This window comes from Tasmannia lanceolata, unplaced genomic scaffold, assembly GCF_043159265.1.
Source record: "Tasmannia lanceolata isolate RefF3 unplaced genomic scaffold, GAP_Taslan_0.1 ptg000003l, whole genome shotgun sequence".
NCBI lineage: Eukaryota > Viridiplantae > Streptophyta > Magnoliopsida > Canellales > Winteraceae > Tasmannia > Tasmannia lanceolata.
In genome coordinates this window covers 46,287,071-46,359,159 of record NW_027518680.1, presented here as the reverse complement: position 1 = coordinate 46,359,159, position 72,089 = coordinate 46,287,071, and the positions used below count along the sequence as shown (strand labels likewise).

Genomic DNA, 72,089 nt, shown 5'->3' with positions numbered 1-72,089 from the left:
ATTTGATTATTCTCTTTGATAATCTGACTTGGTGAAAGACAGGCAAATCTGTAGAATTCACCTTCACATTGGTTTTCTGAAAATGGGCTTGATCTAAGTTTTTGCTTAGAATTCTATTAATTTTCAATCCTAAATTTTTAGTTTCAAGTTCTTTGCATTTGAAGTAAAATAAAAATTGGTGTAAAAGAGTCCCTAGTTTGGTTTTGATATGGTGATCAATGCATATTAGTAACTTGGCATGCTTCCTTCATCTTGGTGGTTACCCATGTTCGTTTTGAAACAATCAGGGGATTTGTCTTACCTTTCCTCCATAGAAATAATTTAGATTTGGCAAGTGATGCATGGAACAAATGGCAATGTGGTTATAGTGTTTCGGTTGTAAAAATTTGACTGATAAGAGTAGTTGCAGGTACTCCAATTTTGAAATTTCTGTGATATTTTGCATGCTTTCACCTCATTAACCCGAACTTTTAATATGCCTATTTAGGAACCCTAACAATTTGCTATGACCTTAATTGTTTGCGAAGGTTGGGTTGGGTTATTTTATTTGTGAATTACCTTTCGACATAAGTTTGGAGTTAGCATACAGTAGGTTTTATTCTCGGCTGTAATAGGTCCCCCCATTTCTCTCATATAACCTAGGCTGAAAGTTTATCTTGATCTCAGTCTTGTTGTGTCGCTTCTATATTTTTCTCAATGCACATGTCCTCCATTTTTTTGGGCTTCCATTAGTTTAGGCGATGACAGAATATTTCTTGAGCCAATCCCTTGCCCTTCCTATCAGTTTCCCCATCTTAGGGTCTTCACAGGGTTTGAGGGGTTTCCTTTCTTTTCAGGACTATTCTTTGCACGTTCCTCTAGATCCTTTTCTAGTTTCTGGATTTCATCGATTTTGGGAACACATCGTCGGGTTGAGGCGACAAACGACGGAAACCTCCTGAGTCAAAACCCCCTTTCAATCAAAAGGGATAAAAACAACAGAAATCTAAAAAAAATCCAAAACATCAAAAACACCAAAAACGTTTTTTTCGAACTGCGTTGGCTTGATCCCTTTCCGCAGGGTACGTAGGTAGCTTGGGTCCACCCAAGTTCAGTGAAACCTCTTTAATAAATATTTTCAAACCTTTCAAAATAAAAACTAAAAATGGGCAAGGGTGGTGATTGCTAGGTCGCTCTGAGTCCCCTTTCATTCCATTCCGACTTTGATCGTGGTTTTCGGTTTTCATCGGTTTTCCGACGTTTTATCGAGTTTTGAGGCGGGTGACTACATAGCGTGGCCCATTCACAGGGATTGTCCTCGTTGAGCCCAATGATAGGTCATGACGATCGCGAGACTTGTTCGATCTTCAGCAGATTAGGATCGCTGGGCTTGATTCCTTTTGAATCGCCCTCTGAGCCTATCGTGTGTTCCATTTTCTTTTCCCTGGCATTTCTAGTCCTTGCATACCGTCGACTTTCTGATTCCTTTCTTTTCGTGCATCTTTTAGCATGTTTGTCTTTAGTTTCTTTTATGTTTCCTTTAGTTTGCTTACTTCTCTAGCATGTGATTGATTGATATTTTCTCAAACTTGTCTCTCGCGTAGGTTTGCATGCTAGTGTGTTTACTTTACTGCTTTGGTTGCTTAGCTATAGCGTTTATTCATTCATCTTATCCTGATTATCTGTCTAAATATAGCTCTTTACTGCTTTCCCTATCTCATTATATCTGTCATTATCTATTTAGTTATAGCTCTGCATGTGCTTGTTTACTGCTTTATTAGATGTGATGAGTTAGGATTTGTTTGCTTTCTTCGCGCATCCCCGGGTCATGCATGCTTAGATAGACGTTTTCTCGGTGATGATTGTTCCTATTTCATATGATTTTCGCCCCCAAAACTCTTCAAAGTTAATCAAAAATGGCATAAGATACCAAGTTCTTGCACTTGGGTGAATTTGAGGCGCTTTTCGGATCTTCCTCATTTATCACCAGGCACGGACCTTTGCATCTCTGGTTATCCATTGCGACAGAGTATTTTGTGGGGTTCCAAGGCCGGCTCCCCTGGATGGCGACTTTGAGTTATTTTAGGTACGTCTTGGTTTCGAGGCTCCTGTCTCCGGATTAAGAGGTATCTCATACATATACATCGCCACCCATGCTGTGAGTGGCATCATTTCGACAGTTCCTTGGTAGAGCTCTCCTTCACGTTGTGGAGATCTCAGAGGATTGACGGGGATCTCGTGTCCCTCGCTCACCGTCCTCGGGATCGGGGTGCACACAAGTTCACTTATCAAATGAATGAGTTTTCCTCTGATTTTTAGTACACATTGGTATTGATATTAGGGAAGATTATGGACCAAAATTTAGCTCATTTTAAAAATGTTTGGGTCCCTTTTTTATCAACCAGATGATCAGACCAGACTTCTGCTACAAGGTCTGGTCTGCAAGTTTGGCTAGTAAATGAATGAGTTTTCTTCCCAAATTTTGTACCTATTAAAGTAAATATGAGAGAAAGGTGTGGACATAATTTTGGCACAATCGAAAAGCATTTGGGTCCATTTGTTATAGAAAAGCACATGATCTTAGTTCTGGTCTTCAAAGGATGTTTGGATTTTTGCTTTAAAATTATTTTGGAAACTCTTTGAAAACACTTGCAATCTTGTTTTGAAGTTGATCTCCATTCAACTTACTCTTGAATAATCCTCTTGAGTCCGGTGGTTGAATGAGCTAGCTTGACCTTCCATGTCCATGCTTTGACTTTGACCTTCAACTTTAAAGCTCATCTTCAAGTCTTGGTCTCATGCATAGATCACTCCTTCAAGTTGGTTCAAGCTCCTTGACAGTGTAAGTGGTTCATCTTCAAGCATAGGCCATGGAATGATGTATGTGCTAACCGGATTGACCTGTGAATTTCTTGTCTATAGCACAACACTCAAGGCAAACAATTAGCCCTTAAATGACTAATCAATTTGTGTTTGTTAATCATCAAAATAAGGTAATTGAGAGAACCCATGAGGACCCTTGGGCTTATAGTTAGGACAATGTTAAATACAAGTAACATCCTATAGACACCTAATTTTGTCAAGGTGGAACTAATGATAGGTTGTCACGATGAAGAGTCTCTTGACGAGTCCCAGAGCACCTGTAGTATTTCTCTCAGTCTCTCTCTAGGTTATGAATTAGGACAATTTTGGAAAAATAAACTTTACCCCTGAGGTGAAATAAAATCCCGTCTTTACACGGCATCCCGCCTTTCATGGCACGGTCAAAAAGTCTATTTTTACACGGCCTTTCAACCGAGAAGTTAACTTTGGGGCAAACATTCGTGTTTACCCAAAAACACTTCGTGTTCCAAAAACCATCGATATTAGGTTATTGGAATCTCCTCCAAATGAGGAATCCAACAGATCTGACTGCGTGCGAAATGGAGGAGTTACGGTTCGCCGAAACTTCCAGAACCCGTCAAAGAGACGAAAAATCACATTTTTCGAAGCCAGAAAAGACAAAAAATCACATTTTTCAACCCTTGCTGACCTGACACTGATATATGTCAGTGTCATCCAAATTCGCACCCTGCGAATTTGGATTTCTCCCAAATTCGCAGGGTGCAAAAAATTCTCAACCTGCGAATTACTAGGTCCGAACCATATAAATAGGGGGGTATGACTAAAAATAAGATTATCAAATTTTAATCTTTTAAAAAGAGATTTTATTTGGTTTTAATCTCTCTCTGGTTAGTTTTATGTACGATCGTGGTGCTACCAACTATCCCAAAACCAATTGTTGATGGGGAAGGCGCAACCATTATCTTTATTGAGTAGCACCATTGCGGGAACGCGGGCCAGGTGAATCACACCCTACTTGGTCTCCAGGCCCTTCGAGCACAGTGAGCATCGTTGGCACCCATATGCAAACACCCACAATGGGAAACCCACAACAGATGTGTGGGATTAGTAGTAATATCCTCAATGTTACTTATATTTTCTAAAGCATTTATTATAAATAATCCATCAACTAATATACCTTCTGTAATTAAGGAATTTTCGTGTTTGATAAAAACACTACTTTTATTAAAAATTGTTGAATAACCATTGATCAATAGTCTGAAAACTGAAATTAAATTCCTTATAATGGAAGGTACATAAAGACAATTATTTAAATGTAAATATCCTCCTGAAAATGCTAGTAGTAGATCACCCATAGCTTGGACTGCAACAGTTATCCAACCTGTAGGTAGAGTTTGCTTTCAGTCAACCTTCTACTTTTCCTGAACCCTGCAAAAAGTTGTATACATGTGAGGTCGTACCAATATCCACAGACTAGGAATAAGCAGGACCAATCAAATTGGTTTTCGTAACAAAGATTTGCAACATACCTTGAGAGGTCTGGTTGCTTTTTTTAGTTGCTATGTAATACCTGCAATTACGCTTACAGCAACCAACTTTTCCACAATGGAAGCATGCATCATTGGATTTGGTTGATTTCTGATTAAAAGTTTTCTTGTTCTCAACTTTGGAAATGTTTTTCTTAGAACCCAAGCCTTTACCCTTTCTTTTTCCCATGCCTTTCAGTTTGGGAGTTAATCTACATTAGCTTCAACCGAAAAAGAGGATTTCTTATTCTTTTTTTGAAGGTCCTCAGTAGATTGAAGATGATTCAATAACTCTATAAACATCATTGACAATTTGTTCATGTGGTAATTCATGACGAAGTCATTGAATGATGGAGGTAGGGATGCTAACACAATGTCGACTTGCGACTCTCCTTCTAACATGGCTCCTCAAACATTGATCTCATTTAAATAGCCCATCATCTTCAACCTGTGATCTCTAACTGGGGTTCCTTCCACCATTTTAGTGGAAACCAGGCCCGTAACACTATTTGTCTGCCACTGCGATTTTGTTCTCCAAACATCTTCCTAAGATTGTACTTAATATCCATGCACGAAGCTATTCCAACATGTTGTTGCAACACATTCGACATCAACCCAAGGATATAGCCAGTTCATTATCTTCATGCCATTTTGTGCCTCTGTCCTTGACATCCTGGGGGAACTAGGTCCAGGCAACTTAGGTGCCTCAGTAGTCAAGACCCAATAAACTTTTGTTGCCTCTGAGAGCTGGAATTAAGTTCCTCTTCCAGTCCACATAGTTTGCACCAGTAAGTTTGTTGTCTTCAAGGATCCTAGCTAATGGATTAAATGATGCCACATTGAATGCAAAGGAAATGAGGTATAAAATAATCAAAACTAACCATTTTAGATTTTATCATGATATTTAACCATTAGATTTCGCTTCTTGACCTATAATGGTATTGGTAATTGTTGGTCTCATTTATGCGCCCCTCAAACACATAAACCAAGAGAAATAACATCATTTCTCCAATGGGCATCGGATGCTCATAAAAAAAAAATTTGTTGAGTATGAGTGGAATCATCTAATCCATCATATTATAATCATAATTCCCGATTTGATTTTGGCCTCCAAGCATCGCAGTGTATCTATCTTTTTGGCATCAACACTCTTTGCTTCGTTAAGCTAAAACCTACTGCCTCAGAATCATTTTACAAAACATACTAACTTTTGCTTTGGCGTATGACTAATGTATTTTGAAAATATCCCTTATCCTTATAGGAATCTAGTAGTTACTATAGATAGAAAATCAAGATCGGCTTCTGCTTTGGCATATGACCGTCTAGTTCTCTAAACTAGTCGACCAATAGATGGCTATGGAAGGTCATGGAGATTAATCCTTTCGATTTAAATCCCTATTTACAACTTAATATTATATAAAGAGGGTACCTCTTAAGTGGGAAAATCTGATTCCTATGCACGCATCTAAACCAAACCATCCAATGGAAATACATACATAAGGAAAGGAAAATGCAATCAACCATCACACATTCAAACCATCCAATGGAAATACATACATAAGGAAAGGAAAATGCAATCAACCATCACACATTCAAACCATCCAAAGTAAAAAAATCACATCCATAAGCTTAATTTTGTCATCTTGTACTTATAGGCATTCTCCCACTAACCATGTAAGAATTATCTAACCATTAGAGAGTTAGTTAATCCCCATAATTCTATATTACCGAAATTAAGGGTGAAACTTGGGCAGCTATTCACTATTCGCAATAGGAAAAACCCGCCGACCTCAAGGCGATTTTTTCAAAGGTATTAGTACTGATATACTGCATCATATGAAGTATTTTAGATCTCAAAAAATAATGAAGAATGCATCCACTCTCGATTGAAACGATGGAATCAAGGTCCGCCATCATCTATAGCATTCTTGAAGCATCACCATGTCCAAGTTCTCTTTGATTCTTTGATTGACCACCTTAAGAGAGATTTTATTTCTTCATTACTTCTAATGTAATATGAAAGTAAACTACTTTAGTATCCTATACTAGTCTAAATAATATAAACATCAAAAAAATTCTCCATGGGAAACCAGTTGTGTGGACAACTGCATAGAGGGAGTACATAAACTAATAAAATCTTTAATAATACATTGCAGACTTTTGATTGCTACATTCCAGCAATATTAAACCATTAAAATAAACAACAAACATCCACAAATATTATCCATATGCATCTCATACATGTATAGAGGTCAAATTGAAATCCTTTCTCTTTGAAACTAATAGGGTGGAATTCTAACAATTGGAAGAGATGAAGAAAGAGAGAGAGTGTGTGCATGTGAAAATGATTTTTCAAGGAGAGGAGAAGTGGCTGGGGAATTTTGGAGATGGAATACTCTCCAAATTCGTTCAGACCTCTCTCTTAAATAATAATTAGAGTTTGGTTTGATCTTCCCCTTGTTTATCTCGCCCAATTCCTATCAAATACAAAGACTAATTGCATTAAGAATCCTTTACGAATTGGGACTCTTCCCAAACGTCCAAGGCTCTTTGGGGACACCCAAGAAATCTTGGGGAATGTGTATTGAAGTCACGTACAGTCCAGTTCTCTTTGGTCTTATCTCATAAGAGTTGGTGTTGGTGATGAATTGCTTACTTTCTAGATCCTATATTTTATCAATTCATATCCAAAGAGGAGTTTGAGTGCGACTCAAAGTCCATGAGAAATTTGGAACATTTCCCCCAGCTCTCCAATTGTTTTGGGCATGTGGTGGGCCCCACCAAGCTTATCCAAATGGGTAGTCCTATCCCAAGTCCCAATTTCGTTCCAATTCCGCAACTTTTGTGAAACTGTTTGGGAATAACTATCCTCATTTGGATTTCACATTATTATACTTATTATTATAAATAATATATAATACTGTATAATAAAGGAATAAGTAATTAATAATTAATTACTAACTCGCATCCAATGGGAGTTATTTTGGCTCTAATTTGTCTTCGAAAAATTCTCTAATTGTCTTTTGTTAACTATTAACAAAGTCATATATATATATATATATATATATATATATACTTTATTAATATCCACATTGATCTAACGGATCATATCTGTCCATGCAATTACATAAAATGCGGAACCCTGATCGTTTGGATGTTACCGGGCCATTCGAGTTATGAGTGGGATCGTCGCAGGGATCCAACGGTTGATCCTTCAGAACCCTATGGTGGGACCCACTGCGATCTCGCTCTGTTAAACTACACTCGAATTAGGTCAGTGGCCTCCATCGAGACGTAACCCTGAAGATAACCGTCAGATTATCTTACCCATAATCACATCTTGTATGTGGGAGTCCTTTCTTCTTGACTACATCTAATGAGTTGAGTCATACGAGGGGCGGAGGTAGACATCTTTTACCCCTACATCCACTCGCTATAAGGGTTAACCTGTGGCGGGTATCCTAATGAATTTGATGCTTATGCCATGTTTTGAGTGTGTCGAATTCAATTGCATCTTCTAGTTTTGCTAGAGAGAACAGATTAGGTTGTAACCTATTAATGTGGAACTAGTTGTCGACACCACAGTGAAAAGTGCCTTGATGGAGGCCGCCAAAGATTTCTAGCAGCAATGAGGGATGTCAGTCATGGAGATTTGAGACTAGGAGACATTCCTATAGGGAGGGAGTTTCTGGATTTTGTTTGAGGGGTTGCATGGGTTACCACCTAATAGGGAGATAGATTTTACGATTGACCTAGTATTGGGTACAAGTCCAATCTCAAAGGCTCTGTATCTCATGGCCCAATAGAACTAAAGGAGCTTAATGCACAGTTGCAACAATTATTGGACAAGGAAATTTTGAGGCCAAGTTTATCACCGTGGGGAGCACTAGTTCTGTTCATGAAAAAGAAGGATGGTAGCATACATCTTTGCATTGAGTACAGAGCAATAAGGTGGTCAGGCGAAACAAATACCCACATCCTAGGATTGATGATATATTTGATCATTTGCAGGGAGCTTAGGTATTTTCAAAGATTGATCTTCGATCAGGTTATCAATATTAAAGATTAAGGAAGAGGACATGTCTAAGACTGCATTCAAGCCCAACACGTGCACTACGATTTTTATTATTGCCATTTGGGTTGATGAACGCACCAGAAGCCTTTATAGATTTAATGAATACGGTGTTTAAATCCAATTTTATGAGTCCGTCGTCATGTTTATTGATGACATTTCAATATATTCTAAGGGTAGGAACATGAGTAGTATTTGATGATTGTTTTACAGACCCTTAGGGAGCAGGAGCTTTACGCAAAATTTAATAAGTCCGAGTTTTGGATTGAAGAAGTACCCTTCTTGGGGCATGTGATTTCTAAAAATGGTGTGTCCGTTGATCCTCAGAAGACCCAGACAGTTATAGAATGGAGTCGGTCGACCAATGTAGCAGAGGTGCGTAGTTTCTTACGATTGGTTGGTAACTATAGGAATGTTTTGGAGGGGTTCTCCAGTATTGTAGTTTCGCTGATGCAGTTTACTCACAAAGGTGCCAAGTTTGTAGATAGAGAAGTGTGAGTAGAGTTTTCAGGAACTGAAGGATCAGTTGATGTTAGATCCAGTTCTCGTGATTCTATTAAGGAGTGGTGGTTATGTCATATACATGGATGATTCCAAGAGTGGCTTGGGATGTGTTTTGATGCAGCATGGCCTGTTTGTAGCCTATGCATCCCGACAGTTGAGAAGATATGAGCAGAATTACCCCACTCATGACCTGAAGTTGGCAATGATTGTGTTTGAGCTCAAGATATGGAGGCATTATCTCTACGGGGAGCAGTACAAAGTGCTCACCGATCAAGAGCCTGAAGTATATTTTCACTCCAAAGGAATTGAACATGCCCTAGAGAACGTGGTTGGAGTTTTTAAATTATTATGATCTGATGATCAGTTATTATCTACGAAAGGCGAAGGTGGTCGTCAATGCTTTAAGCAAGAAACACAAGGAAAGTTGTCATCCTTTATCATAGACAAGAAGCACATCTTAGAAGATATGAGAAGGCTGGAAATAGTTGTGAAACAGTATGATCAAGTGGTACAGGGAGCAAACCTGCGGGTTTAACCTACTTTGCTGGAAAGGATTAAGTCTGGCCACGCAGTAGATGAACACCTTCAGAAGATTAGAGTTGTGTCAGAGACTAGAGCACAGTCATATTTCAGGGTCCATGACGACGGGTCATTGATATTAGGTAAAAGGTTGTGTGTGCCTCATGACACAAATTTAAAGAGAGAGATTCTAGAGGAAGCTAATAGCTCAAGATACTCAATCTATCTCGGAGGTACCAAGATGTACAGAGAATTGAAATAAAATTTATGGTGGAATAAGATAAAGCGTGAGGTAGTATAGCTGTGGCACAATGCCTCGAATGCCACCAGGTGGAATGAGCAGCAGAGGGCGGTAGCTAGATTGGAACTTTTTCCCATTCCAGAGTAGATGTGGGAGCATATCATGATGGATTATTTAAGCCCAAGGGTTCCCATGGGTTCATACATTCACCTTTACCTTGTTGTTTTGATGCTAGCAAACCTAAATTGATTAGTCCTTATGGACTAATGTGTTGTCTTTTAGTGTTGTGTCTTAGACAGGAAACTCATGTCATATCGCCATTACACAACTCATCACAACACTTGTCTTGAGGATCAACATGCACAATGGACCAAAGAGCTTGCACCTACATTGGAGACATCATCATTGGAGGATGTTCAAGTCAAGAGCTCAAGTCAAAGATCTCACAAGTTGCCTAGCAAGTGCCAGTAGAAGCTGAAGAGTTCACTCACAAGTCAGAGTTGTCCAAGAAAGTGCGGAGGAGCCAAGTAATCCAAGAACACTCAAGGGTATACACTTTAGATTGTATTTGAAGTCCTCTTGTTATTTGTATTTGAAATCCCAGTTGGGCAACCAAGAGGGGGGTGAATTGGTTGGGTATTAAAATTTCTACTCTTTTAGTATTTCTTTTCAAAAGATTACTAACACTTGTTAATTACTCTTTGGTTAATAAAGGTTAGCAAAAATAAAAGTAGAGGAATGAACAACCACAAAGCAAATAAGAAAAGGGGAAGAGTAATAGAAGAGATACCACACTAAGATTTATAGTGGTTCGGTCTTATAACTCCAAGACCTACTCCACTCTTCCCAAGTTTGTGTCCTTGAGGGAATCCACTAAAAGTATGATTCTTGGTACAACAAAGAAGGCTCCGCGTCTTCAACACTTGCCCACGAAGATGGCTCCGCGTCTCTGAGCACTCGCCAATTTCAAGGGGTTTAATATTGGTGCCCTTTCCACCTTTACAATGATTTTCAAATTACAATATGTGAATGCCTTCACTTAAGGCTAATACATCACTTCAATATAAGAAATCTTCTCCAAATGATTTGCAAGTGAGCTTGATGAGAACTTCTCAAATGATGGGATTGCAAGTGAGCTTGGGAGATCTTCAAAGATGTTGAAGGCAAGTGAGCTTGAGTGATTCTTCTTCAACTAGATTGCAAGTAGGCTAAAGGAAATCTTCTTCAAGGTAGATTGCAAGATTTCGGACAAAGAAGAAGAACTTTTTGTAAAGATTGCTTGAAAACTTAAATCACACTTAGGGTTCTTTTCTCAAGCTTGCAAAAGTCGTGGAATGATGAAAATAAACACATATATATAGCCTCTTAGAAGATATAACCGTTGGAGGACATATTGGGCATTTTTGGGTTTTGAAAAATCAAAAAAAGAACCAGCCGCAACTCCCAACGGGTCATATTTTCCCGACGCCAGACGTCTGGTTGCTTCCAGGGATTAACCAGATGATCGGGCAGACCTCTGCCGCAAGGTCTGGTTTGCAAGTTCACTTATCAAATGAATGATTTTTTCTCTGAATTTTTGTACACATGTATTGATATTATGGAAGATTATGTACCAAAATTTAGCTCATTTGAAAACTGTTTGGGTCCCTTTTTGATCCACCAAATGATCGGACCAGACTTCTGCCGCAAGGTCTGGTCTGCAAGTTTGGCTAGTAAATGAATGAGTTTTCTTCCCAAATTTTGTACATATCAAAGTAGGTATGAGATAAAGGTGTGGCCAAAATTTCAGCTCAATCGGAAAACGTTTGGGTCCCTTCATGATAGAAAAGCAAATGGTCTTAATTATGGTTTTCAAAGGATGTTTGGATTTTTTGCGTTAAAAAACACTTTGAAAACACTTTGAAAATACTTGCAATCTTGTTTTAAAGATGATCTCCATTTGACCTGCTTTTGAATAGTCCTCTTGAGTCCGGTGGTTGAATGAGCATGCTTATCCTTCCTTCTACATGCTTGTTCTTTGGTCTTTAATTTGACTTAGCTCTTAATGACTCCATCTTGATGTTGATTGCTCTTCTCTAAGTTTCAACTTGATTTGTCTTTGTCCTTCTTGGTTGACGGATCTTCACTATGCCTTTGATCACCATGTTCTACCTTGTTGTCGATCTTGGTAATCTAAGTTTCCTGTATGAGCTTATCATGGTAGAATCATTAGTACCAACCTACTTCGATCAATGTGGGTTTGTTGTCATCAAAACAATGAGTAGGGCCACACATGGGAACCCTTGGGCTAACAGTATTTGCACTTTCAAATGGTTTTCATAATTAAATTTAACATCTTTGAAAACCATCAACACTCCCCAAAATATGTTAGAAAATTTTGGACAAAAGCCCAAAGACCATGGCCCAAAGTCCCTAAAATTTTAACTGTAAAATGGAATTTTAAACAGGGCCGGTCGACCGGGGTTCCCCGGGCAATCGCGGCAAAGTGGCTGGAAATCCAGCACTTGCCAAAACATAGTGGGCCGGTTGACCGGGGTTTCCCGGACGACCGCGGATATGTTTCTGTCGATTAGAAACAAATCCAGCATGGTCGGCCCGGTCGACCGCCATAGGGCCGGGCAACTGCGGATAGGGATCTGGACAAAAATAAGAAAGTCCAGGTTGCTCACGTCGGACGACCGCCGTACCTCGGTCGACCATCGTACCTAGGTCGACCGCGATGATAAGAAATTTCAAATTATAAAGTGAGCACCTGATAGGGCGTGCGACCGCGATGCCTCGGTCGACTGCTCCGGTTCGAAAAAGTAGCCATTGGAGCCTGCTAAGCTTGACTTTTTCAACCCAGTTTTTTACGGTTTTACCCCCAAACGGTCATATTTTTAAATGGGGTATTTATACCCTATCCAAGACCAACTAAGCAACCTTTTGGAAGATTATTTTCATATCTTTGTAAGCTTACACTTTCATATCAAGAGCTTTTCCTCTTTGAGCTTTGATTTTGCAAATCAACATTTATCAAGAGGATCTCCATAGGCTTCTACATTTGTATTTTTATTTGGAGAGATTGTGAGCTTGAATCTTTGTGTAAGCCCAAGGGTTCCCATGGGTTAATCATTCACCTTACCTTCTTCTTTTGATGCTAGCAAATCAAATTGATTAGCATTTATGGACTGATGTGTTGCTTTGAGGTGTTGTATTGTATACAGGAATTTTATGTCATAATCGCCATTACACAACTCTTCACAACACATGACTTGTGGATCAAGGATCAAAGGAACCAAGAGCTTGCACCTACATTAAAGTCATCCTCATTTGAAGATGCTCAAGTAAAGTAGCTCAACATGAAGATCCCACAAGTTCCTAAGCAAGTGTCAAGAAGGAGCTTGGAGTTGAACATGCCATGGTGACACCTCATGTACCTCAACAAGCATTGAAGATTGGAGGACATGTCACAAGAGCCAAGACAAAGTTCAATATGTTCACTTGGAGTCCTCTTGATTTGGAGTCCTCTTGATTTTATGTTTAAATGCACTTTCAGAAGGTTTTCAAATGGTTTTCATACTTAACTTTTTACATATTTAAAAACCATACACACACCCAAAAATGTATTTGAAAACCTTGGACTTAAACCCAAAGACCATAGCCCAAAAGTCCCTGGATTTTAAAGGTAAAATGGAATTTCACTCAGGGCGGGATGGAAACTTTAGAAATCCAGGCCATCTCGAATTTTATCGGGCCGGTCGACCGGGTTAAGCCAGGCGACCGCAAATATGTGTCTATTTCAAAACAGAACAATCCTACATGGTTTGGGCGGGCAACCACCGTGGGTCGATCGACCGGGATAGGTTTTATGAACCAAAATTTTGAGCAAACAGTTAGCCCTCGCCGGGCGACCGCCATCTGGCCGGTCGCCCGCGATGATAAGAAATTTAAAAATAGAATAGGGCGCCCGATAGGGGCGGACGACCACCGTAGCCCGGTCGACCGCGGCGGTCGAGCTAACTAGCCGTTGGGGCATTTCCTGCTTGACTTTTTTTTAAGCCAATAATTTACAGTTTTACCCCAAACGGTCATATTTTTAAATACTCTATATATACATGATTAAAACCTATCTCTACAAGCTTTTGAACATTAGAGAAAGATCAAATCCCATTTCTCTTTGGGCTTAAACATTTTATTTCAAAAGCTAAAAACCTCTTTGATCTTCCATTTCTACATGTTATCAAGAGACACTATATAGTGCTTTTATTTGTTTATTTCTCGGAGTGAATGTGAGCTTACAAAGTTGTAATCCGCCTATTAAGAGGCATTGAGTGTTTTTTTATTTATTTATTCTTCATGAGAGTATTTATTCTTCATGAGAGGGTCTTCTCTTCGACCCGTAAAGAAAGGTGAAGAAAATGGTCTCTGATTCGACCCGTGAAGAAAGGTGAATCATGTGTGAGGGTTTGATTCCCTTGCTAAGGCTTCGTGCGACGGGCTTCGCTTTGGCCCTTGAGAATGGAAAAGCTTATTGTAAGAGCTTCGAGATTAGGCTTGAAATCTCACCATAGTGGAGTACCCAATGAGCTAAACTTGGAAGAGTGCAGTAGGTCAAGTTGTGACCGAACCACTATAAAATCTTGGTGTCCTCATTGTGGTGTGCATTGTCTCTCTCTCTCTTCCTTTTCTTCTCTTGCACGTGTGGTGATTGGTAATCTCTAACCTTACTTATGCCTATGCTTTAATTGAACAAGGGTTAGTGAATGCACTTAAGTTAAATGTCTAAATCCTAAATTGCATTATAATATCTATGTGAACAAGGGTTAGCTAAATGTGCATGATTAGAAAGTTTAATCCCTAAATTTTATTGATATACCTATTTGAACAAGGGTTAAACTAATTAGTGCTTAATTAAATGGATTAATTTTTAATCTCCCTTAATAAATCCTAAAAATTCTAATTATCCAATTCACCCCCCCTCTTGGATTGTCACACCTGTATTTCATTTGGTATCAGAGCTTAGGCTCTTAAAGAGATATTTAATTTTAAAAATCTGCAAGAGAAAAGATCAGTGACAATCCCTATGAATTTTGAGAAAGATCGATACACCCTAATTCCTCCATTCTTTGATGGAACAAATTATGGAGCTTGGAAAGCACAGATGCAAGCTTATCTCAAATCCATAGATAATGACATTTTAGATATCATTAAAGAGGAAATTTCTTTTTCAAGAAAATGCACTGAAGGTGATATGAAATTATTTTCCTTGAACTCAAAGGCTATGATTTTACTGTGTTGTGGTTTAACTCCAAATATTTTAACAATATTTCAAATTGCATCAATGTAAAAGATAATTGAACTTCATTAGAAAACGCTTTTAAGAAAAATGTTTGTCTCCTTTCAAATGATACAATTTCTAGACAAAAAGATATTTCAGAAAAATCTTTTGCAAATGTAGTTTCTTTCAAACATTTAATTTCTGGTTTGAAAATTCAAATTGAAAATTTAAAATTGAAAGTAAATGAATGTTTGAAAAGAAATAAAAAATTAAGTCAATTGAACATAGTTTTGATAAATAAAATTGTTGACGTATTTCAAAGATGCAATGCCTTTGAGAAAGAAATTAAAAGCCTTGAAATCACAAACATTAAACTTGTTGAAAAATATAAACATGTTTGTGAAAATGAAGAACAAATGAATGAAGAACTCTCCACCAAGAATCAAAGACTTGATGAAGAAAAAGATAAACATACTTCAAAGTCTTATGATTCTAATTGCTCCTCTTCTACCAATCATAATTATTGTGGTAGAGTTGAGCATAATAATTCTGAGTGTAAACTTGGAATTGTGAAATCTAATAAGTTTGTTTAGATAAGAAAATATACACACCCACAAACAAACTTGGATAGAACCAAAGGGATTTGGGTTCCAAAAGAGTCCCTCTAATCTAATTAGTGAATGAGTTAGTTTATGGGCTATGCTAAATTATTTTCTCATTCACATTCTTGCTAGATACTTTAATTCATTGAATATTTGTTTATCTAGTTTTCATGAGCTTATGATATATCTTTTTAATTTTGTCCATTAGATACTCATCATTATTCATGTTCTTAATAGTTTGTATCTTTGGTCATTGTGCTTAAATGATCACATCTTTTTATTTCTATAATCTAAGTATAATTCAATGATATATTTTATCCTAGATTATAGTTTTGTGCTCATTGAATATCTTTTAGAAAAGCCTATCTAAGTGCAAATCACATCACTTGTGCACTTAGCATCCACATACCAAATCCACAATAGAAAATTCAAATGTGAGAACCATATGTGTGCTTCTATGAAAATTAACTGAAATATACAAGAGGGGGGGTGAATTGATTTTAAACACTAAATTATGCCTTTTGAAAATTTAAGTAGTGAACCTAGTTTGACTTTTCTTCTTTAGATTAGATTGTTGGTTAGTGCAAGTAAGATTAAAAAACAAAAGAAATACCAAACCAAAAACAAGAATGAAGGTGCAAGAAAAGGAAAGAACACACCGATATATAGTGGTTCGGGCAAAGCCCTACTCCACTCTTCATAAGATCGTCCTTAAGGTTTTCCACTATTGGAGACCTCCACGATGCCTGGCTCCGACGCGATTACACTTCCAAGGGATATTAAATAAGGATGCCCTTACACCTTTACACCGACTCTCCTTCTTCGCCGAGTTCTAAGCGAATGCTCTCTAGGGTATTAAGAAAGGATGCCCTAGCCACCTTTACAATAATAGAAGTTGAGTAGCTTGGCTTCTCTTGAAAGCTTGATGCACGTTGTAGTCCCTTGAATGCTTCTCTTAAGAAGGTTGCAAGTTGAAGTTCTAAATTCAAACTCAATAGATTTGCAAGTGCAAGGCAAGTTTGGGAAAAACAAAATCTTAAGCTTGAAAGGGTTGCAAGTTTACTTGAATGCTTAAGGGGGTTTTTCAAGTGTTCAAGAGAGAGGAAATGATCCTCTTGATGTTGTATATATAGCCTCTTGTCAAAATATGACCGTTTGGGGGTGTTGTTATAAAAAACCAAGTTTTAATTTAAATCCCAACGGCTATATTCTCAGCTGTCGCGAGGTTCTCGGAGTTCCGATAACCATTCTCGGAGTTCCGAGAGAACGGCCAGAAGATGAAAATTTCTACTGGACCATTTTCTCGGAACTTCGAGAAAATTTCTCGGAGTTCCGAGAAAATGGCCAGAAGCTACTGGACCATTTCTCGGAGTTCCGAGAAGCCTAAAAATCAGCAGACTTTTTATTTTTATTGCTTGTTTGATTTTTAGCTTTTGGAACTCAACTCCTATGATAATTTTGGAATGTTTATGAGGGTCCCAACATGTTGGTCCACCACATAACCATTCACTAAACCATTTAAGTTCTTAAGTGTTTTTGAAAACTCTTTTAAAAACCTTACCTTGAACTAATAAATCTAAAGAGAAATGATGTACAATGATACCTATGTAACTTTCAACTTCTCTTTTGTCTTGGTCTTCAATTGATCTTCCATCTTGTGTATGCTTGCTTGAGAGATGATGTGAGCTCCACTTAGCTCCTTTGACTCTTATGTTGGTACGTCTTCAAGCATGACCATGTAGTGTGTTAGTTTCTTCAATGATCAATTCTATCTTAAACACAACACTTCAAGACAAATTGATTAGTATTCAATAACATAATCAATTATGTTTAGAATCATCAAAACAAGATAGGAGAGTAGACCCATGGGCTTACAATCTCCCCCTTTTTGATGATGACAAACAAAATTGATTATGAGGTGTGTGTGGAGTGACATAGTAGGCAAGTGAATGCTGGAACTCCCCCTCAATATATGGACACAGATAAATTATAACAATTAAAAGCATATGGTGCATATAGTCAATTGAATAGATAATCAATTTCAAACTTCTCCCCCTTTTGTCCTCGACAAAAAGGGTGAATTAAAATATACAACAATTTTGGAGTAAATGAAGATTGAGATAGGTACTCCCCCTAAATCAATGCTTATGGTATAAAAATATTTAGCCAAGTAATGCACATATACCTGTTCATGATCGAGATGTTGACATAAGTCAAATTGTTAGGTATTTTTAATTAAAGTGAAGGTACCTCTCCAACTTAGAAAACTAAGAAGGCTAAGAGTATCAATTGAGTAATTTTTAAGATTAATATTTGACATCTCATTCATGCAGATACTACCAAACAAAGATGATAGATATAAATACTATATAGATAAGCTGGTGAAAGGTACAAAGTATTTATTTGGCAATTTCTTTGACTTGATCCGCACTCCAAATGTTTAAGGCACTTCGGATATAACAAATTCTATCATCACTAAGGGGTTTTGTAAAGATATCAGCCAATTGTTCCTCAGTGTTGATATATTTTAAGCAAATATCCCCTTTTTGTGAGTGATCTCTAATGAAGTGGTGCATAATCTCAATATGTTTTGTTCTAGAGTGTTGTATGGGGTTTTTTGTCAAGCTTATAGCACTAGTATTGTCACATTGGATGAGAATATTTTCTATTTTAATTCCATAGTCCATCAATGTGCTTTTCATCCATAGGACTTGTGCACAACAAGCTCCAGCTGCCACATATTCTGCTTCTGTTGTGGACAGAGCTACTGAATTTTGTTTCTTGCTAAACCATGAAACAAGTGATTTTCCCAAGAATTGACAAGTCCCACTAGTGCTTTTCCTATCCACTCTACATCCAGCAAAGTCTGCATCTGAATATCCAATGAGAGTGAAGACAGTAGATCTTTCATACCATAGTCCTGGACTTTGGGTTCCTCTTAAGTACTTGAAGATCTTCTTGACTGCCGATAGGTGAGACTCTTTTGGATCCGATTGAAATCGAGCACAGAAACAGACAGTAAACATAATGTCTAGTCTGCTGGCTGTCAAATAGAGTAAGGTACCTATCATACCCCTATACATATTTTGATCTATTGATTTGCCAAATTCATCATTTTCTAGCTTAGTAGTTGTACTCATGGGAATTCTTGATGTCTTACTGCTATCCATGCCATACTTCTTTAATAACTCCTTCGTATATTTTTCTTGATTTAAAAATATCCCATTTTGGTATTGTTTAATTTGGAGTCCTAAGAAGTAGGTTAACTCACCCATCATGCTCATTTCAAATTCATTTTTCATTAGAGTTGTAAATTCATCACACATTTTTTGATTAGTTGAGACACAGATGGTGTCATCCACATAAATCTGGACAAGGAGGATATCTTGATTTTCTCTTTTGATAAATAATGTTTTATCCACCTTTCCCATCTCAAATCCTTTTTCCACTAGGAAAGTGCAAAGCCTCTCATACCAAGCTCTAGGAGCTTACTTTAATCCATATAAAGCTTTATCAAGCCTGAAGACATGATTTGGGTGTTTTAAGTCTTCAAAACCTGGAGGTTGCTCAACATACACTTCCTCTTGGATATAGTCATTTAGGAAGGCACTTTTGACATCCATTTGATATAGTTTAAATCATTTATGAGATGCATATGCCAAGAGTATCCTAATAGCTTCCATATGGGCAAGAGGAGCAAATGTCTCATCATAGTCTATTCCCTCCTCCTGATTGTACCCTTGGGCTACAAGCCTACCTTTATTTCTAGTGATAATTCCATTTTCATCCAATTTGTTTCTATACACCCATCTCGTGCTAATGACTGGATGATCACTAGACCTAGGCACTAGCCTCCACACCTTGTTCCTTTCGAATTGACTCAACTCTTCTTGCATAGCCATCAACCAATATTCATCATTTTCGGCTTCCTTGATGGACTTAGGCTCTAATTCGGATAGGAACGCCAAGTTATTGCTCACACTACGATAGTATGATCTAGTTCTTACCGGCGATGTGGCATCACCTAAGATTTGGGATTCAGGATGATCTATCAATGTTCTCCTATCCCTAGGCAATGAGTCATCATCTACATTCTCAACTTCCTCACTAGGTAATGTATTACTTGTAGATCCATGGGGAGGAATATTTGTCTTAGGTAAGAGATGTTCAATATGTTCATCCTCATCATGTGGCATTTCTTGAGGTCTTGGCTCTCTCTCATCAAATGTCACATGCATGGATTCTTCTACAACTAGAGTTCTTCTATTAAATACTCTATATGCCTTGCTATGTGAAGAATACCCTAAGAATATGCCATCATCCGACTTCTTATCAAATTTGTGTAAATTATCTTTAATGTTCAAGATGTAGCATTTACAACCAAATACTCTAAAATAGCTTATATTTGGTTTCAAGTTTTTTCAAAGCTCATAGGGTGTTTTCTTAGCCATTGGCCTCATATATACCCTATTTATGATATAGCAAGCGGTGCTAACCGCCTCTGCGCAAAAATATCTAGGGAGATCATTTTCATGCAACATAGTTCTAGCCATTTCTTGGAGGGTTCGGTTCTTTCTTTCTACAACCCCATTTTGTTGAGGTGTCCTAGGTGCCGAAAAATTGTGTTTGATGCCATGTTCACTACAGTAAGTGTCAAAATGTACATTTTTAAATTCTGTTCCATGGTCACTCCTAATGTAAGATATGGCAATACCTTTTTCATTTTGTATTTGATTACACAATTTAAGGAAATTTTCATAGGTTTCATCTTTATGTGCTAAAAATATGACCCACGTAAATCGTGAGTAGTCATCCACAACTACAAACACGTACCTCTTTCCACCTAGGCTACTAGTTTTCATTGGTCTAAAAAAGTCTATATGAAGTAGTTGCAAGGGGTAAGTGGTTGAAATCATATTTTTTGGGGCAAATGAGTTTTTTAATTATTTGCCTAATTGACAAGTTCTACAAATGTGATATTTGATGTATTTGAACTTAGGCAATCCTCTAACAATGTCTTTTGAGGAGAGGGTCGAAATGAGATCCGTTCCGGCATGACCCAACCTCCTATGCCACAACCAAGAATCTTCACTAATGGCATTAAGACAAGTCACATTTTGGAGTCTAAGATCATCTAGTCCAATAGTGTAAATGTTATTGTCTCTAGAACCTATGAATTTCACTTTTCCATCTATCTTATTTTTAACAATGCATTTGTCAGGATTGAAGATTACTTCAAAACCATTGTCACACAATTGACTAATGCTAATAAGATTATGGGACAAGCCATCAACATAAAGTACATCATGTATGGGAGAGGTAGAGTTATCTATGGTGCCTTCTCCTTTGACCTTTCCTTTCTTATCATCTCCAAAGGTAACGTCTCCACCATCCTTGAGTGATAGGGATGCGAATTGAGTGAGGTCTCCGGTCATGTGTCTAGAGCATCCACTATCAAGGTACCATGTGTTCTTCTTGTTATGGCTTTTAAGGCATACCTACATATGAATAGGCAAGTGAGATCCTTTAGGTACCCAAATCTTTCTAATCTTACTAAGTTCATTTGATTTTACTTTGAAGTTCAATTTGATTTTATCTTATTTAGCATGCATGCAAGCAACTTTATAATGTCCTTCTAGACCACAATAAAAACAAGTTTTGGTACCACTAGAAGAAGCCTTTACTAGTCTGTTCTTATAGTTGGATATTGTAGTATTCCATTTATGTCCAAGTCCACTTTTATCATGTGGCATTCTTTGAATATCAACAAGCCTATCCAATTTCAATGAACTATGTTCAAATTTTTCAAAAAGTTTCTTTAGTTCATCATATTCAAAAGATAGTTTACTATTTTCATGCTTTAGATTATTATTTTCAATAGATAGTTCTTGTCGATTTTCATTTAAGATTTTGATAGTAGCATTTAAATCATGAATTTCAACTTTATATTTTTCATTTTCATCATCTAGAAATTTATGGTCTTTCTTTAGCCAACCAAATTCTTTTGTCATGTTAGCAAGAGAATTTTCAAGTGATGCATTTTTATCAAATTCAATCTCAAGTTCATCATGTGCATTTTGCAAGGAATCTAGAACTTCTTTTAAAACAATGACATCATTTAAAGTATTTACCTCTTTATTGTCGTTTGTTGAGGCCATGAAGCAAACATTTTTTGCTAACAAGCAATCTTCTCCATCATTTTGTTCGCCTTCACTTTCAATTTCCTCATCCCATGTGGCGGTCATTCATTTCTTACATTCTCTTCTCTTGAAGCGATTATTTGAGGTAGGCTCATTGTTGAGTGGACAATCCGGGCGAATGTGTCAAAGCTTCTTGCAACTGTAGCATCGGGGTTGAGAAGATCCGTCACCGAGCTCTTCTTTCTTCTTGAATAGAGGATTGGTTCTTCTATTTTTCATGCCTACCATGTTCCTTTGCAAGAATTTGATCCTTCTTGTTAGGAGGGCAACTTCATCTTCCATGTCTTCCTTTCCATCTTCATTATCACCTACATTACAAGCAAAAGCAACTCCTTTTCCTTTTTTAATTTTAGTTTCAATTTCGGGTGCTTTTGTTTTGAAAATCATCTCATGGGTTATCAAGGACCCTATTAGTTCATCTAGGTTTAATGTATTCATGTCCTTGGCTTCGGTAATTGCGGAGGTTTTGGATTCCCAAGACAAAGGTAGGGATCTAAGGATTTTGGTCACTAAATCTCTATTTGAAAATTGCTTTCCATGTCCCCTAGTCCATTTACAAGGTTAGTGAATCTAGTGTACATGTCGGCAATAGTTTCATCGGGTGTCATTTGAAAGAGTTCATATTGCCTAAAAAGATGATTCATTTTAGATTCTTTAACTTGGTTGGTTCCCTCATGGGTGACTTCTAAGGTGTCCCAAATTTCCTTAGCCGAACTCAAATTTGACACTCTATTGAATTCTCCGGGTGATAAAGCACAAATTAGGGAATTCATGGCTTTGGCATTGTAGTTTGAGGTTTGTTGTTCGACTTCGGTCCAATCGTTTAGATTTCTAGTGGGTAATATATATTCGTTATTAATGGCTCTCCACATTTGGTAATCTTCGGTTAAAAAGATTTTCATTTTGGTTTTTCAAAATTCATAATTTGTTCCATCAAAGTAGGGTGGCCTAGTGTTTGAGTAACCTTCATGGTGTTGAGGGTAGTTTGCCATTTTTAGAATCTTTACTCTATACCGGTTTTGGTTTTAAAAAATTAGAGACGAGGCTCTAATACCAATTGAAATATACAAGAGGGGGGGTGAATTGATTTTAAACACTAAATTATGCCTTTTGAAAATTTAAGTAGTGAACCTAGTTTGACTTTTCTTCTTTAGATTAGATTGTTGGTTAGTGCAAGTAAGATTAAAAAACAAAAGAAATACCAAACCAAAAACAAGAATGAAGGTGCAAGAAAAGGAAAGAACACACCGATATATAGTAGTTCGGGCAAAGCCCTACTTCACTCTTCTTAAGATCGTCCTTAAGGTTTTCCACTATTTGAGACCTCCACGATGCCCGGCTCCGAGGCGATTACACTTCCAAGAGATATTAAATAAGGATGCCCTTACACCTTTACACCGACTCTCCTTCTTCGCCGAGTTCTAAGCGAATGCTCTCTAGGGTATTAAGAAAGGATGCCCTAGCCACCTTTACAATAATAGAAGTTGAGTAGCTTGGCTTCTCTTGAAAGCTTGATGCACGTTGTAGTCCCTTGAATGCTTCTCTTAAGAAGGTTGCAAGTTGAAGCTCTAAATCCAAACTCAATAGATTTGCAAGTGCAAGGCAAGTTTGGGAAAAATAAAATCTTAAGCTTGAAAGGGTTGCAAGTTTACTTTAATACTTAAGGGGGTTTTTCAAATGTTCAAGAGAGAGGAAATGATCCTCTTGATGTTGTATATATAGCCTCTTGTCAAAATATGACCGTTTGGGGGTGTTGTTATAAAAAACCAAGTTTTAATTTAAATCCCAACGGCTATATTCTCAGCTGTCGCGAGGTTCTCGGAGCTCCAAGAAATTCTCTGAGCTCCGAGAAATTCTCGGAGTTCCGAGAGAACGGCCAGAAGATGAAAATTTCTACTGGATCATTTCTCGGAGTTCCGAGAAAATAGCCAGAAGCTACTGGACCATTTCTCGGAGTTCCGAGCTCGGAGCTCCGAGAAAAATCTCGGAGTTCCGAGAAGCCTAAAAATCAGCAGACTTGTTATTTTTATTGCTTGTTTGATTTTTGGCTTTTGGAACTCAACTCCTATGATAATTTTGGAATGTTTATGAGGGTCCCAACATGTTGGTCCACCACATAACCATTCACTAAACCATTTAAGTTCTTAAGTGTTTTTGAAAACTCTTTTAAAAACCTTGCCTTGAACTAATAAATCTAAAGAGAAAGGATGTACAATGATACCTATGTAACTTTCAACTTCTCTTTAGTCTTGGTCTTCAATTGATCTTCCATCTTGTGTATGGTTGCTTGAGAGATGATGTGAGCTCCACTTAGCTCATTTGACTCTTGTGTTGGTACGTCTTCAAGCATGACCATGTATTGTGTTGGTTTCTTCAATGATCAATCCTATCTTAAACACAACACTTCAAGGCAAATTGATTAGTATTCAATAACATAATCAATTATGTTTAGAATCATCAAAACAAGATAGGAGAGTAGACCCTTGGGCTTACATTAACCATCCCTTTTGCCTTGGAGTTCAAATTGACCTTTCAAGTTCATTCCCTTCATTCTTGAACTCTATCTAGGATAATTTTTGCATTTGTTAGATCTCTGTATATTCAACTTAGGAAGAATATCATTTCTAGCAAAATTGAGTGTTAAAAGTCATGTCTATGGAAATTCACTCTGATCCTTTCTTAGACATCTCATTTGCCCTAGGTGAGTAAGTATGTTTATTACTACGCACCTAGTTGTCTTTTAAACCCATTCTTATGTGCTTAATGATTATCATTAAATGCATAAGAAATCTTGATGGGTTAAATTGATGTATTCCAAAAAGCTTAAAATAAATATCCTCTCATTACTAAAATAAAACTATCTAATCATAGTAGTTTATTTTGGAATCCATGTCTCCAAGGTGTACATCACTTGGCATTCTCTAGAAGTCCTTGGATTATTCTCTACAGTCCTGCATGAATATCTTTGTTTGTGCAGAGAATTGAAAATGAGTCTAGATTCAACGTATGAAACTCAATTGAGTAAAATTGAAAATGTCATAGGAATCTAGTACCATTGTTGGGTAGTTTCTCATTATTATGGTTATCATCTAACACATTGTGTTGGGAATACTTGTTTCCCACACGTCTTGGTTTTCCATGGGTCTTTTGCACTTTGTGCTTAAATGCCATATTTTTATATGGTGGTTTGTAGATATAGGCATAGATGTTTGGACCATAATTCGTGTGTCCAAACATGGTAGACTATCCATGAATGCTCTCATTGAATGAGCCATGGATGTCTCTCTTAGACATGGGATTCTATTGAACCCTCTTGTAATGTCTAAGTCCTATAGAATTGTGCTTAATTGATAATATATATATTCTATAGTTTTCCCCTTATATGCTACTTGTACATGGTAAAGATGATAAACTTAAATTTAAAAATCACTCAATTGGTATTCTTAGTCCTCTTACCTAGTAGGATGGAGAGTGTACACTCACTTTTAATTAAAACACTAATTTCTTTTGGTTTTAGCCAGCATCTTAACCATAATACGCCATATGTGCCTTATATGTTATATATACATATATATTATTTGCACATATTTAGGAGGAGCATGGTTTGCTAGGTTGTCACCTCTTTTGGTATCATATGACTACCTATAGCAATCATGCTTTAGTGGCCCAAGGGTGGTTTGAAAATCGTTCACCTTTAAATCTCTTGGTGTCTATGTGGTTTGACAGCCCTTTGGATTCATACATTGTATGAGTCACTTACAAAGGGAGAGCTATACATGCTCAATGTCTGTCCATCCACCTTATCATATGATGTGTGATGTGCATCACATATGATAAGTACACTCATGTGAAGCCACATTGCTCCATGTGTGTTGTAGTTGGGTCTTGTCATATTCTTTAAATTTGAGATCATCTTTCATCTTTTGGCAAGATCTCTTTGCCTATGCCTCAGTGCCATATCTTCTCAGGCCTCATACTTATCTTGGATAGACTTATATGTTTATATCTCTGCCAATGATAAGTATCTTTTTCTAGAGTTTAAAAAATCTCTAGATCTCTTCTTCATAGAATAGTGATTGAGATGATCATCCTATCTCCTATGAAATAATCTCTTATCATGTGCTCTTAAAGATAAGAACATCTTTAATCATGATAAGATCAAATGGCTGTGCTTTTACGTTCTTATCTATAGCCATTATGTATTGTCAGGCCTTGCATTATAAGAATTATCAAAGGCCAATGACAATCTCTTGAAAGAGGGATGATTTAAAAATATTTTTGAGTTTATCATGTCCCATCATCTCTTCCAAGATTTTAGCTTCGGAGGACCCCCCTCAGATCTTTTCCATGTATATTGACCTTTATGATTGTCATTTATGTATACATGATCTTTTGATTGCCATGAATATGTACCTCATTGATTTCATTCTCTTATCCATGTGTTTATTAGACCATCTGCCATAAACTCATATCCTCTGTCTAATAATCATCCATTCATATTAAAAGTGTGATTGGTTTATGAATGGAGCAATCTGAATGGTTAAAGATGATTAATTAAATCATGGGTTCTATGTGTCTTGAACTAGTACATTTAAATTAGATGCACATAGTCAGGGGGTGCTTTCACTTGCATATATACAATACTCTAAGGAAAGCAATTGGAACTTAAAAGTTATTTTATAATTCTCAGCATGTTCATGCTCAGGAAGAGACTTGTCTGCCTTATGACAAGAAAGCCCACATTCGAAGCAACTTGTGAACCTAAATGGTTATGTCATCAATCTGAGCATATTCTTGCTTAGGTAGAGACTCGTCTTCCTGCAAGTTGCAAATGAAGCCCAAGTGTTTAAATCACTCACCTTTTAAACCATTCTACCTGGTCATGCCCTATCACATAGGTTTCACCTAGGGCCAATGACAAATAAATAGGAGGAGAGCCAAATGATTACTTTTTCATGTTTATATAGACCATTGTGATATGCTCACATAGTCTATTACCCTCATAATTGTGCTTAACTTACATATCTTTAAAAAAAACTCTACTTATCATGCATTTCACATTGTTTTCATTTACACATCATATACACTTTGAATAACTCTTATGAGTTGTTCTTCATCTTGACACCCCACTTGCACTCACACTTGCATATCCCTACCTTTTTATTGTTGTAAAAAGGGGGAGAATTTTGAGAATTGATTAGGTAGTCCAATTGTATATGCACCATATGCTTTACATTCATATATTACACGTGTACATATAGTAAGGGGGAGCATTGCTTAAATTGTTTATTGTATTTAATGCTCTTTCATACATTTGTTTAATATCTCCTGTCTCTCTAATCAATTTGTTTGTCATCATAAAAAATGGGGTGGATCTAAGCCCAAGGGTTCCCATTCGTTAATCATTCACCTTACCTTCTTGTTTTGATGCTAGCAAACCAAATTGATTAGCATTTATGGACTGATGTGTTGCTTTGAGGTGTTGTGTTGTATACCGAAATTTCATGTCATAATCGCCATTACACAACTCTTCACAACACATGACTTGTGGATCAAGGATCAAAGGAACTAAGAGCTTGCACCTACATTGAAGTCATCCTCATTTGAAGATGCTCAAGTAAAGTAGCTCAACATGAAGATCTCACAAGTTCCTAAGCAAGTGTCAAGAAGGAGCTTGGAGTTGAACATGACATGGTGACACCTCATGTACCTCAACAAGCATTGAAGATTGGAGGACATGTCATAAGAGCCAAGACAAAGTTCAAGATGTTCACCCAAGCCGAAAAGTCTAAGAAAGTGTAAAGGAGCCGAGACATTTCAAGAAGACTCGTGGTATTCATTTTTAGAATGTATTTGGAATCATCTTGATTTTATGTTTAAATGCACTTTCAAAAGGTTTTCAAATGGTTTTCATACTTAACTTTTTACATCTTTGAAAACCATACAGGCACCCAAAAATGTGTTTGAAAACCTTCGACTGAAGCCCAAAGACCATAGCTCAAAAGCCCCTGGATTTTAAACTTAAAATGGAATTTCACTCAGGGTCGGTCGACCGGGCTAGGTCGGGTGACCGCGGGATGGAACCTGGAAATCCAGGCCATCTCGGAATTTATTGGGCCGGTCGACAGGGTTATGCCGGGCGACTGCGGATATGTGTGTGTTTCAAAACAGAACAATCCTACATGGTTTGGGAGGGCAACCGCCGTCGGGTGGTTGACCGGGATAGGTTTTATCAAACAAGTTTTTGAGCAAACAGTTAGCCCTCGCTGCGCGATTGTCATGTGGCCGGTCGACCGTAACGGCAAGAAATTTGAAAATAGAATAGGTTGCCTGATAAGGGCGGACGACCGCCATAGCTCGGTCAACTGCCGCGGTCGAGCAAACTAGCCGTTGGGGCATTTTCTGCTTGACTTTTTCAAGCCAATAATTTACAGTTTTACCCCAAACGGTCATATTTTTAAATACTCTATATATACATGATTATAACCTATCTCGACAAGCTTTTGAACATTAGAGAAAGATCAAATCTCATTTCTCTTTGAGTTTGCACATTTTATTTCAAAAGCTAAAAACCTCTTTGATCTTTCATTTCTACATATTATCAAGAGGCACTCCATAGAGCTTTTATTTGTTTATTTCTCGGAGTGAATGTGAGCTTACAAAGTTGTAATCCGCCTATTAAGAGGCATTGAGTATTTTTTATTTTATTTGTTTTTCATGAGAGGGTCTTCTCTTCGGCCCGTAAAGAAAGGTGAAGAAAAGGGTCTCTGATTCGGCCCGTGAAGAAAGGTGAATCATGTGTGAGGGTTTGATTCCCTTACCAAGGCATCGTGCGACGGGCTTCGCTTTGGCCCTTGAGAATGAAAAAGCTTATTGTAAGAGCTTCGAGCCAAACTTGGAGTACCCAATGAGCCAAACTTGAAAGAGTGCAGTAGGTCAAGTTGTGACCGAACCACTATAAAATCTTGGTGTCCTCATTGTGGTGTGCATTGTCTCTTTCTCTCTTCCTTTCCTTCTCTTACTCGTGTGGTGATTGGTAATCTCTAACCTTACTTATGTTTATGCTTTAATTGAACAAGGGTTAGTGAATGCACTTAAGTTAAATGTCTAAACCCTAAATTGCATTATAATATCTATTTGAACAAGGGTTAGCTAAATGTGCATGATTAGAAAGTTTAATCCCTAAATTTTATTGATATACCTATTTAAAAAAGGATTAAACTAATTAGTGCTTAATTAAATGGATTAATTTTTAATCTCCCTTAATTAAGTTTAAAAATTCTAATTATCCAATTCACCCCCCCCTCTTGGATTGTCCCACCTGTATTTCACTTTGTAATCTGCCTATCAAGAGGCTTAAGAGTTTTTCTTTTTAGTTTTTTATTTGTATTGAGGGTCTCCGATTCGGCCCGATAAGAAAGGTGAATCTTGGAGTTGTGAAAGGGGTTTTATGGTTCGGCCCTTTAGAAAGGAGAAGTTGATTGTGAAGAAGGTTTTTGCTTCGGTCTTTGAAGGAGAAGCTTGAGTGTAAGAGGATCTTGGATTTGGCCCTTTAAGAAATGAGAATCCGGAGCTAGAGGGTTTGTCTCGTCGGAGGCAGAGAAGGTTCTTGTAATGCTTGAAGATTAGGCATGTAAAATCTTAACATTAGTGGAGTACCCAAGGAGCCAAACTTGGAAGAGTAGAGTAGGTCAAGTTGTGACCGAACCACTAAATCTTGGTGTCTCTCTTCTTCTCTTGCTTTTCCTCTTCCACTTGGTGATTGGTAAATTCTAACCTTAACTTGTATTTATATTTTATTAAGACAAGGGTTAGAGAATATAAATGATTGGTAATATGTAAACCCTAATTTCATTGTCTTATTTAATTAACAAGGGTTGGATATAAATTGACTAATTGGTGAATTGATTTTAATAATCCACATAATTAAGCCAAGAATTTTTAATTAGCCAATTCACCCCCCTCTTGGGTTGCCACACTTGCATTTCAATGCCACCTCAGAAGCTGCTGAAGAATGACGTTATTTGGGTGATCGTCGACAAATTGACATAGTCATCATACTTCCTACCTTATAAAGTCGGTCTGACTCTAGAGCAGATGGCAGGGTGGTACACATGTGATCGTAAGGTTACAGGGTTCCAGAGACTATCTGTGGGAGCCGGTTTTTTCTCGCGCTGTGTAGGTGCAGACACCCCCATTTTGCTACGCTTTAGAAAGCGAAAAGGTTTATTTGGTCTGTAAAATCCCAAGTCAAGTCTTCTGTATTAGGTTAACCATTCTTGCATTTTACGGTGAATTTCATCTCATTTTTAGTGTTTTAATGTTAGTTCGCAATCCCAAAGGTCTCTAGGGGGTTCTATTAGTCCCCAGATGATGATATCTTATGTTTCCAATCGAGTGTGTGAACCTGCTATTTTTAGAATTTCTTAGGGTTTTCCTCATTTTTATCATTCTCCGCATCTTATAGGTATTTTGGTCATTCCCAATGTATTAGAGATTATGCCGAAAGATTGTCTGAGAAATCATGAAGGATTTCGAGTATTTTAGAAAACCTGCTATTTTTAGAATTTCTAAGGGTTTTCCCCATTTTTATCATTCTCTGCATCTTAGGGGTATTTTGGTCATTTCCAATGTGTTTGAGATTATCCCGAAAGATTGTCTGAGAAATCTTGAATGATTTTGAGTATCTTGGGAACCTGCTATTTTTAGAATTTCTCAGGGTTTCTATCTTTCTTGGAAATTTTATGTTCTAGGGGGCATTTTGGGCATTTTCAGAGAATTCCAAATAATCCTATTTGATGTCATCCATCATCTTAAGTGAACATTATTACTTTCTATTTTTGAAGTTTCCCTCGCATACTTGCTATTTTTTAACTTCACCCTTAAAAGGGTATTCCTCTTCGAGGGTATTTTGGTCACTTTTTTATATGTGTTGATCAAACGAGGTCATTTTGGGCAAAAATGATTTTTCCAAGGGGTGAATGTGGTTAGGCCATGTGTGTAGGACCCACCATGTGCATCACATGGTGTGGGCCCACCATTATAAATTTTGAATTATTATTTGAAATGGGTTGGATTCCATGAAAGATGAGAAAGAGAATGGGCTAATATGATCAGTTCACTAAAACGGCCATAATGTTTTAACCACTCTTCCAAAACTTTGTACTTGTACTTGTTGGAAACATTTCGAGAAGGGCTATAACTTTTTAGTTTATAACGTTTCATTATTCTTCCACGAAACAAGTCAAAAATGAGCTTTAAAATCAGCTAGTGTCATTTGGACAGGAATTCCGACCCACTAAAATTGTCATAACTCTTTAACCGATTTGACAAATTTAAAGTCTAAATTTGCGTTAGAAAGATCTTTGAAAGGGCTACAACTTTGGATTTTACGACTTTTCATGATTCTTACTCTAAATAAGAAAAAATAAGCTTTAAAGTTAGGCAGTGCTTTTTGTACGGAAATCCCCAAAAGAATCATTGGAAAAGATGATTTCTTATAAAGAAGTTTCTAGAAAACTCATGAGAAGTTTTCTTTAATACAAAATAGAATGTCTTGGAGATTAAGATAGCTTTTTGTGATGAATTTAGAAACACAAACAATTAAGTAACAAGAGGGAAAAGGAACCTAGTGGAGAAAATTAGAAAAAAACAAGAATGGCAACTCTCACATGGGAAGTTGCTATACTAGTTTTTGCCCTAGCTTTCTCTACAAAAAGAGATTGAACCAACCGTTTGAGCACTCTTGGATTTTCGTCCAGCCCTATCTCCTTCCCAAAAATTATATCCCCCCTTGTGTGGTGCTTTGGTTCATCTCCCATATTTTTTCTTCATCAAAGCACAATTGGATTTCTTCATCTCTTCTTCAACATACGTGGAATCGGATTATATCGGGCGATCTTTGGGTTTTCCATTGCGCATATATAAGGTGTGACAAAGCGTATATCTTGGATTTACAGACCTTAGAGACAAGGAAAGCGATCAACGATTAGTATCTTATTACATGTAATCTAGAACTAGTAACATGTTTAGGAGTGTCTTTTCTTTATTTTCTCCATGGGTTTTTGTAGAGAATTTCATGAGAGGCTATCTTGCATGATCTAACATGATTTATGATGGGTCAATTTGCTTTATTACCGATTTTGGTGGAAGAAGAACCATGTTACATTGAAAAATTGGATGTTCAACCAATTAGGGTTTCAAGTGGCCTTTGAGTCGATTTACAAGGCAACTATTTCAAATCCGAGGATTTTTTGTGAAGTTATATTTTCTGAGTTTCAATTGGATTAAAAGAACACTAGAAATCTAAAAATTTCAGTAGAATTCGTTTATCTTGATAACTTTAAAATTCGATCAACCAATTAGGGTATCAAGTGGTCTTTAAGTCGATTTACAAAGCAAGTGGTTCAAATCCAAGAATATTTTGTGAGGTTATATTTTCTGAGTTTCAATTGGGATAAAAGAACAGTAGAAATCTAAAAGTTCCAGTAGCATTCATTTATCTTGATAACTTTAAAATTCTTTCAAAAATACTTTGAAAAAAGAAATTTGAAGAATAAAAATTAGTTCATGTATGAAAACAATTCAAAATTGAATGAAATTTTATTCTCAGTAGCCTTTTAATATTTGAATATCATACAAAAATGTTCAAAAGATTTTGAGTTTATTTATTATATTTACTCGAATTTTTAAATGAAAATCACTTATTTTCACATGTATGACAGAGATACCATCAAATGAACTCCTAAGAAGCTGAAATTTTATATTAAGGTGAATTGACCCAGAAAAATCACATTATGGATTTTTCAAAATTATTGTGCATGTTTTGATTTTTTTTATTGATTTTTAATTGATTCAGCCAGAACATAAATAAATCTGTTAAAAATAGTAAAATTCAGAAATGATGTGTGAAATTTCTACTGTGATTTTCTATTATTATGAGAAACTTATAGTATCAATTTGGACTGATTTAGAGTATGTTTGTTATATGTTACATTGTAACACCATTAATCTGGCCTAATTTCGTTAAAATCATTAAAACTTCATTTTAATTCTAAAAATCATGAAAATTTTCAAAATATCATAACTTTCCATAATTCATGTAATCCCTAAGTTGCTGGAACAGAAACCTTAAAAGTCATTAACTTCTTTCATAACTTGCTATTCTAGGTCATCTTAGCTGAGAGAGTTGTTTTCATAATCGTTTCTTCATTGTGATCGACCCTGGACTTTTTAGCATCTAAATTTAAATATATTGTTGACTTTGAGGTTTTTGTCCACAGAAATCCTGAGAACGTGCCAAGCAACAGCATATCATAATTTATTTGCTGAGTTCAACCCAAGCATGGAAATAGCCAACCCTTAGAGCCTTAGGATACTTTGAATTCTAGGTCATAGGAATCCCTTAAAAGTAAAAAAAAATTATTAACTTAATAATTTTGGTTGGGCAAACCCAAGTCCAAATCGATTTTGGAACCGTTGGATCACGGTCCCATCTCGTAGGAGCCTTTAGAGCCCCTTTAAGAACACTTATGTCGCGTCGTGTTCTAAGTCTTAGGGTGTCCTAGGTCTTAGGGTGTCCTAGAGTTAGGAGTCCAACCTCATCGCGACCGCTTGCTATTATTAGCAACTGAGTCATAGATTAGGTTCACTGGTTAATCATTTTTCCCTATAGGACAAGCATAGTTAACCTAGGATGTAGGACCCACCTGCATTAGTTTAGGGAGTGTCTTGCATTTAGATAAGATCATATAGCATCTTAGATGGAGTCATAGGATAATAAAATGTAATCAACTTGAACTAATTAATTTCTCTCAAAACTGTTGAAATAGTCTGTCTAGTCTAGATCTGTGTCCTAGATGAGTTAGGCATGTAGCTTAGTTTAGGCCACCGAACTACGTCGACTCTGATCCCAGTAAGGCTTGGGTACGTAGGCAACATGGATGCTTGGATGGCATACCAAGCACGAGTCGACCCTACACACACTCCTGTAGGATTTTAAGATTTTATTTTGTTTATATCTTTAGCATTTTTCAAACCCTAAATCAAATTAATTAAATCACTTAGGATTTCTCCCAAATTAGAATTTTAGGACTTTCACATAGGTTGAATCTGAACAAATCAAAAAAATCAAAAGACATATCTAGGAATCATATTAAAATTAGATCATCTAGGATACATGTCCCGTAGTTTGCACATTAAGAGAGTTTAAATGAGCCTTTTAAAGAAATTCATTTGAGTTATTCAGTGGAATTGAAGACCGGATTATCGGGCAAGAATGGTGCATATAGTGGTAACCCGCCATACCTTCCATTCTCGTAATCAGGTAACGAATCTAGACTTCTGGGATCGCAAATCATTGCAGTGTCACTTATGGGTCCTAGGTCCCTTACATAGGTGGTGACTTTGGTCATTCTCTTTTGGTGACAATTGGGGAAGGTGTTAGGCACCCCTCTTGCCCGGACGAATCCGGTCTCTTAACTTAGATTAGCATTTTTCAAAGAATTGAAATGAGATAATTTATCTTTTTATCCTTTCTTTGAGTTGTGCTTAATTCTAGAATGTAAATAAAATGAATTTACAAAAAAATTGAAAATAAGCGATTTCGGCTCGATCCTGTTTGAGACCATATGTTACAAACCCAATGAGGGAATTGCAACTGATCCCAAGTAGGCCACCTAAATCAAACGAAAAAGACAATACAGAAAGAAAAAGAAAGGCAGAGGGGTTTATATCATTAGATCTAGGGGCAAAAAAGGCGGAGATCTTATGTATAGATAGACACCTGTTCGAGGTGGATATTCATACAAAAATGCCCCTAGTTTAACTCCTTAAACAACTTGATTGAAACATTTTGCATTTATTAGCAAAGGCTAACTTGATTTTGAGCATTTTACATTATTAGCAAAGGCTAATAATACAAAATGCCCCTTACATTGTTTCTTGAATGATTTAATCATGCATTTTGTGTTATTAATCATACTTCTATAATTAATAATACAAGATGCCCCTAGTGTATTCATTCCCATAGACAAGAGAAAGTTAATACAAGGTAAGAAGCAAAGATAACAATTTTATTGCAACGCAAAAGAAAGGCTCATTATAAGTATCCCCAACTATGAAGTTATATTTTTCTGAACATTCTTGTTTTGTACACTAAGCACTGAGCTTGATCTTCCTTGTTCGGTACATGGAGTACTGAGTTGGATCTTGACATCAGCTATGTTTCTCTTCAACGTATGATTACCTTTGCTGAGTAAATGACTTAGCTGAGGGAATGGAGCTTTTTCTTTTCTGAATTCCCATGTAGGGAGGAAAGGAAGAAAGGAAGGAGACTCGATTTTACTGAAACAAATGCTTTCGATTTATTTAGGTAAGTCAAACCCCTAGATAGATGAGTTTAAATGTTCTTACGTATAGCAGTGTTTCTTGTATAGCAGTGTTTCCTGCTTCTGGCTTTTCAATCATGGTCAAAGACCCTTTAGATTGTTTGAAGTATTAACTCATCTTGTTTTGGACCAAATAATTCTTTGTCTGGTCTTTTCAAAGGTATACACTGCCAACAATTAAGTTGTCATTTGCTGATTTTCAACTTAACAGACCGTTTGTACCTTAAATTTTGCTAGAAATATGTTTCAGGTTTTGTTTCTATAGGCATGATGACCCTAATTTTTGCCTAAATCGCCCTCTCAGGTTTTCGACTTAGCGGATCTTCAGATCTTGTTCTGGACATTGGGAAGACTTATGGAGATTTTGAACAAGGTTTGTTGGCTTTGCCAACGGTGACCGAGCCTAAGATGATCAGGTTGCCTATGTACCCCAAAGAAGGATTGGGATCAGGTCCTCGTAGTTCCAGGCTTTCTACTGAGGAGAACTAATTGGGTAATTTGGCTTTTCCAAATGGGACCGAACCTGAAATGATCAAGTTGTCTACGTACCCCAAAGAAGGGTTAGGATCAGGTCCGCGTAGTTCGAAGCTTTCCTGCGGGGGAAAAGAATCGAAAGGGGTAACATGAAGGGTTTTGTTCAGCTTTGCCAAAAGGTGATCGAACCTGATTTTGTCAGGCTGCCTACGTACCCCAAAGAGGTTGGGATCATGTCCACGTAGTTCGCAACTTGAAGGCATCTTCAAAAGGTTTTTTGAATTTTGTAGGTAAGTCATTTTTGGCTCTGATCGGCTTTGACTTGATCGAGGTTAATAGGTTCTGACATTCTATCTCCATTCGGGTCAAGAAGTCTGACGGCTTTTTTGGACATGATTTTATGAGCTCGGCATTCTCTTGACACCATATCCCCCTCTCTGGAAGTTCATGGCTTCAGCTCTGTATCTTCAGTAGGTGCATCAGTTAATTGTTCTGTGGCAACTTTGTCTTTGACAAACTTCTGAGTAATGTTCATTATCTCGAATTCTGACGAATAGTCGTCAGGCGAATGTTGGTGATAATATCGAGGGAGATGACAAACAATCCTTGATTTTTCTTGAAGGCTTATTGACATTCAGGGTTCCATTGTTTGGATAGTCGTCCTTTGGAGAGGCTTTGTTCAGATCAACGCAACACCGTATTCTTCTCTCCTCCTTAGCAACTTGAACGATATTTGCTAACCATTCAGGATATGTGAAAATCACTAGAAATTTCGCTTTCAACTGATTGATCACATCATTTTTATTTTGAGGACCTATTCAGGTCTTATTCTTCTAAGCTTCTGTTTCTTCAGCTTGGCTTCTGGGAAGAGGGGGATATGATGCCGGATAATTTCCTCACTTAATCCTTGCATATCTTCGTATGACCAGGCGAAAAATTCTTTGCATTCTTTTAACAATTTGGTTAATTCCGCACGCTCTTCAGGGGATAAGATTTTGCCAATCTTAATCTCTTGAAGCAGGGATTCACTGCCGATGTTAATAGTTTCAAACTCATCTTCCAAAGGTTTTGCTCGACACTCCTCCTCTCATTTGATTAATTCCCTTAACCTTGAGGGGAGTTTCGTCTGCATCCTCGTTTGAGGAGGGTTGTTCATTATATTTTAGAACATTTTGTTCAGAAGAGTCGAGAGACAAAAGCGACTATAGAGAAAGTTCTTTTTCTTGATTTTCATGATACATCAGAAGAAGACCTGACTGACGCACCCTTGTCGGGCTCATTTACATTTGAAGTTTTTTCAAAAGATGAGTCAAAATTGGAAAAATGAGTCTGACTCAGAGGACGAGGAGTCTGTATCTAGAAGGATAATTGGAGTAAGGAGTGGGATAAAATTATTCGACCCGTTGGAGACTTCTGCGTTGCCAGCATCGGTAATCATATTCTGAGAAAAAAGTGCAAATGCCTATGCTTTCACGCTTGCAGTTACGACCTTTAGAGGGCAACATTTGCCCCTGATGGGAAGATGAAGTCACCCTTGCCGATGAGTTTCTTGATGGCGTGCTTCAGGGAGACACAATTCTTAGTCTGGTGGCGCTTCCCTTGATGATATTCACAGAATTCCCAGTCACTGTAGTTTATCGGTAGTGGATTTGGATGAGGGCTAGGTATACGAGCAGTGAGCTTATTGTTCTTGATCAGAAACCTCGTAACCGTGACCAAGTCAGATGGTAATGCGGGGAATTCCTTGTGGGGCCGCGGTGACGGTGTTTTCTCTAGTTTTCCTACTTTGGCTGAAATATTGTTTACTTCTGTCCCAGACTCAGAATTCTTGGAGTATGCACGGTTCGACTCTGATACGGATCTTGGTATCCATCCTTTGGCCATGGAATCATCTATCTTGTTGCCCGTGTCAATGAAATATTTAAGACTTGAGAAACTCTGAGTGGCCATAGGGCGCAGGAAAAAAATGGTTAGGTTCTGTTGCATCATGTCTATTTGATCTTTCTCAGACGGTCGTTTGAGCATCTGAGCTGCCTTCTGACGCCAACATTTTATGAAGTCTGAGAAAGACTCCATAGGTTCTTGCCTAGTGGACCGGAGATCCCGACGAGAGATTTCTGTTCTGTCCTCATGAGAGAATTGCTTGATAAATTCATTCATTATGCGGTCCCAACCCATAATTAGTAACTTAGGCAAATTCAAAAGCCATTTTTGCACCACGCCTTCTAGAGACATTTGAAAGACCAATACTAACTGTTCTGGAGACAGTTTCTATGATCGGAGCATGCCTTCAATTGCTGCGAGATGCATACGAGGACAGCTGGTTCCATCGTACTTGTTGATATCTGGCCACTTGAAGCTGCTGGGTGTTGTATATCGGGCAACAGAGATACCTCCTGCATAGTGAGTCATGATGACTCCTGAACCTTAATGACCTTGAGGTCCTGGTTAACTTTGGCGAACTTATCTTCCCACTGTTTAACTATCTGTGAAAATGGATGATTCTCATCGGCATACTGCTCTTCTAGGAAGGGGTCCGGAAGCTGAGTTGTAGACTGGTTAATGGGCTAGACTGGTATGGTTTCCTGAACAGGAGGAATAGGTTGTTTAGGTACATGAGGTGCCATAGTAACCTGAGGAGGTAATCTCAACGCGGCTTTCTCTTCCGAAAGTTGAAGGAAACTCCAAGTGAGTTCAGCTACTGCCTGTTGTAGCTCTTGGATAACCTGAGACTGGTCCATAGGTTCTGCCATGATGGCAAGAGGAGTTGATGGACTGGAAGGTTCTGAAATTTCTCGGGTGCAATGGTTTCAAATGTGAACTTTCTACCTACAGATAGAAATATTCATACACTTGTTTCAGTGCTTTTTCACACAAGGAGGAAAAAGCATACAAAGTTGTTTTTTTTTGTAATTTTTACAAATTTTCTCAAATTTTGACAGGAATTTGACAGAACCTAGATATGCGAGGAACTGAGAAATGGGAGGACATCCTCGAAATGACTGCATTTGATCAGGGTTCAGATAACCCTAATCTCGAGATGATAACTGGACAGAGGTTTGATACTTTGGCTGACAAAGGTTTGGCTACGTATACCTTCTCACGAGAAGGCATATTCATTTGAACAGAGCCCTGACGCGTTGATCATGAAAAATGGTCGGGATAGGATTGTCTTCAAAAGTGAAGACAACATGACCAGAGTTTGACTCCTGACTTGTGAACAAAATATTCGTTAGAAAAAAGGGTCATCTTCTCGGAGGAAGATGAAGACAATTTGGGTAGAGTTCTGCCGCTCTTGACCATAACAGAGGTCAAGTAAGGTCTATCTCTGTGTGGGAAGACAACTTCAAAAGAGGATTTTGATCAGGGTGGTTGGGACAAGTTTAAGGACAAATTGACATTATTTGGATAGAGCTTCGCCGTCTTGACTATAATGATAGTCAGGATGGATCGAGGATACAAAAGCAGTTGAGCCTAACGCGGCTGAGACCAAGGCGGTCTGGACAGACTTATTTGAGCAGAGCTTCGCCGCTTTGACCATAACGATGGTTGTTATGGTCAGGACAGGTCTGAACTCTCTTTGAAAAGTAGAGCCTGATGAGGATGTAACTGGGTTGGTCAGAAAAAGAAGATGTTTGAGGGATTGCAATAACTGTAGACACCCCCATTTTGCTCCACTTTATCCAACAAAGGATTTCATTAGTTTTCATAATGTTAGGACTAGTTTTCCATTTCCTTATCAGTTTCCTACATTTTCTCAATCTTTTTGGGTAATTTCTCCACTTCCACGATTTTCCGTTTTCCCGAAGTTTTCCCTTGTGTTCCATTACTTTTCCCTTGCTTTCCATTTCTTCAATTTTCTTCAAGGGAATCATTTCCATGGGATATCAAAACTCCAAAGGGTGAAATTCTGGCTGACTTCGAGTAGGGCCCGCCAAAGTTATTTAAGGTTCGAATCTTCTTATCGGGGCCACTAAGGTTGAGAGGTTGTTTAATATCGAAAAATTTCAAATTATAGAGAAGATGCATGTTCGGCCAAGAAGTGGGGCCCACTATTTGTATTTTTGAGAATTATGAAATTCTAATCTAAAGTGGAGTTTTGGCCAACATTAAATGGGCCCGTCAAATGTTTTAAAGATGTCTTTGCATTAAAATTTGAAAATCCCAATCATCCCATGGAAGTAAAGTTGGGGACACAAAACATTTGTGCGTTGGTACATCATTTGGACGGTTTGGATCATCCTATGATGCCAACCATACAATGACTAGAAGTGGTCAGTGTTACATACAAAAAGGATAAGGAATATGTCTAGGTTTCTCAGATAACAGTTAAGGTCCTTAACGGATAAGATGGGACCCGAATGGATCGTCACAGTATGTATGAAACTTTCACTAGTCTACTATGCAAGGGCGGAGGCACGTATAGCGTGGGGGGGGCGCCGTGGCCCCCCCAAAGATTTGCAAAAAAATATTTTATAGTAGCACAGCCAATTGACTTGCAAAATCCATTTTATAGTGGGCCCCCACAAATTCGGCAAAGTTTTGGGCGATGATAAATTCGCATCCCTTTCACGTTAAAAAGTGTAAAAGTCTGCTACATATCCTCCCTTAGGGGTGCCAATTATCATAAAGAGGGGTGTTAATTTATCATTGCCCATCGTTTTTTTTGCCAAAAAAAAACAACACCGTCTGCGAACAAACAGACCTTCGACTCTTCCTTACCCAATTTCCCTTAAAGTTAAATCCTTAAACCCTAACTCCCATTCCTTTCCTAGTTTCCTTTGTAACTTTGTCTCTAACTCTCTAAGACTCTAACCCTAACATAGTAACATTCACCGGCACGGGCGCACGGCGGAACCTCTACACGACTGGCCTCTTTCAATCGAAGAAGAAGAACTGAAGAAGAAGAAGTTAGAAGAAGAAGAAGAAGTTAGAAGAAGAAGAAGAAGGCACACAGTTCAGACTTCAGAGGTATGTCACAAATCTCTCTTTTTTTTTCTTTTTTTTTCTGTCTTTCTTTCGGCTTTCTCGTTCTCTATTTGACTATTTGGAATTTGGTCATTACTCATTTGGAAACATCAAACATAGATTTTATAATCCAGCAGGGTTGAGGGTTGCTGAATTTTACAATTTAAAATCTAATTTTTATAAGCTGAAACTTGGATTTTATAAGCTAAAACCTGGATTGTACAGGGATTTTACAATCCTCAAACTGTACCATCCAAGTTTTACCATATGAAATCTAGGTTTTAGCTTCTAAAACCCAGGATTTTACAATCTTGGTGTAAACACCTAATTTTAAAAATGATTTTTTAAAGCTGGCCAGCTGGGAGAGGGGAATTCTCTGTTTGATTTTGGATTAAGGCGCTGCTCGTTTAAGAGACTAAGGGGCTTTTCAAAAGATATTTATTTTGGATTGAGAATAAGGCCTTGTTCAATCATTTAAGGCTTTGGTTGTTTTGGATTATGACTTGCATCCCATTTTCATGAAAAACTTCCTATATCTAATCTATCATAGGTTTTAAGATTTAACTCTCTTTTTTCCTTTCTAACAGAGGCATCAGAATTGTATATCTTGAAAAATCACAAAGTCATGGTTTTGTAACTTCTATTTATGTGACCCCTTTTCCTTTCTTTTGTTTCCAATTTTTAAAGTTCTCTTGAAACACATGTTCAGTTCATGGATTAGTGGATATATTTAATATTTATATCTTTCCCTTAAGAATATTCAACTTATCATGCTTGTCTGCTTGAGTTAGATTTAGCATTAGTGCATTACTATATTATTTTTGAAAAGCAATGTTCCTTTCAGTTCTTTCTCCTTCACATTTCTCCCATACCCAAATTTTAGTTTCAATTTTCAATGTGTTACATGTGTAGTCTTCCTTGAGTAAATTTTAAACAAATAAAAAATCTACAGACAGAGAGCCAGAGAGGAGCTTTTATATGCTCTTCAGCTCTTCCAATGGTTTTTTTTTTGTGAACCCATGTCTAATTTCGACAAAAGAATATGTTTCACATGAAAATGCCATGGTTATCTTGGAATTGGGTTCTTGTTATTATAAGGAAATGAAGTACTTTGTTAATGTTATAAATATGGAAAATCATCAGGCTTTTCTAGCTGCTTGGAAAGCTGCATGCAAGTACCTCAAGCTCCAGTACAAATCCCATCATAATTCAAGTTTTTCAATTGTCATCATACCAATAACACTCCAAGGCCCTTGCATTCCTCATCTTGTTCTTGAGGTCAGTAATGCTCGTCCATTTCTCTATTTTCCTTCAAAATGAAGCTCTTTCCTCTTATAAAAACATGAGTATTTGAAGTCCTTTATTTTCTTAGCATATCCTAATTAATCATTGAATAGCCTATTAAAAGCGTACTTTATTCCTAAAACTCTTGTAATTATGCTTAAATATATGCTTCACACGCTTGCATGCCCAAATATACACAATCAATTTACCAAATCCCAACAGCATGACTGTCCAATACATATAATTCTTTAAATTCTCTCCAATTCTAGTTTTCCATTTGTTCCAATCCATTGAGAAGAGAGCTTTTTGATTTCGAAAGCACTCCTCAAAATTTTAAGTTGAATCATGGGCAAACCAAAAACTATCGATGCATTCTTCAAGAAGAAGAATGTTAATGATTCAGAAGTCATTGCACCATCTCCATTAAACGCTAACATGTCAAATATTGAGCAACATCCTTCCAAGTTACCAAGAATCCATCATGAAGAAGTTGATACTACTTCCTTAGTACGTTATCCAGCACTACGTCCTCAAATATGGTAATATCCTGTTAATCAAAGAGATGAAATTCGGCGTGCATATCTTAGAGCTGGAGCATATCAATTTCTACTTTCAGAATATCCTCTTTCAGGAGCAGAGAATCATCTTCGCCGATTTCAATCTTCTTGGTTTAAAAAATTTTCTTGGTTAGAATACTCCCCTTTAAAGGATGCTGCATTTTGTTTGCCATGCTATCTTTTTTGTAAAGAACCAACAGGACGCCCGGGATTAGGCGCGTTTACAAGTGAAGGGTTTCGAAATTGGAAAAAAGTGAATGACGGATTGAACTGTGCCTTTCTAGGTCATGTTGGAAAAGATCCTAATTCACCACATAAGACTGCTGAGAAAGCTTGTCGAGATTTATTGAATCAATTGCAATATATTGATAAACTCATAGAAAAACAAACATCACAAGAGATTGAAAATAACCGGTTGCGACTCAAGACCTCCATAGACACTGTTCGTTGGTTAACATTTCAATCATGTGCTTTTAGAGGTCATGATGAAAGCTTTAGTTCAAAAAATCGAGGTAATTTTATTGAAATGATAAAGATTTTAGCAGACTATAATGAAAAAGTTTCTGGGGTTGTCTTAGAAAATGCTCCAAAGAATGCCAAATACACATCGCCCACAATTCAAAAGGAAATTCTGCATATTTTCTCAAGTAAAGTGCGTAGTACAATTCGTGACGAAATTGGGGATGCAAAGTTTTGCATTATTGTTGATGAAGCTCGAGATGAGTCTAAGAGAGAGCAAATGGCTCTTGTTTTGAGGTTTGTTGATAAGGATGGTTTTATTAGAGAGCGTTTTTTTATATCGTGCATGTTAGAGATACTACTGCACTGACTCTTAAAAGGGAGATATGTACCGTTCTCTCTCATCATAATCTTAACATTCAAAACATTCGAGGTCAAGGGTACGATGGTGCTAGTAATATGCGTGGTGAGTGGAATGGTTTACAAGCCTTATTTCTTAAAGATTGCCCATATGCATATTATGTGCATTGTCTAGCTCACCAATTACAATTAGCATTAGTTGGAGCATCGAGAGAAGTGTTTCCTATTCATCACTTTTTCTCAAAGCTGTCTTCCATTGTTAATATCGTCGGTGCCTCCTGTAAGCGTCATAATGAATTACAATCTAACCAAGCGGCTGATATTGCACATTTGATTGCTATCGATGAGATTGCGACTGGTAGAGGGGCTAATCAACTTGGTACTTTGCAACAAGCCGGGGATACTCGATGGGGCTCTCATTTTAATTCTATTTGCAGCTTGCTAAAGATGTTTTCTTCATCTTGCACAGTGCTTATGAATATCATCGATGAAGGAACCACTTCCTCTCAACGTGGTGATGCAGATGCCGCTTATGATGTGATGACATTCTTTGAATTTGTTTTTATATTACACTTGATGAAAGAAATCATGGGAATCACTGATATTCTCTGTCAAGCTTTGCAAAATTGTTCTCAAGACATTTTGAATGCTCTACATATTGGTCTCAACTATAAAATTACTCATTCAGAAGTTGAGGGAAGACAGCATAAATGGTTTGCTTGAGAAAGTGAAATCATTTTGCGAAAGACGTGGGATTGATATTCCTGATATGAGTGCCCATTATACAGCAGGTCGTGGTCGCCCACGTCATTCAGAGGATCCCATTACGATGGACCACCATTATCGGGTTGATATATTTAATGCTGCAATAGACTCTCAATTGCAAGAGCTAAACAGTAGATTCAGTGAGCAAGCAATGGAAGTCCTTATTCTTAGTTCTGCTCTTGATCCGAATGATGCTTATAAATCTTTTAAAATTGATGATATTTGTAATCTTGTGGAGAGATTTTATCCTCAAGATTTCTCAGAACAGGAAAAAATTCATTTGAGATTTCAACTGCAGCATTATGAGCTTGATATAATTCAGCATCCGGATTTTCAAAATATTTCCACAATTTCTAAACTTTGCCAGAGATTAAGTGCAACGGGAAAGTCAATGATCTATTATTTGATTGATAGATTGATATGTCTTGTGTTGACTCTTCCAGTTTCAACTGCAACTACAGAACGTGCATTTTCGGCTATGAAGCTTGTTAAAACAAGACTTCGTAACAAGATGGAGGATGAGTTTCTTGCATATTGTTTAATTGTCTACATCGAAAAAGAAATCGCTGAGAGTTTCAATACAGACATGATCGTAGATGAATTTTATTCTATGAAAAATCGGCGGGCACAGCTTCAATAGAAAGATTTGTATACTTTTTTGGTTTTTTGTGCATGTCAATCAAAGATATATATACTTTTTTTGTCAAACCTTTTTATTCTATGAAAGAATATACATATATAGAGAGTATATCTTGCATTTTTTTTACAATTAGTCCGGCCCCCCCAAGTGTAAATTCCTGGCTCCGCCCCTGCTACTATGTCTTGGTTCTCTCGCAGGTATTGCGAGGAGAAGATGACTTGCCTGTTAGCGGGGCAGCTGCCTACTGCAGGCATTGTGGGGATTAGATTTCTCACTGAATTGCAAGCAGTCATCTTCCGCAAATTTAGAAGGGATGAGATCTCTCACGAGTTAGTGAGGATGTGGTCACTCACAGGTTTAGAGAGGACATGATCTCCCACAAGTTTAGTAGGGATTGGGTCTCCCACTGGTTTAGTAGGGACTTGGCTTGTCACAGATTAGGTCTACCAGGCTAGTTTCATCATGGCAGTGAACCAAATATAGTGTACCAGTTACAGTACACCATATACATTATACCATATATAGTATACCAGTTACAATATACATGATACAGTGTACAAGTTAAGTACAGCCATATATATATATATATATATATATATATTATGCTAGTTCTACAATTGTTGCATGGATTTGCCGGTTAGCGTAGTATTGCTTTAGCTATCAAAGATTACAATGTTATAAATTCATGTTAATTACTATTATAGAACTTGTCTATCTTAATGGCCATTAGCTCACTTTATATTATATATTTACAGATGTTCGGCAAAGGAGCTCATTTATCGTGGAATTGGGAATGAGCAAAATGGACTCTAGGATTTATGTTTTGCTTCACCTAGTGATAATGGCAGAATTCTGTTATTCATTAATGATCATTTATGGTAGTTCAGGTTGGACGATAGATTTAACTCCCATAGTAATCTTTTATTTATGACGGTTATTTAGAGTTATTTATGAGATTATTTCATTTAGTACTGCTTTGTATGTCTTCGTGTTGTGGTTTGCAGACCCTCGGGTCAAGGAAAATGGTCAAATTACCATAAATCGAGAAAAAAAAGACCAGGGTACCCTCAAACCAACCAAAATGGTCAAAATACCTCAAATCGGGTAAAAAGACAAGAATACCCTTGTTGGTCAAAATGTTATGAATCAAGTAAAAAGGGCCAGAATACCCTCGTGTCAACAAAATTGTTCAAATACCTTAAATCAGGTAAAAATACCAGATTGCCCTCGGGTCAATGAAAATGGTCAAAATACCACAAATCGGGGTGAACCGGGTCCGGTTCAAGGCGATAATCATGCTTGGATATAATATCTCACCAGTGATTGCATGGAGTGTACAACCCAAAAACTATTTTATTTAATTTATCAATAATTTGTCATGAGAATTTTTGTATTTCTTATTAATGTCAAAACTTGCTAGGATTATGACAGAGAAAAGCACTCATTTTTTCTATCGGAAAAATGTTCAACACTAATCTTGTTTACTTGTTAAGTTACACTGACCAAGATGTAACCTAACAAGGACACTTCAATTAGAATTAATCAAATAATCTGGTGTGATATTATGAGAAGCACCTGCATGAGACGCTCACAAGACAAATTGTGCTTTGCCCCACCCAATTAACATTGCACTTGCATGAGACGCTCATGAGTAGACCTGGCAAGAATTGACCCAGACCCGCGGGTCGACCCGGCCATCCCGTAATTTCCTGGTTCGGGTCAATGTTTTGTGACCCGTTTCTAAGTTGACTCACGGGTCAACCTGGCCCATCAAAATTGGGCAGGTCTGGGTGGACCCGCAAGTGCCGGTAGAAGTGAGACAAAGTATTTTTAGGTAATTGTCATATTTCTATACCTCTTCTTTGTAGTTTTTTATGTAATTGTCATATAAAGGAACCTTTTCGGTACTTTTTCCGTAATTTTTCTACTTTATAGCACTTTTTCCGTAATTTTCCTCTAAAACTTTAGTACATTATGATTATTATTGCTAGCTTTTTCGGTACTTATTATCATGGTTTAAAATTTCAGTTTCAGTAACCGTTTCGGACACCACCGAAAACCGAAATTTCGGTCCGAAATTTGGTAATTTGGTTGGAAATTCCGGACCGAAATTCCAAAATTTTGTAACACTTTTTTTTTAATTAAAAAAGGCACATAATCGAAATTTCAGACCGAAATTCCGAATTCTGAAATTTTGGACCGAAATTCTGAAATTTCGGCCGAAATTTGGTAAATGACGAAATAATGAATTTCGGCATATTTCGGTTTCGGTCCCCACTGAAATCTGAAATTTCGGATTTCGGTCGAAATTTAAAACCATGCTTATTATTGCTAGCCACCTTTCTAGAAAAATACTTTTCTTTGCAGTTTTCACAACATCTAATAAGACAAATCTCTCAACACATCAGTTGCAAAGGATTGGCGAGGAGTAGCCTTTGGAGAAGGTGGCTAGCAAATACCTATAAAAACTAAAAAAAAAAATAGAAAAAGCAAAAATTTACTAAAAACACGGGTGACCGGTGGGTCGACCCAGCCCGTACGGGCCAGGTGCGGGTCCAAGCTTAGTGACCCGTAAAATTTTCCGGGTCATTTTGACCTAGCCCGTTTGACCAAGACCCATTCGAACCGGGTCCAACCCGGCCCAGCCTGCCCATTTGCCAGGTCTACTCATCAGACAAACTGTGATCAGCCCCACCCAAGTATCATTGTCAAGATCTAGACCATTCATCCAGTGTCCCTACCACACTTAAAGATGTGGTAGCTTAAAATTTGCAACCAATGTAATCCAAAACATCCCATCAAAAGTTGCAAATTAACCTGGGTATATCATATAGATGCATTGTCTAGTATTTGATCCGGTAATGTCATATTAAATTTGAGCTATAAATTAATCATTTAATTTCTAATAACTCAATCTTCACTAGCTAATAAACACATGATCAAAGTTTAATTATTTCATATTTAATATTTTAAGCTCATTATTTAAAATTTAAAATATGAACTCTAGTAAAGAAGTCACATATTTGTTTGGTAACAAATCAAATCATTATTTACAATGAAAGTAATTATAATCCTAAACATTTTTTAACATATTAAATAAAAAAGTATGCAACATTTAGAACGGTATCTTTTTGCAACATAGTTGAGGATGCAAATCTGTTTAATGGAAAATCTTAAATTATCTAGCAATTGAAAAATACCAACAGATTTCTGCTACTCCAAGGAATTATAAGAAAACATTCAATGAAGACTCTTCTTCTTAGATTCATGTTCACATGACAAAAAGAAACTAATGAAAAGAAGGAACCTTTATTTAAGCTTCAAAAGAATGCAATAATAAGCAATGGGCTATCATCCCTACATCCCAAAACAGACAAAACATAGTGACATCATTCCATTTTTGGATCCATCACCCTCTCTCAGTCTCTCAGTTGTTTAATAGGCTACATGGTTTAATGGGCTACAACTCTCTCTCTCTCTCTCTCTCTCTCTCTCTCTCTCTCTGGTTTATTGAGCTACAAGTCCTCTCCTGTCATAAATGAAGAATCTATCACAAAATCCATCTCCTTGACCTACTAATTCCAATCACCGAGGATACCATTGAATAATGCAGAACCCTAAAATTCATGCAAGTGTAGCATTCCCAAGAATAATTAAACTTACGTTTCTATTTTACATGGCTACTTATAATCCGCATGCAACTGCAGGTCTGGAGGGAAATTTGAGTAATTTTATCACTAAACCCATTGATTACGGTTTGATTTGCTACTGTTTTAATAAAAGTATAAGATATCGAGCACGAAGAGGGGTTGCTGTTGTTCCATACACCAAATTTTTGGCGTTATACGTCTGTATGACAGTACTCAAGATGTTGGGTCCTGTTTTGTGTGACGGTTCCCTCATGCTCGAACCATCCAATCACGATCTGACATGTAATTATAAGGCATTCCCTGAATGGTATGCGTGGATCATTATACTGTATCAATTCTCTTCCAACACAAATACAGGGGAATGATTTCAGCGCTCCAATATTTTGATAAACATGCGCTCACTTGTTTGTCGTGCAGTATTTAAAGGGTTTTAAGAGTTTTTTTATAACCATAATATCCTCTGACATCCCTTTAAGTCCTACACGACAAACAAGTGGAGCGCGTGTTTATCAAAACACTGGAGCGCATAAATCATTTCCCTAAATATATATGGAAGATGATAAATTCGCTCACCCTGTAGGATGATTCACACCCACTTTAAAGCTTTTTGATGTCAGTTCACATTAAGAGGGTGTGAATCATCCTACAAGGGATGCGAATTTATCATCGCCCACATATATGAGGAATTATAAATCCAAGGGCGCTCTTGTAAAAAGCCGCTGCAAGGGCACCTGATTGGATCTATGTCATCAAAAGTGCACTTATTATAGCATTTAAGCATAAGTTATGGAATTAATAGAGCGCCCCTGAAAAATGTAAAAGTAATGAAATAATAGAGCACATAAAAATGTAAAAAGTAATGGAATACTTAATGCACATTGATGATGCGGATGCAATGGGGCTCCCTAGCAGCTGGATTTTGCAAGGCCTTGAAAGAGAAACCTTTAATTGAGTATCCCTTGCACTCACGCATTCTCTCTAACTCTAGATTTATATGAGAAATTGATGAACAAATTGAAATTTTTAAATTTAATTTGGAAAATTCAAGTTTAATTCCATAAATTCACTTTTCATTCAAAAAAATGCAAGATTTTTTAAATACTCATGATTTTTAAAGGATATGGTACAAAAAAAATTCACGGCTTAAATTATTTGGAGAATTCTCACTCTTGACATATCTTTCACCACACCTAAGGTTTCATCTTCCTCTTCGGTTTCTTCATCATGCAAGAAGTTTCCAAGTGAAGAATCCGGGCCTTCAAGTGTTCGACTTGTCTTAAAAGCATGGCTAGTTCGTCTCGTGTCTCAATCTCCGCCATCGGAGCGGTATGAGTGCCTCTTCTTTTCGGTGGCATGATCAATCCGCCGCCAACCACCAACCGCCAACCGCAGGAGCGAAGTAGCTCTGATACCAATCTGGCGCAACCCAAATACCAAGATCAAACAAAATCAAGAGAGAACAAGTAACAAGAAGAACTCATACGAAATCTCACGTATGCCGTGAAGATAAAATTTTATTCAATCTCAAAAACTCTCATAACTCCAATCGTCCATCTCCTTTATTACATTTCTAAAAGATTTCCAAAGACTAAAAAGTAGCTAAAATTAATATTGGTATATCTATCTAAAATATTAAAGTTTCCTTAGCTAAAAACTAGATACAAATAAGAAAAGCAACTAGAGCCTATCAAATCTAGTAAATAACTAAATTAGAAAATGATAACCTTTTAGGAAACGAAATACTTAAGGGAATAGGAAATCATATTTATCAAATCTTGAAACTTGCTAAATCTCAAAGCTTGTAATCTTGCAAGCTTTCCAAGAATATAAGTTTCCCATATCTCAAAATCATGTAAGCTTAGCAAGTTTCTATTCTACCAAAACACCTTCTTATCCACGAAAACTTTTCGCATTTTTTACTTGTGAAACTTCCACTTATGAATCTTCCTAAAATAGCCATCCTCAAAATTTATTGCTAATTTTTAGATAGCATCAATGATAGTGCCGCCCTAACATTCTTTAAATAAAGGGTAATTTTGTCATTTTAAAATTTAAAATCACATTTTGTTTCAAGTCCGTCACGAGAACATCCACTTCATCTCTTCCGCAAAAAATGGCCAAAAGCTATCACTCTTTCCGCATATTAGCAAACTAGGTTTTTCTTTTTGCAAATATGGTACTCTGGAATACTCTTTTTGCAAAAACCACTAAGGTTTATGATAAACCATATATAATTAGGTTTTTTTTACTAAACCTACAGTACTCTCTCTATCTCTCTCATATAAGTAGGAAAAACAAGAAAAATCATAGTATTTCAAACCATCGAAAATTCCATTTCTTATTATTCATATACCACAGGGGACATTTTTCACTTCTATTTCATTTCCATATCCATAGCTATTCACCCAACATAGAAAAGCAACTAGAACAAGGCGTCAATCCCAACAAAAAATATATAATTCAATTAAAGATGGGAACGGTTCTTATGTGTTGATCTCTTTGGGTGGTTAGTTATAGTCCGAGCCGTGATCCCTGCATTGGGTCCCTCAAAACTAGAACAAATATTTTGAGAGTACGACGGCATGTTCCGATAAATAGACTACCATGATAAATTTCATGTGAAGGTGGCCTTGTCTAGAATCATTGGAAATTATAACCTGCTATTGTTAATTTATTTGTAATTTTTTATTAGTAGCCTCTAAGTAGGTAGCAGCTGCCTGATAAAAAAACAAAGCCTAGAGTTAGAATATTAGAATCATATAAGAGATTTGGCCCCTTTGAAGAATTCCAGAAAAAGGGTCATACAAGGACTTAAAAGACATTAAATAGGGTGCAAAAGAAAAGGTTATGAGATTGATATAATCAAATAAAGTTGAAAGGGAATGGTCGGCCTTGTTTCACGTGAAAGGGCGACTATCACGGCGTGAAGACTGAAATCGTGCAAAAAGCAGTATGTGGGAGAAAGAAGAGAACAAAATCCCGGGTCTCACGAGGAAGGAAAGAGTCATCTAATGCTGACTGAAAAGTTTGAGAGACATGGATTTTCAGGGTGGTGACTAAAGAGAGATTCATCATCTTTTTCTTCTAATTAATCATACTAATCCAAATTATCTCAAAAAGCTTCTTCTTGCCGACAGGCAAAGCTAATTGCATGTGTAGAATAGAGGACTGATGAGAGAGGAAGGGAGAGAGGGATAAGATATTGTGACTTGAGAGAGGGTCTTTTTCAATTTTTTACTTTTAGGAAAGGAAAACATTACAGTGGAAAAGGAGCTAGCAGTTTTGGAAGTTAGGTGGCTTTTCCAACTGCCACCTTATATTTAATTAGAAGAAAACAGAACCGGGTTAAAAAGCTTAAAAAGTGCAAAAATATTTTAGAAGCTATGTAAATTACTATATTGTCTATACTAACAATAATATATACAACCATTTCCTCATATATATATATATATATATATGAGGAAAGTGAAGCTATACCGCCGGTGTAGCTAACTTAGCTACACCGCCGGTATAAAATACAATGGGCCCACATTGTTTTGGTGATCCAAAGAATTCATTTGATTGGCCCTCACATAGATAGGGTGTCCACCAAAAATCAGCTCCATAGGATCAACCCAACCCTTCAAACTGTGGAGGCAAAAATGGATAAATTTGTGCAGGTTTTTACACGTCCATTTTTGCCTCCACAAATCGTAGGGTTGGGATGATCTTATGGAGCTGATTTTTGGTGGACACCCTATCTATGTGAGAGCCAATCAAATGAATTCTTTGGATCACCAAAACAATGTGGGCCCATTGTATTTTAAGCCGGCTGTGTAGCTTCACTTTCCTCTCTCTCTCTATATATATATATATATTTATATATGAGAAAAGCATTTGTTGCGCTCGAGCACAGCTAAGCATAGCTGCGCTCGAACACAGAAACGGGGTGGGGCCACATTTTGGGTGGGATCCAAAGCATTCATTTGATGGGCCTTTTCATGGGTAGGGTGTCCACCAAAAATCAGCTCCATTGGATCACCTTAGGGTGTCCATTTGTGGGGCCAAAAATAGACAGATTTGTGGACAAACAGTATTTATCCATTTTTGGCCCCACAAATGGGCACCCATTGGTGATCCAATGGAGCTGATTTTTGGTAGGGCCCCCATCCATGATGGGGCCTTCCAAATGAATGCTTAGGATCACCCCCCCAATGGCCCCACCCCCTGTTTCTGTGCTCGAGCGCAGCAACCCTTTTCTATAGCTAGATAGATATAATAGTGTTTGAAAACTCGTTGATTCGACTCAGAACTCGCCCGAGTCGACTCCCTTTTACCTTGGCCGCGTTCTGCGTTGTACAGCATCCACATTTCACGTTTTGCCCCACAGAGTCAATAAAAACTCCTTTGACTCTCCCGAGTTATGACAACATCAATTGCGTTTTTGGCCACGTCCACGCCGAGTTGACAAGGATTTTTTTTGGCCGAGTTTCGCGTCACATCCTCATTTATATATATATATATATATATATATATATATATATATATATATATATAGAGAGAGAGAGAGAGAGAGAGAGAGATTACCACGCCTTTTGTTAGTTTTTTTTCTATAACCGGCAGCATTTCCGAATTTTAACTACACGAACAAAAGGGGTAGACATGCTTGGAAAGGGGTTGGAGATTTTCATTGACACGGTGTGAGATTTTCTCCTTAATTAATTTAATTAAACCAGCGCATGGGACAAAAATAAAATTTTGGGTCGAGGAAATCATGTTTTTTACCAATTAAGCACGGTGAGAGATTTTCATTAGCACGGTGTGAGATTCCTCCTTGATTAGTTTTAATTAAACCAGAGCGTGAGGTAAAAATAAAATCTTGGGTTAACTCGGTATTCATGTTTCTTACCAAATTCAGGCGAGTTTCATTAGCATGGCATGGATAATGGAGTATTAGATTCCGGCGGTAATTTTGGGGCTACTACATTCCATGTGACACCCATTTTGGTTTGTTCTATCTCATTTACTTATTACAACCAATGCTTCTTTTTTGCTCGTGTGAATGAAAAATATTTTTCCCACCAGAAATATATTCAACTGGCCTATATATGTTGACCTCCTCTTGCCTCTTTTCCAACTCACAAAATCCCAACCCTGAAAGAGAAAAAGTTCACCCCAACACTATAATGGCTACTATCCAAGGAGACAATGTGGTAGTCCCTCAGATGAAACTTGAAAGGCTGTTTTGCATGAAAGGAGGGAAAGGAGAGACCAGCTATGCAAACAACTCACAAGCTCAGGTATTAAGTGTCTTTAGAGAAAGTTGATAAAATTTTCTCCTATCTTTTGCAAAATGACTTGAATTAGTTCAGATTCTATCTTGGGATAGAGCTGCATGAACTTACGATTGACACCGATCCCAGCTCACCCAAGAATGGAAATTATATACATGTTTAAGAAACTTGAGAAAATGATCAGGAGATAAAGTTCCTTAATATGTATTCCTTCAACTAGGAGATTGTTTTTTTCCCTTGTGACATCAATCTTGAGCTGTTAGATTTTCTATTTACTCGAGTCCTGTATTCATATATAATTTTGTGCTGTTATATTTATTATTTTCTCGGTGGGTTGTTATTTAGGGGCAGTTTGGATACGCGGATTTTAGAATTCGAGATTTCTTCAAAACTGTAGCTAAGAGACAAGAGATTAAGCGGACCAGCCATCGTTTTTTACTCGTGTTTGACTTCTCGCCCTTTTTTTCCGTCAGCAAGAGAGTAGTAAATCCTCCCATATTTAGAAATCTTAATTAGGATGCACGACAGATTTTCAAAACCTGAATTTCTCACTTAAAATCCAAGAAACACTGCCAGGACAGCATGCATCAGCTTGATCATGAACCCTCTTTTACACTGTTTTCAAACTAAAAATCTAGATTCTAAAATCCACATATTCAAACGGCCCCTTAGTGTTTCTTCATCACTCACAATGTATAATTATTGTTTTATCACAATTAATATAAAAAGATGTGTCTATAATACTCTTTGTGTGTGTGTGTGTGTGTGTGTGAGAGAGAGAGAGAGAGAGAGAGAGAGAGAGAGAGAGAGAGAGAGAGAGAGATTGTTTCCAAAAGGTAGGTGCAATTTGTTTGGGAGTAATTAATGTTAGATGGACGGAGAAAAAATGTTTCAAATTACAAGATTTGTGGATACATATTTAAACTCTATATGGGGATGTGGATTCGAAGACCAGAAATTTCTTTTTCAAGTTCGGGATGGTTTGGATTCGAAGACCACAAATTACAAGATTTGTGGATACATATTTGAAATGTTAAGAACTGACCAAACTGTTTTTTCTATAACAATATAGATTATATTAACTATTTCTTCAGATGAGCGGAGAGTCAAACGGGTGATGGTTTGGATTTGTATTATCTATTATCATCATCATTATTGTTTTTGTTGTTGTGGTTCTTTTTATGATTAGAATGTTAACCATAGTCATTCTCGCAGTAGTCAGAATTACAAATTTCTTAATCAGGAATGATTTGGAGAGGCAGATGTTCAAAGCATGTTTATCTATATCTATATCTCTATATTTAGGCTACTGATACTATCATGTATTGATAATGGGATGAAGTCACCTTGTATTTTATTATTTATAACCAATCGCGCCAAACGCTATACACTTCCCAAAACAAAGGTCTCATGAAAAGGAAAAGACAAGGTGAGTTTCTCTCATTATCAAAACATGGTAGTGCTGACAAATACTAAAATATAATATCAGTAAGTAGAGTATAGAAGAATGGTTGGGTGCCTATGTTTTGTAGATTTAGGTTTCAATTTAATTTTTACTTCAATATTTTTTCAATAATTCTGAATTTCTCATTAGATTTGCAAATAATATGTAATAAATTGAAGAATTATTCATGTTTAAGTTCGAAAGTATTGGTTTAATTTGGGAAGTTCATATTTAATGCAAACAAGTTAGTTCTTTGGAAGTATTATGGATTTAAAAGGTTTTAAACATGACATAAAAAGGCAGGATTTTTTTTTCAAGAATTTCGTAACCATGTTCCTATCTTTATTCATGTTTAAGTTTGAAAGTTCATATTTAACCCAAAAACCTGAGTTTTCTTTGGCATTATTAAGGATTTAAAAGGTTTTAAACATGACATAAAAATTCAGGATTTTCTTATCACGAATTTTATATATCACGTCCTCGTTCTTGCCTTGTTTTGTTCTCATTTTTTTTTTTTTGATTTATTTAATGTCTTGAATAGGCTCGACATGCTCGATCGATGCTTCACCTTCTTGAAGGAGTCTTAGACAACATTACTCTTCCTTCTCCAGATGAGCTCTTCACAGTCTCAGACTTGGGTTGCTCTAGTGGTGAAAACACACTCTTTATCGTTGATGTTATCATCAAACACTTTGCAAAGAGGTATGAAGCCATTGGATGTGGGCCTCCTGAATTCCAAGCCTTCTTCTCCGATCTCCCATCGAATGATTTCAACACTCTCTTCCAGCTTCTCCCTCCTTTAGCCATTAAAATAAGCTTGGAAGAGTGCTTGGCAGCAGAAGGCCGTCGCTCTTACTATGCCGGTGGAGTCCCTGGTTCGTTCTATCGACGCCTTTTCCCGGCCAAATCTATCAACGTATTCCACTCGGCATTTTCCTTGCACTGGCTCTCTCAGGTGATACCAAATACACTAAATTTACATGAATACTATATATATATATGAGGAAAGTGAAGCTACACCGCCGGTGTAGCTAACTTAGCTACACCGCCGGCTTAAAATACAATGGGCCCACATTGTTTTGGTGATCCAAAGAATTCATTTGATTGGCCCTCACATAGATAGGGTGTCCACCAAAAATCAGCTCCATAGGATCATCCCAACCCTACGATTTGTGGAGGCAAAAATGAACGTATAAAAACCTTCACAAATTTGTCCATTTTTGCCTCCACAGTTTGAAGGGTTGGGATGATCCTATGGAGCTGATTTTTGGTGGACACCCTATCTATGTGAGGGCCAATCAAATGAATGGTTTGGATCACCAAAACAATGTGGGCCCATTGTATTTTAAGCCGGCGGTGTAGCTAAGTTAGCTACACCGGCGGTGTAGCTTCACTTTCCTCTATATATATATATATATATATATATATATATATAGAGTTAAGTAAAGCTACACATACGTGTAGCTAACTTAGCTACACCAACGGCTTAAAATACAGTGGGCCCACATTGTTTGGGTGATCCAAACCATTCATTTGATAGACCCTCACATTGATAGGGTGTGCCCAAAAAATCAGCTCCATAGGATCATCCCCACCCTTCAAACTGTGGAGGCAAAAATGGACAGATTTGTAAAGGTCTTTACGCGTCCATTTTTTCCTCCACAAATCGTAGGGTTGGGATGATCCTATAGAGCTGATTTTTTGGGCACACCCTATCTATATGAGGGCCCATCAAATGAATGGTTTGCATCACCCAAACAATGTGGGGCCCACTGTATTTTAAGCCGTTGGTGTAGCTAAGTTACCTACACGTATGTGTAGCTACACTTTTCTCATATATATATATGAGGAAAGTGTTTCTAGTCCGGCCAACTAGAGATCATTCTCTAGTCCGCCACCCAAAAACACATGGGTCCCACATATTTGGGTGATGCAAAGCATTCATTTGATGGGCCCTGAGATAGAGACGGTGTCCACAAGAAATTAGCTTCATAGGATCATCCCAACCCTATGATTTGTGGAGCTTAAAATGGACGGCTATAAACCGCCACAAATCTGTCCATTTTTTAACTCCACAAATCGAAGGGTTCAGAAGATCCTATGAAGTTGAATTTTTGTGGACATCCTATCTATGATGAGGCCTATTAAATGAATGCTTTAGATCACCTAAATGTATGGGACCCATGTGTTTTTGGGTGGTGGACTAGAGAATGATCTCTAGTCGGCCGGACTAGAAACACTTTTCTCATATATTAGATCACCCAAATATGTGGGACCAATTGGTATATATATATATACCAATTGGTTCGGATCAACGAACCTCGTACATTCCATTGTATTTTTTTGAAAAAAAATACATGCATATGCGTACAGACATCAAATGAAACTCTCTCTTTCTTTCAATCTCTCTATACACACTCTCTCTTTCTTTCAATCTCTCTATACACACACATTCACACATGTTTATATATATATATATATATATGAGGAATAAGATTGTGCGGTCGAGGGCTCCAAACTCATGTGGGCCCACTTTGTTAGGATGATCCAAAGCATTCATTTGAAAGGCCCTTACATAGATGGAGTATGTACAAAAAATCAGCTCCATAGGATCATCTTAACCCATCCATTTGTGGAGGTCAAAATGGACAGACACCGTTTGCCACAAATTTGCCCATTTTTGCCCTCCACTTTTGGAGGGGTTAGGATGATCCAATTGAGCTGATTTTTTGTACACACCCTATCTATGATGGGGCCTTGCAAGCGAATGGTTTTGATCAACACAAAAAATGTGGGACCCATGTGTTAGGGCCCTCGACCGCACCTAAGCTTAGGTGCGCTCGACCGCACACTCATTTTCCTATATATATATATATATATGTGAGGAAAGGGTTCCTGCTGACGTTAGCAGCTAGCTTTGCTTAGAACAAGAGTGGGGCCACATTATTGGGGTGATCCTAAGCATTCATTTGAAAGGAACCATCATGGATGGGGCGTGTACCAAAAATCAGCTCCATTGGATCATCAAATGATGTCCATTTGTGGGAGTGAAAATGGACAGATACTGTTTGTCCACTAATCTGCCCATTTTTTCTCCCCACAAATAGACACCCTAAGATGATCCAATGGAGCTGACTTTTTGGGGACACCCTATTTATGAAAGGGCCTTCCAAATGAATGCTTTGGACCCCCTAACATTGTAGGCCCCACTCTTGTTTTATGCTAACGATAGCAGCTAAGCTAGCTGCTAACATTAGTAGGAACCCTTTCCTCTCTCTCTCTCTCTCTCTCTCTCTCTCTCTCTCTCTCTCTCTCTATATATATATATATATATATATATATATATATATATATATATATATATATATATGAGAAAACAGTTTCTACACATACGTGTAGATAAGTTATTTACACACTAGCTTTAAATATAGTGGGGGCCCACATTGTTTGGGTGATCCAAAGCATTCATTTGAAGGGCCCTCTCAAAGATAGGGTGTGCCCAAAAACTTAGTTTCATAGGATCATCCTAACCCTTTGAACCGTGGAGGCAAAAAATGGACAGATTTGTGAAGGTTTATACACGTCATTTTTACCTCCAAAAATCGTAGGGTTGGGATGATCCTATGGAGCTGATTTTTTGTGGACACCCTATCTATGTGAGGGCCAATCAAATGAATGGTTTGGATCACCCAAACAATATGTCCTCCACTGTACTTTACGCTAGTGTGTAGATAACTTATCTACACTTGTGTGTAAAAACCATTCTCTCTCTCTCTATATATATATATATATATATATATATATATATATATATATATATATATATATATATATATAGAGAGAGAGAGAGAGAGAGAGAGATTTTATGGTGGGCGGCGGTGAAGTCCGTCAAGGTGGTACATCAAACGTGACCACCCTTGATATTTGATCCAACAGCAGCATCTTAAAAAGTGCGCTGCTTTTGGATCAAATATCAAGGGTGGTACCGTTTTGATTGTACTTGACGGCCGGCCACCATATAAAAACTCGTATGTATATGTATATGTATATGAATTATGTATGTATATAAGAAAGGGACAAATATATCCTATAACTTTAGCCAAAATAATGAAATGCATTTCATGGACTTTCTAAAATAAGTAATTCAAAATGATCACCTAAGCATATAGGTTAGCAGGCATTAGGTATTAATATTTTATGGACAATGTCATAAACAGTCAAAACGGATATCACCTTTGAAAATGTTGTAGAAAGGTAAGATATTTTGTCTTTATGAAAAAAGCGTATCTTGATTACGTTTGAAAAAAATGAGTCAAAGATGTTGACAAGCTAAAAAGATAAAGGCAGGTAAATGGTAATGTGTGTAAAAGTTGAAGGGGGCATAGAAATTGATATTTACGCCCCTTGGTCTCCTCGAATTTGTCCTTACGTTCATGAGTCCTAGAGAGCTCACACTGTTGGTTTTATGTATGTAAAAAGCAGGTGCCGGAGAGCGTGACGGATAGCAAATCGTCTGCATACAACAAGGGAAGGGTGTTTATTCACGGAGCCTCGGAATGCACGGCTAATGCTTATAAGCAGCAGTTCCAAATGGATTTGGCTGCATTTCTAAGGTCACGATCGATTGAGTTGAAGGCCGGAGGGTCCATGTTTCTTGTCTTTTTGGGCAGAACGTCCGTGGACCCTACCGATCAAGGTGGACCAGGTCTCCTCTTTGGGACCCACTTTCAGGAAGCTTGGAATGACCTAGTTCAAAAGGTAAAATAAAAGACTCTTAATTAAAATAGGCTAGGCTCACATGCACCGTTGCCAAAAACAAAAGGGTAAGAGGGTGTCCTCTTTTACCCTTTTTTTTGGTAAGGATGCCTATGAGTAAAGCATTCCTCTCCTTATATAATCATATACACTAAAATTTCGGTGTAAATTACTCAACCACTGTGTGATGATAATAGTTGACAACTTTAGGTGTGTTACTTATTACTTTGTGGGTCCCCTCATGTCAAAACCGGGACGATAATGATTCGACAGGTTCTAAGAATGGCTTACACCAAAAGTTCGGTGCATGTCCGTATTTAAACATAATATGTCTTCTTAGAACTACGCAGTCAATTGGCTAGATTCGGACATGCACTGAACTATAGGAAGGGAAGTGATATATTGGGATCCTACAAAAAAATATATTTTACCGTTATTAAAATTAGGAAACCATGTGCAAGGGTTGAATATCTATATATTTGTCATAAAAGTACTAAAATAGGAAGGGAAGTGATACATTAGCCCCTTATATGTACTTATAACCAGGGTTTTAAATTTCGACCGAAATTCGAGTTTCGGTCGAGACCGAAACCGAGATTAGGTATACCCGATTTGCTAATTACATGCAAAATTTTGATACAAGCAGGGTCTTGTAGATGGCGAGAAGCGTGACAGCTTCAACATCCCGGTTTATGCTGCAAGCCTACAAGATTTCAAGGAAGTGGTAGAAGCCGATGGCTCGTTTACCATCAACAAGCTCGAGATGTTTCGAGGGGGTAGCCCATTAATTGTTAGCCGTCCGGACGATGCCAAGGAGGTGGGCCGAGCCTTGGCTAACAGCTGTCGGACTGTCTCGGGCGTCTTGGTGGACGCCCAGATTGGCGAAGAGCTCAGCAACGAGCTCTTCGCACTGCTCGAGCGGCGGGCCACGAGTCACGCCGCAGAGCTGTTAGAACAACTACAGTTCTACCATATAGTTGCCTCACTCTCCTTGACATAAAGGCATAAAGAGCTATCATGGTGCCTGTTTTTCATTTGATTGTTGTGTTTCCTTGTTTCCTTCCTTCCCCCTCTACTCATCTAACTTTAAAAACCCTTTTTTCTACCTTAGGACTTTTAATTCTTATGATGTCTAATAACATAATGAAATGTCATATATAGACTGATACATCGATATATAATCTCAGTTTGTCATAGTTTTTTATGCATTTCTTCCCTTGCAATTATAGCAACTGAAAAGAAGTGGTGTTTTTGCATTATTTATGGTATTTATATGATTTAGATCAATTGGCGGTGCAACAAAGATATGGAAGTAGAGCTGTACGCGAATCTTTTAATGATCTTAACCATTTATCAACCGGGCCACACCTCTGATTGGGAAAATCCTAAAAAAAACCTTTGGTAACTTGCAAATTGACGATTAAAAAACGGAAATAAAAGCCCGCGATCCTTCGGCCACAATAGTCCGGCTTGTTTGGGTCACAAAAGTTTTCATATCATGGATTTTTCCATATAGACGAACACTAGCGCAAGCAATAACACACATGAGATAAGAAGAGGAAAATTGATTAGTTTCATTTTAAGTAAATCTACAATTATAAGTGAGAAATCTAAGGAGCTGATAATCCAGATGAAACCATGTTTGTAAGAGGAATAGAGATATTACAAAATATTGAAGGGAAGCTTTAACAACCCCCCCACACACATACATTAAAAGCTTTGATGGGTATCCTTATCAAAATGAAGCAGGGATTTTTGGCATGATGTCCAATTGCATAAAGGGTGCTCTCATGAAAATGGCTAAGGATGTTGTTAACACTCTATTTTCCATAGTTAAAAGGATATGATGTTATGAATATTAACCAATACTCCAATAGGATGATCGAGGAAAGAGAGATTTCAGGGGATCTTTTACTTGTCAATTAGGATATGATTTTGGTCAAAATTTTCTCCCACTGATCACTTGGTTTTCAGGGAAGTTTGTTTCCATAAAATTTTGATTCTTTTTTTGAGTTTTAGCCGACCAAAGGAATGGGATCGTTGCATCACCAAGTTTGACTCCTGTTATTGACGATAGGGAAAGTTTCTCTTTAATTTGGAATATGATACATAGTTTGCCCATGTGTGACATACAACCCTTTTATAGGTGTTTTGATAACTAATTTTGTTGTTGTTGTTAAACTACAAGAAAAAAGGATTTTACCGGGGGTCATTAATGCCGGCATATGGTAGCCTTCCACCGGTACTACCATTACCCACGGTAGCACCGCCGGCGATGCTACCGTGGGTAACGGTGTTGCCGGCCGTTTCAGCGAACCGCTGGCGAATAATGTGTATTTCCGGCGGTCATTAACACCGGCAAATGTCTGTATAAAATGTTATTTTCCATATAATGCCGGTGGTTATATAAATGCCGCCAAAAATTATAATAATTGCCAGCGGTCATAAACCGCCGGTAATAGTTTAAAGCAGTACGTATATAAATGTTTTTGGAGTGGTTATTGAATTTTATACTGGCGGTCATGACCGCCGGTAAATGGATTTTTTTTAATAAACAGCTATTATGCTGAATCCCCTCATGGGTACATATATAACTGAAACTGATAACAAATTATCATAAACACATTGTCCACATCCAAAACACAAGTAGAAGTATACATCAAATAACAACACTTATATTTCCCACAAACACATTGTCCACATCAAAGACACGAGTAGAACTACATCACTTATATATTCCATCTCACAAATGAAATTTATGATATTCATATAACATCTGATACATAACCCTAAGGGAGTAGAAACCCAATTTTCCACCCGAACGCCAAGTAGTCCTCTCCTTCAAGATTAACTAAGAAAAACAAACTTATTCTCAAATATATATAGAATATTGCACCATCAAAGGAGAGCTCACTCATAGAAGTTGAAACCTGCAAATGAATTTGAAAATGTTACTATACATAAAATCGCTTACAGATGAATTTGAAAATGTCACTTCAATAGAGTCACTTATAGATACTATCTCCAATTACATATATGACTCAGTCAAGGGTGGTCTTTGAGCCTTCTTATGATGCTCCGCTATGTTATGCATACAATAAAGATTGTAGTGCCCAAAGAACAGTCCATATTCCATTTGGTGCCTGAATCATGCAAAAGTGAAGCCAAAATCAATTATTATGAAAGGAAAAGGCACTGCTGTTAAAGAAAAAAATTATAAATAATAATACTAAACAACAAAATATGTTATAAAGAATTATAATCATAATAAGCAACAATAATTGAGTCAAATGAACAGTTTTGGACTCATAATCCATCTACATATTTATAAAAGGAAATTTAGTGGGAAATCTCCATGAGAGGTAATCCAAAAGGGCAGGGAATTGCCACTATAATAAAAATTGTTAGTAGTCAATTGAGAATAAATTTCGGTCCCGTGTTTCACATGATGAGAGAGGCAACGGGAAGCTGGTAGACAACACTGCATACATCGGGTGGTACATCACGTCAATAAAAGACACAATGCGAATAATGTTTGACTAGTTATTTAAAATGTAAAATAAGGAAAACTAACATATACCAAGACTCCTTCAGCTGAACATCCAAACGTTGCTGGACATATGTCAGTATCCCAACAGTAGCCTGACAAAACAAACCTTCATCAATAAACATGGTGAATCACATATGATGATATACAGAAAATACAAAATCCCCATGTAAGGGTTTTGAATGAAAAGTATTCATCATAACAATAAAGAAAAGCATTACATATTTGCACAGAGTTAAAAATGGAGAGCAAATCCCAAAGCATGGTTACATGGCAAAGTGTATTTTTGTAATCTATCTCCCATGAGCTAATAGCTAAAATACAAATGTTTAAATGAATGAAATGACGATATGAAGTTAAAAGAAAAAATAGGATACAACATGAAGCTAAAAGAAAATAAGGACAACGGATATAAGCTATCTGTTCATGATAGCAAATAAAAAACCTTACATAATCATGTGATCAGGAGCACTTTCCTGGAAGCATTGGGACTGAGGTTCACCCAGTTTTGAAGATGAAGAATAATTACACACTTATTGAAGTCTCATACAAATTATCTCTAGTAATGAAAATAAAAGATCTTTTGGAACATGGAGCACAACTTCTGCTCAAAGGTCTTGACAAAGAAAAGTAGAAAATATCCCAAGCATTCTACTAAATGATGCTATGCCAGTATCACCTATCACAAAATTTGCATGTCTAATAAATAGATTTATGTTTGTGTGGACCCCGATCCTGAGGAGGCGACGAGGAACGAGTCCCCCATCGGTCCTTTAGGATCTCCACATGAAGGAGAGCTCTACCAAAGAACTCTTGAAACAGGTGCCACCCTCATAGCATAGCACGAGTGGCGATATAAATGAGATACCTCTTGATCTTGAGCCAAGGCTTGAAACCAAGACGTACCTTAAACAACTCAGAGTCTCCATCTATGGATAGGCCATGGAACAAAAAAAAAAAACAAATCCTTTGTGCAATGGATAACCAGAAATATATGGGCCCTGCCTGATTACGAATGAGGAAGGTCCGAAGAGCACCTCATCCGCCCAAGTGCAAGCATTCGGTCTCTTATGCCATTTATTTATTAACTTTGAAGAAATTTAGGCGAGAATCATGTGAAGTGGGAACAAATATCCCCGAGAAAACGTCTTCCTAAACATGCATGTCCCGGGGATGAGCAAAAGAAAATAAAACATCCAAATCCTAAAGAGAAGTGATATCAATGTCATCTAACATTGGAAGAGACACTAGAATCCACAGTCTCTAAAAGAGGCAAAGTAGACTAGAGTTTATCCAATACCAAATAACCCTGCTATCTATCTCCACACATCACATCTAACATTCATACCTAAAGAGAGCTAGCACCAGTATCATCTATCATTAGAATGATCACTAGAATCCATCGTCTCTCAAAGAGGCGAAGAAAACTAGAGTCAATCCGATAATAAATAACCCTGCTTCCGGTCTCTAGACATCCTATCTAGTCCTAACTCATCACATCTAGGAAAGCAGTAAATATACGCATGAACATCTATAGCTAAGGAGATAAACCTGCACAATGAACGAACGTTAGTAGATAATAACAAGAATAATAATCAGCAAAGATAAAGACCAACAGTTAAACATATAAGAGCTATAACTAAGCAATATAATCAAAAGGCAATAAACTAGTAAACAACAAAGAGCTACAGCTAAGCATGTGAGTTGTCAAGTAAAGAAATATTCACAGTCTGAAAGAAAACACACAAGAAATAATAATAACCACAAACACAGACTCTAAAACACTGACAACAAACCCTAAAACTCTAAACATTGTCGCCCGAATCTTCGGATGGTCTAGTGTTCATCCAAAGCCGCCTACATATCCCCGCCTCACAGGAATCAAGGCAACGTAGTTCTTCGCACCTATTCTAAACTGTGATGCCTAAGACATCTAGACCACTAAAGTAGACTCAATTCTAAAAGACTGGATTGGTTTTTAAAGCTTCTTGAGTGATATTCAAATTTAAGTGGATTGTGAATTTTAGGACCCCTTATATGCCCTAACTAAATGTAAGTTTTTTAACCCCAAGCTAATACAAGTGGTTCCTATATCCTATCTGTAACTAGGTTGTATATCCTAAGAAAAATAATGGGCAGACAAACACATCCTATTCTAGTCATCAGTCGGCGAAGAGTATCGCTAACTGATCGGACAGAGGCGTCAAACTCGTAGCTAAGACAAACTCCTAACTCTAAAACAAACACAAAACACCAAAACTATCACACAACAATCAAACAACATTTCAAGGACAAACTTCTGACTCTAAAACTCTTTATCTAGAACAAACTAATAACTCTAGGGGAAGAACTTTTTGAAAACATGTTTTATGAAAGATTTTAGTATTTTTAAAAGGGTTAAAATAATTTATTTACAAAATTTGACTGGACTTGGGATAAGGTGAAATACAAGTGTGAAATCCCAAGAGGGGGGTGAATTGGTCAATTAGAAATTTTAGGCTTAATTAGGGGAAGAATAAAAATTAATCAATTTAATTAAGCACTAATTAGTCTAACCCTTGTTCTAATAGGCATATTGATCATAGTTAGGGTTTAGACATTCTAATCATACACATTTACTAACCCTTGTTCAAATAGATATATAATTGTAATTAGGGTTTATACATTTAATTTAATTGCATTTACTAACCCTTGTTCCATTAAAACAATAAACAAGTTAGGGTTAGAGATTACCAATCACCACACGTGCAAGAGAAGGAAAGGAAGAGAGAGAGAGAGAGAGAGACAATTAACACAAGATTTATAGTGGTTCGGTCTATCACAAGACCTACTCCACTCTTCACATCCGCGTGTGAGTTCCACTATCTCGATCCTCCTTCAAGGCCGGATCAATGAGCCATTACATGACCAAGCTTTTTCATTCTCAATGGCCAAAGCGAAGCCCATCTGCAGGAAGCCTTCTGCGTGAGGACAAACCCTCATATGCCTTCTTCACCTTTCTTAACGGGTTGAAGAGGAGATCCTCGTCTTAACGATTCTTAACGGGCCGAAGAGAAGACCCTCAATGAAGAACAAAGAAAATAAAAACTCTCATGCCTCTTGATAGGCGAATTACAACTTTATAAGCTCATAATCACTCCAAGAAAATACAAATGTAAAGCCTTACGGAGTGCCTCTTAAAAGAATGTGAAAATACAAGTTCAAAGAGGTTTTAGATTTTGAATGGAAAGTTGAAGCTCAAAGAGAAATGAGATTTTTTATTTCTCAAATGTTCAAAAGCTTGTAAAGATAAGTTTTAATGATGTATATATAGTGTATTTGAAAATATGACCGTTTGGGGTAAAACTGTAAATAACTGGCTTGAAAAAGTCAAGCAGAAGACGCTCCAATCGCTAGTTTGCCCGACCGAGCCACCGCGGTCGCCCGCCCCTATCGGGCTCCCTTTTATATTTTCAAATTTCTTATCGTCGCGGTCGACCGGCCCCATGGCGGTCGTCCGGCGAGGCTAACCTGTTAGCTAAACAATTCGGCTCAAAAACCTATCCGCGGTCGTCTTCCAAGCCCAACCAGGATGTTTTCTGAATTTTCAAAAAATTAATCTGCGGTCAACCGGATTGGTATAGTCGACCGGCCCGATGAATTTTGAGATGTCTTGGATTTCCAGGTTCCATCTCGCGACCGGCCCTGTGTGAAATTCCATTTTTAGCTTTAAAATCAGGAGCTTTTGGGCCATGGTCTTAGGCTTAAGTCCTAGGTTTTCAAACACATTTTAGAGTGTGTGAATGGTTTTCAAAGATGTAAAAATTTAAGTATGAAAATAATTTGAAAACCTTTTGAAAGTGCATTTAAACATAAATCAAGAGGACTCTGAATACATTCTAAAATGATACCGTTGAGTCTTCTTGGAATGTATTTGCTCCTTTGCACTTTCTTGGACTTCTTCAGCTTGTGAGTGAACTTCTTGACCTTGTTTAGCGCTTGTGACTTGTCCTCCAATCTTCAATGCATGTTGAGGTACATGAGGTGTCACCATGGCATGTTCAACTCCAAGCTCCTTCTTGACACTTGTTGGGAACTTGTGGAATCTTCATGATGAGCATCTTGATTTGAACATCTTCAAATGAGGATGTCTTCACTGTAGGTGCAAGCTGTTGGTTCCTTTGCTCCTTGACCCACAAGCCATGTGTTGTGAAGAGTTGTGTGCGATTATGACATGAAATTCCTGTATACAACACAATACCTCAAAGCAACACATCAGTCCATAAATGCTAATCAATTTGGTTTGCTAGCATCAAAACAAGAAGGTAAGGTGAATGATTAACCCATGGAAACCCTTGGGCTTACATTCTCCCCCTTTTTGATGATGACAAACAAATTGATTAGGGAGGAAGGAGATTTTAAACAAATAGTTGAATAAGCATTAAACACTATATACAATGAAGCAATGCTCCCCCTCATTATGTACACAAGTTTAAAAGGATAACGTAAAGCATGTGGTGCATACAAAATATGGACTACCTAATCAATTACCAAAAACTCTCCCCCTTTTGGCAACAACAAAAAGAAAGGGATATGCAAGTGAAAGTGCAAGTGGGGTATTGTGGGACCCGATCCCGCGAGAGGGGTGGGGCGCGAGCCACCAATGCTCTCTCTCTTGGTCTCTCGTACCCACGCGATTGGCGTGTGCTCTTTTATTATTGATTTTAATTCATCTTTTATGTGAACTTGGGATCACTAAGGCAATCCGAATTCCACATAAAAGAGAGTGATAGAGTCGCCACCTAGATGTGGGATCTAGGACCCATAATTAACCAGAAATCTAGACTCGTTACCTGGTTACAAGAATGGAATGTATGGGGAGTTACCACCACATGCACCATTCCTGCCCGATAATTGGTCTTCAATTCCAAAAGTTAACTCTTTTGAATTTTTTTTAAATGGCTCATTTAGCTCTATATTAATGTGCGAACTATGTGACATGCATCTTATGATCTAATTTCAATGTAAATCCTAAATGTGTATCTTGATTTCTTAATTTGTTTGAATTCAATCTAAGTGAAAGTTCTCCTAAAATGCTAATTTAAGGGAAATCCTACATATTTTAATTAATTAAGAAGCTAATATACAAAACCCCACCATTTGTGTGGAGCCGACTCGTGATTGGTATGCCATCAAGCATCCAAGCTGCCTACGTACCCAAGCCTCACTGGGATCAGAGTCGACGTAGTTCGGTGCACCTAAGCTAAGCTACTTATGCCTAACTCATCTAAGAAACCGATCTAGACTAGATTGACTGTTTCAACAGTTTTAAGAGAAGTTATTTAATTCAAGTTGAAGATTTTATTATCCTAGGACTTCATCTAAGATGCTATATGACCATATCTTAATGCAAGTTGTCCTTAGACTAATGCAGATTAACCTACATCCTAGGTAACTAGGCTTGTCCTAGGGAGAAATTGGGTGACTAGTGTAACTAGATCTATGGTTCAGTTGCTATCCATAGCAAACGCCAGTGATGAGGCTGGACTCCTAACTCTAGGACTCCCTAAAACCTAGGACACGACATGACGTAAGTGTTCCTAAATGGAGCTCTAATGGTTCTTACGATGGAAACCGCAATCCAACGGTTCTGAAAGACATGAGACAAATTGATTTGATTTGTTGAAGTTAATGATTTCCGATTTCAAGAATTTTCGATTCCTAAACATTCAAGGAATACCAAAGTCTCTATGGTTCACACATTTCGACCTAGAATTGCATCCATGGAAAGGAATTGTGCGCTCTCCCCTTGCGCAATTTAATACTTAAGTTATAGCACCTTATTGCCTGGCATATCTCTCAGGATTTCCGTGGACAGTAACCTCGGAGCCAATAACATGCTATAATTTAAATATTCAAATTGTCAAAGATCAATTGCAATGGGGATACGATTATGGATGCTGTCTTGGCGTCTAAATTATCCTAGCATGGCCATTTTACAAGGAAAATCTAAGACTCCTAAGATTTCTGTTTCAGTGAATTAATGAATGAATATGTAACAGAAATTTAAGGTTCCTTAGAAATTTTCATAATGATTTTGATCAATTCCAATTTTTAATGGATTTTATCAATTTCAGACCACTTGAATGATTTTACAAATGAACTCATTGCAAACAAATTCGAAATAAATTGCAATTTCTACAGTAACAAGATATGAAGGAATGTAGCTTACTGGAAAATTTTTATAGATTTTTATATTAAGCTCCTATTAATTTTTGATTTAATAACAATACGACCAGATTGTTAAATTTACAAAGAAACCCTTAGAAATAGAAATCTAAATTCATTAAAATTTCTACAGTAATAAGACATGAGTGAACATAGTATACTGTGAAATTTTCATGAATTTGAGATACGATTTATTATTAATTTCGGATCTTTAAAGTTTCAGACCAGATTATGAATTTACACTACATCCCTTAGGAAACAAATTCCAAATCAATTGAAAATTTTACAGCAGCATGAAATATGGAATATAAGACTACGGTAAAATTTTTGAAAATTTTAATTATGATTTGATATTAATAACAAATCTCACAAAATCTGATTGTTTTCAAAGAAAATATCAAATAATATACCAAATAAAATTCTAAAATCATTAAAAATTCATGATAGAATATATCAGCATCATATTATTTTTTCACGAAATTTCATTAATTTTAGAACCTATTTGGTATATTTTCCATTTTTCTTCTTCAAAAAAAATGTTTTTTAAGAGTTTTCTATTTTTTAAACATGATTTTTGAGAAAATTACGACTTCGGAAAATGACCTTTAACATTGTTCTGATGTGATGAACATAAAAAAGTTTTAATATTCCAAAAAATAGATCATCCTGAGATAGCTATTTTTTCCAATTTCTCAATATCTCAGTCATTATTTCAAATAAAATTCCAATCTTCACTCAAATTCTCGAAATCCTTTGATCTAATGCCCGATCCAATCCGATAGTTCTTTTAGTCTATTTAAACAGATCAGTGTATTAAATTTTGAGACGAATCGAACTTGAAACACTCATGTAAAACATGATTTTGAGCCCACCCATATAATATTGAATTAAATACGGTTAAATGCTAAAACTATGCAAAAATATTAAAAAAATACAGAATAATTCTAAAAAAAATCTAAGAATATTGCACCTACCTTTGGTCGAGACCCTTGCCGAATCCACGAGCCTAAGATTCCGAGAAAATTCGCCGACGCTCAATCCGATGTCCTTTCTTCTTCTTTTTTTATATTTTGCTTTTTCTACCACTCAGATAGATGGAGAGAGAGAGAGAGAGAGAGAGAGAGGGAGTGAGAGAGAGAGAGAGAGGGAGTGAGAGAGATAGAGAGAGAACGAGAGTGAGTGAGAGTGAGAGAGACAGAGAGATTGAGTGAGAGTGAGAGAGACAGAGGGGGAATAAGAGTGAGAGATACAGAGAGGTTGAGAGTGAGAGAGACAAAGAGATTGAGAGTGAGAGAGATAGAGAGGGAATGAGAGTTGGAGAGACAGGGAGGGAATGAGACGACAGAGAGGGAGTAAGATATAGATAACAGAGAAATAGTAAGGGAGTGAGATAACAGAGAGATAGAGAGGGAGTGAGATAACAGAGACAGAGAGCCGTGGAGAGTGGGATAACAGAGAGATAGAGAGGGAGTAAGATAACAGAGACAGAGAGCCGTGGAGAGTGGGATAACAGAGAGATAGAGAGGGAGTAAGATAACAGAGACAGAGAGCCGTGGAGAGTGGGATAACAGAGACAGAGAAAGAAAGGTTGAGGGTAGTGTGGAGAGCTTGAGAGATGATGAATGGAGAGAGACCAGAGAAAGATACGATGCTCTATTTTTTTGTTTTTTTATTTATTTTAGGAATGGAAATCTCAATACTCTGTTTTGAGAGAGATGGAGAGGGAATGAGAGTGAGAGAGACAGAGATGGAGATGCTCTGTTGAGCGTGGGGAGGGATCCGAGAGAGAGCAGAGAGAGAGCCGTTCCTCCTCCTTTCTCCAACGTGACCTGTTCTTCTTCTTTTCTTTCTATTAGAGCTGCTGCTCTTGAGGAGAAAACCCAGCCACAGTTTTCTTCTTTTTTCTTTCTTATAACAGAGGGACCAGAGAGAGAGAGAGCTGGGCCCAAGAATTTTTAATCGTCCCCCCTCCTTTGTTTCTTTTTTTCTTGATGAAGTTGGGAAACAAGAATAGCAGGTTTCATCCAATGGGAGAGGAAGGTTAGGTGTCACAAAGATCCAAATTTAAGCATTCCCAAAGTTACCGACCTATACAAAGCAAATTTCTACTTTTGGGAATTCCTAATCTGTCCACTCCAATTCCAACATTGCCTCCTTCTAAAGATAGAATTTGATTTTGGGAAACCAAGAATTTGCTCTTCATTAGGAACATTCCTGAGTAGGGCCGCCCACACATGGTGGCCGAATTTGGGATGGAGCCCATTTGGAACGATCCAAACCATCCTCATAAGATGATCCAAACGGTCCTGTTTGATGAGCCATCAAATGAATGGTTGTTCACTCCAAACCATTTCCTTAGGTTGATTTGAACCATCCATCTAATGGTTAACATTTGTAATTGGCCGAATCCCCCATTTGAAATAGCCGTATGATTTTCTTTTTAAACATGGGTCCATTTTATTAGGCTGATCAAAACCGTCCAAACGATGGGCTACTACCATTGACCGAACCACTACTCCTTCCAAAATTTGATCTTTTTAAACCTCAGTAGGCCCCACCAAATTGACTCAA

At 37.3% G+C, this 72,089-nt stretch overlaps 1 protein-coding gene and 1 pseudogene across 1 annotated transcript; both read left to right on the top strand.

The window, feature by feature from the left end:
• Nucleotides 1-42,206: 42,206 nt before the first annotated feature.
• Nucleotides 42,207-44,642, top strand: LOC143869831 (uncharacterized; annotated as a pseudogene).
• Nucleotides 44,643-53,318: 8,676 nt separating this feature from the next.
• IAMT1 (IAA carboxylmethyltransferase 1) lies at nucleotides 53,319-60,972 on the top strand. The gene is made up of 4 exons (XM_077373630.1): nucleotides 53,319-53,571; nucleotides 55,551-55,964; nucleotides 59,492-59,767; nucleotides 60,411-60,972. Exons 1-4 carry the CDS (start codon nucleotides 53,380-53,382, stop codon nucleotides 60,762-60,764), a joined length of 1,236 nt encoding a protein of 411 aa, XP_077229745.1. The 5' UTR covers nucleotides 53,319-53,379; the 3' UTR covers nucleotides 60,765-60,972.
• Nucleotides 60,973-72,089: the final 11,117 nt, after the last annotated feature.

What these genes read in the sequence shown, in the direction of transcription:
- IAMT1 (XM_077373630.1), top strand. Translation starts at nt 53,380, where the DNA reads ATGTTGACCTCCTCTTGCCTCTTTTCCAACTCACAAAATCCCAACCCT. An exon ending in CCTTGCACTGGCTCTCTCAG is followed by an intron (nt 55,965 to 59,491) that starts GTGATACCAAAT and finishes TGTAAAAAGCAG; the next exon opens with GTGCCGGAGAGCGTGACGGA. An exon ending in GGAATGACCTAGTTCAAAAG is followed by an intron (nt 59,768 to 60,410) that starts GTAAAATAAAAG and finishes TGATACAAGCAG; the next exon opens with GGTCTTGTAGATGGCGAGAA.